Below are 72,089 nucleotides of genomic sequence, written 5' to 3' on the forward strand. Positions count from 1 at the left end.
GGTAAAACAAGGAAGGAAACATTTATGAAAGGATTTCGTTACACTAAATCAGTTTTAAAGCCAAATTTATGAAAATCGTTGTTTCACTTTGAGAGAGGACAAGTCACTCTCTCACTTACTTCCTCATTCAAGGCTACTCTTTAATGTCATCATTATATACCAGGCATCATTGTTGTGACACTACAGGATTGATGGGAGCGTGCACATTGTTAATGCATGTGGGGTGTGTATGGAAGCTCTCCTTTGAATAGCATTTTCTGTAATGGGGAACAAGCAGGCGGTTTGGTTATTTAACAATAAATCTTGGTGCGGTCATTTGGGGCTTTGATGCCATGTGCAGCTGTTAGAGAGAGGAACATCTCAAAGCAATTACCAAAGACAAAACGCTGCTCCCAAGAATTTCTCGAGCTGGTCTTCGAAAAATTGACTGCCTAGATCTACCTGTTAGGCGTTTCTGGCCACGGTAAGGACAGCGCACAAGAAAGAAGTGGGTCGTCCAGCCATGGTGCTTCCACACTGTCGTAAAACTCCATTGTGCAAAGAGACGGCGTCCATAAAACTCCGAGTGTTTCCATGTTCACCTTGGATGGGACACTATGGATGGAGACATTAGTGGTGTCGACACTCTGCCTGCCTAGTTTTTTGGGAGGCCTTAGGCCTCTGAAAGAATTTTAGGATGGAACGCAACATTTATGATACCTCTGAAACGGTCTATGTTGGGACACAGGAGAACTTCTCTTAGTTTCGCTGAAGCCAGTGGTCGGACACGCTGAATGGATGATTCGTACAGATAATAATCCCCGTGTTAAATATGTTGCTCACTTTAGGTCCAAACAGAAACGCTAAACACGTTGCCTGAAGGGACCATGGGAAAAAGCAATTCTGGAACATAACGTCCACTCCTGCCTGCTCGTTAATTTGTGAGTCAAAGGGAAATGAATATTATTAAGTTTGGTTAAGACTGGCCGGAATGTGGTGCAGATGAGCTAGAGGCAGGAAAAGCCTTGTAGTGGAAGAATGGAGGAAAGGAGCTTCTGTTTCAGACTCCAGCGTGGAGAGGAGATTCCGGTCTTGACTCTTGTTATGAATGGGTTGTACTTGGGAGACTCATTTTGAGCGTGACTTTGAGCTGGCACTGGTCTTGCCTGGGGAGCCTATAATGAAGTCTTACCTGTAGTGACAGTTTAACTCTCAGTCGTCTCAAACACTCTCTGTGATGAGGACAATATTATTTGTATCGGGTTGATGGTTGATCTCCTTTTGTGCACTGCCGTATAAATGAGCCAGTTTGGTCCATGATATGATTGGTGAAAGGAAATCTTCCGAGATTTCAGGTCTCCGTCAGAGAATAACTGCGATCTGTCTAACAGAATGCCAGCCCACGACTTCGCATATTTCGCGCCTGCAATAACTAATTACAGGCGTCGTACGTCACTACTCTGCAGACGCTTGCACCACAACCGTTATCTGAGACACTGCCACACACTGAGGAAGGGGTATAGTATTGCCGCTCCGGCTTGATAGGGCAAATAGGATCATAGTCTCACCACTTATTCTCAGGTGTACCTACGTAGTATAACTTCCGTGTTAAATGACTCCGCTAAAGTCCATTCAGCGTTAGATAATATTAGATTAATTTTAATTTTTAAAATCAGCAGCCACAATTGCACCGTTTACCTAGAATTTACCTAGGTTTCAATCGAGATAACCCGATCTTCTTCAGAATAAAAGTAACTACCGTTGGTCCATAGTGGACATCGTCAAGCTAAAACTACAAATCCACACCCATTAATTTACTTACGGTGTAACAATACTGAAAGGTGCTAGTTTTGGCACCAAAACTAATACGGAAATTACTGCTCTATCCATGACTCTTCACCACAACGTAGCATAGACATTTCCCACATTCCTTGGTCACTTACCGTGGTCACTTGTTAGGTATGGAATGATTAATCACCAATTTCTGCTTCATCGAAAAGTTATAGCAGCGTAAGAATTTATATAAGATATAATAAAATATGGTCTAAATGTAGCACAAAAACACCAAAGTCAGCAAGATCGCTCACAAAGACGGAGAAACTGGCAACAAAAGGCTTACCAATACTCTTTTTCTACATATTACAGTAACGTACCGAGCGATGTGGCGAGGTGGTTAGCACACTGGACTCGCATTCGGGAGGACGACGGTTCAATCCCGTCTCCGGCCATCCTGATTTAGGTTTTCCGTGATTTCCCTAAATCGCTTCAGGCAAATGCCGGGATGGTTCCTTTGAAAGGGCACGGCCGATTTCCTTCCCCATCCTTCCCTCACCCGAGCTTGCGCTCCGTCTCTAATGACCTTGTTGTCGACGGGACTTTAAACACTAATATCCTCCTCCTCCTCCAGTAACGTAAGCTCGTGACAAGGAAAAATATTTGGAGCGTGAAAAATTATTACTGTAAAAGGCGTTACGTAGGCTAATTACTAGGTACATTTGATAACTCTGAAGTTCGGTAGATTAGAATATTTATCTTTTTAGTTGGAATGCTTCATGTTATGGTGCTTATACTGCTCTTCGACGAACAGAAACCTGCACAATACTTAGAAAACAATAATTATCCTATACATTGCTACGTATTGCTTCTGAGTGTTCGTTAGAAGGTCATATACTGGGTCATATTTCTACACGAGGGCCCACAAGAGGTGTCGGTCAGTGCATTGTGCCGCACCAAGCCTGTGACTGTTTCTGACGGCGTCGACCAGTGAGTGCTAATAACCAAGAAAAGATTGTCTCTGTTGTAAGAAAATGGGGTACATATCGCAAGCCTACCCTCGGTTTTGTTAAATTCTAGCATTTGCTGTTCGCAAGTACAGATTCATTCGTACTTATTATGGGCATTACTACTTATTTCACTCCATACGTCTTGATAATTATGTCTGATAGATACCTATTTCTGGTTGTTGTGGCTATTGACAACAGGGTATACTTTATAATTATGTCCCGATTAATTACTAAGTAGCTGTGTTTTATCACTCACATAAACTGAAGTAGTGTGCAATGGATAATGCGGCCTGACTCAGTCATCAGCCTGCACAGTCTGCACAGAGGGAGGGTAGAGATTAGAATTTGCCCATACTACTTGCCTTTAAACTTTAGTTCTCTTTTATTCTGAGCTTAGTTTCTTTCGATTAAGTGATTCTTCTGAATTAAGTGTTTCATTTAATGGCGTAAATCAAATCTCAAAGCATACTTCACAGGCATGCAAGAACATCTCTGTATCTAGCTAACGCGAACTGAATACAATTGTGCATGGGAAGTCTACGTAACTGAGAACGGCAGAGCACCCTGCTGACTATGAGATCTCATCACAAACTAACCGCGCTACATGAATGACTGAGACCGGGATCAGCCATTTGAAACATGCTTCTCTGGATTTTATTAGCACTAAACAGAATAAAATCTTGTGTTAGTGATTAATTCAGGTACAACATTACAACATGATGTGCCTATACGATTTCTCTCGTAGTTTATCTTCAATTCAGGCAATTAAAATTAGCTGCTGTGCGAAAACTGTGCCTAAAGTTGTTACTGAATTTACTGTGGCCGCTTAATGAACTAACTTTTCACAAACAGCACAGAAATCTATCTCACATAATCTACCATCAAGACAGAAGTCAAGTCAAATTGAAACACTCCGAATTCCACAAAAATTCATCATACAGTAACAATTAAATAAGCTAATATTTCGCTCTGAGTCCTTGTACAATGCAAAAAATTACACAGCCGGCCGGGGTGGCCGAGCGGTTCTAGGCGCTACAGTCTGTAACCGCGCGACCGCTGCGGTCGCAGGTTCGAATCCTGTCTCGGACATGGATGTGTGTGATGTCCTTAGGTGAGGTAGGTTTAAGTGGTTCTAAGTTCTAGGGGACTGATGACCTCATATGTTAAGTCCCATAGTGCTCCGAGCCATTTTTTTGAACACAGCCACACGTGGGGAAAACTTGTGGCACTGCCACACATCACAAATAAAATACGACAATTTATCATCACTAATCAACAACAATTTTCTCACTGTCTTGCAATATTCCCTATCAGTGATCGTACGTCAGTTACGAGCAAACACAAATAACTGTGGAGCACTGAGCACTGGCTACCTTAAGTGGAGTGAAACACTTGGCTACAAAATCTATACACAGAACAGCAACTTAAATTTGCAAAGGTATCTGATATTTATCTCAGGTCAGTCTAAATCACATTCAGTGCCTATTGCAATAAATACCTTTGCACAGTTACAGATAATTATCAGCGCTTGTGTACATTACCAGAAGGATGAGAGCCGTTATGCAATTTGGGGTCACAAACAGAACCCGTGAAATTGTTCGGTCTAACCTTCTACCACACCTAGCAATAATTAGCGGGTGTTAAAGACAAACGAAAGTTTGAATATAAGCTAAGGACTCCTGTACGTGTTCGCCGTAAAGTGCGCTCTGAACCGACACCCAGAGCTCGTGAAATCCACCAAAGTTAACCACACAGTACGCGGTAACAAAGCATTTTACCCCCTGTCTTAACTGAGAAGCCTTTAGTTACTGATTATCACATACAAAAGGCACCAGTCTGATAGCCAACATCATCCTCGAACGATCTTAGCTACGCAATTTCAATCATCCAAATTGTCAATATCACGAAATTATCACATCTAGAATCTCCGTCTCTATATCGACCACAAGCAAGGCATTTCCAACATTATCTAAGACGATGCAGCATATTTTCTACTAAATGGTGTTACCACACCCGGTCACCTGACGTGAGACGTCCACCCTCTAAGCCCACGTACTGCATACACTTAAGATGGTGTACTCTCAGGACCAATGTCTCTCAGCTATAACCACTGGCGAGGGGAGGGGGAAAGAAGCTCCCTACTGGCTGAGGTTCCAGACGCTCTTTAGAACTATCGGTGTGATAAGAAGCCTCTGTCAACCTATTTGCAGAACTTTTCCCACAGATTTATCTTTGCAAAGCCATCAGTCTCTAATCATCTGCAGTTAGTGGTAAAGTTTTACAACCCGATACAGTCACATTTTCATGGAATCGTAAATATAGGACCCGGAAAGCATGACTAGTAAAATAATACACTGTAAATTTGGATTGTCAGACCCAGATGATCGTTGTAGCTGCTCCTTCTGCTACTATAGCTTGCGATTAGCAATACAATGTTTCCTTGTGTAATCAGCCCTCAGGGCTTTAATGGAGCGAGCTACTAGGGCCGCTTCAATATAACAAGCCTTGCGCATTCTTAGTGTTCCAGAGACGTCAAACGATTAATATTGTGGCTTAACATTGCCAAATTTTCCCGGGTCGGGGGATGTTTATACAGCAAAGAGACCAAAATCCATCTTCACGGAAAATGACTCTCATATTATTATGCTTGACCTGTGTCACATTGAATGTTGGTGTTCTCGAAAGGTGTATTCTGTGCATCTTTGCAATGAACCATAAAAGTTGATATGTAGGCATTGCAGACTGGCAGTGAACTTCTGTGTCGGTGTTCCAACGCACGTCGGTCGTGACAGGCAGAAAGTAGATGGATATATCGGGGCTGTAGTAAGTCGAAGTCAAGCAGCAGGCTATGGAACCTTCTTACGTCCACAACAGTATAAGGAAGATGTTTGCACAAGCTGCGACATGGTCGCGAATGGAACAGTGTCCAGAAAGTATAGAATAAATTTCTTTATTTCACGCCTACGATCAAAAACTTGTAGGTTCTCGGACTAACGATTTCGGTCAGCAGTGACCTGGAGATGGTCATTGCTGACCGAAACCTGTAGTCTGAGGACTCACAAGTTTGTGATCGTAGACGAGAAATAAAGAAACTTATCCTGAAGACGTTTGCATTACGAGGACGGACCGTATTATTCTCCCTTAACGGTGTAATGTGCTTACGAAGCGTAAGTCTAGAGAGGCTCATAAAGCATACCAGATGGTTATGAAACTAAAGAGCATTTGCTTTTTCTCCAGCTAGTGATACCGCTCCTGTCCGGAGCACCTTGTTGTCACTTCATTAGACTGAAGTGAAACATTCTTGCTAACCGTGAATTCTGTTACGTAGTCAGTGTATTTGCATCTATTTCCAATTCCTCAGCGTCTCTCTTTTGTATGGCTTGTTTCCGTGTTCTGATATAATATCAATAAATTTCGGGAGATGTGTTGGTGAATGTCTACACCACGCAATTGCTGGGAATGGGGATAAAGAGCTGCGTCTGACTTCTGGAGATATCGTTTCCCGTAAGTGCCAGAAATATAACCTGACAACCCTTCTATTTGAAAATAACAGGCACGTTCCATAACGCGAAGTAAGCGCATCTGTTAGGGCGGTATTGTGCTGCTGTAGTGGAGTTCTCGTAATGTCTTTCTACAGCACTGTCTCAAACACTCCCTCACGTCTTTCTGCAGCACTCTCTCAGCCACTAGCTCAGTCTGCAACGGAATTGTGGGCGGGTGGTGAAACTGTTAACGTTGACGAAGGGACTGTAGAAAACTATATCATCTAACATAACCGGTCTGCACGCTAGTACAAATCCATACGGCATTCGGTCAATGAAATAAGAAACAATCTTTTGTGTCTCAGTGACCCGGAAATTTGTCACACACACAAACACACACACACACACACACACACACACACACACACACACACATCTTGTTACCTTACATAAATGCGTTTTGGCGGTCGGAGTGACCGAGCGGTTCTAGGCGCTTCAGTCTGGAATCACGCAACCGCTACGCTCGAAGGTTCGTATCCTGCCTCGGGCATGGATGTGTGTGATGTCCTTAGGTTAGTTAGGTTTAAGTAGTTCTACGTTCTAGGGGACTGTTGACCTCCACTGTTAAGTCCCATAGCGCTCAGAGCCATTTGAACCATTTCTGAAATGCAGTATTGCAGAAGAAGATTTTCAAACATGATAAGAATCCAACAGCCGAATCATCTGAGATATATAATATGAATCCTCAAGGTAGATTTAGCTTCACTGATACTGGTGAAATCGATGGCCGTTATTTGGTACATCTTTAACTGTTTCCTGGAGATCTATGACCGATTATAAAACAAAAATATAGAAAAGAATTACCCATATCACTCACATTTTTGCTGAAATCGTGAAACATCTTTTTTTTTTAGTTGTGACAGAGAGCTTGCGTTAGTATTAGTTGAAAACATTCTTGGCTGCAATTTTTTTTTTTTATTTATCAACAACGCGCTTCAACTTGTTTAGGCTTCTTCAGGCTGATCTTAAATTTGTATTTCTTACTAGGTTTACTGAAGTTAGCGAAGACGATGCTAGCCTGATGTTCTCGACGATGCCCTTTAGTTATACTGTCTAAAGGATCGTCCTAAGAAATACAAAATTAAGGTAAGCCTGAAGATGCCTAAATAAGGTGAACCCGTGGTTGATAAATAAAGAAACTAAAATTGCAACGAAGTCTGTTTTCAACTAATACTACTAAGCACTGGTTTGCTGATTCATGCCACAGATGGATTGGAAGAAGCTTGCGTTAGAATGGCTACGATCGCTGTAGATAGACAGGCGTTCGTTCATTTGAGAAGTAAGCGAAATTCAATAATATCTGCAGACCAGTTCTTCCATGAATTTCTCTGAATCTGTTCCGTGCAGCTCTTCCATCATGAATGTATTGAAGTTGCCTACGTATCTTGAACGGTCTCTGACGTTCATCTTGACAAACACCTGCAAGAACAAAGTTTTCTCAACCATAAAACAGAGTCCTTTTGTGACTTCCATACTAGAACTACTAACTGGATCACACACAACAATGGACATTGTTAACCAGTCTACCGTTGATGTTAAATTATGAATTGTTATTGGTAACAAATTACCAAATTCGTAGCTTGAAATCTGACTTAGTTCAGTTTCATTCATGACAACAGACCTATCCCATTTCATTATTTTTTATATTAGAAAGTACGTAGCCAAACAATTTAAAAAAATAGTTTTACAATAAAATTATTAGAAAATTTTGTCACTTGATAAACTGTTGCACAGCTCAACTTAGGGAAACTTTTCTGGCAATTTATTTTGAGTAATTATAAATGAACATCAAAAACAGTTTTTGTCTAATGCCTACCTGTTCGACAGTCTTCCCGTGAATGTATTTCTGGCTTCCAGTTCACTACAATGTTTTCTTCCCATCTGGTTCATCATTGTGCGTGTTACTGAAGTGGTCTCCTTCTTAACAATAACCGTCAGTTCCGTATGTATCCTCTTTGTCTGGTAATGCAGTATAATATTATTTACAGTGATCAATTTGTTTTTTTGTTATGATTTCTACAAAGATTTCCCTTTGTAAATGTTTATTTATTTTTACCGTCATGGTGAATTCTGCATATACATACATCTCCTATTCAAATGAAATACGCAATTCCAATTGTGATTAAAATATAACTCAATAGCATTCTCTGGCGCATGGTTAATCTGAAACGCTGCTTTTATAAAGTAATTATATGTAAATAATCTCCTTTATAAAACACTCCTAAATGCCTCGCAAGCGCTCGACCCTCAGTTTCATTTACCCTGAATTCAAAAACGAATTTCACGGTCGAACGCTGTCGACTGAAGATACAATCATGCGGTGGGTTCACAAATTAATATTGCGGAAAATTAAAGGAAAGTCATTAGCTCTTTAAATATGTAATGAAATATACTTTACACTGCTTAATTGCTCGTGTAGTGTTACAGACGCATTGCTGCAAAATATGCACATTAAACGAGTGACTGCTGTTAGTATTAATTTGGTAAGTAGTAATATAAGCTGAAATTTGATTTTTCTCAGAAACACATTGTATTAAAATCGGCTTACCGATGTAAATGTGAAACAGTAGCATCAGCCAGGACTCTACAGCTGTAATTGCCGAACGCTATACAACCAGAAAGCCAATGCGTAGCTGGCCGCTGTGGCCGAGCGGCTCTAGGCGCTTCAATCTGGAAGCACGCGACCCCTACGGTCGGAGGTTCGAATCCTGGCTGGGCATGGATGTGTGTGATGTCCTTAGGTTAGTTAGGTTTAAGCAGTTCTAAGTTCTAGGGGACTGATGACCTCAGACGTTAAGTTCTATAGTACTCAGAGCCATTTGAAGAATTTGAGCCAATGCCTAACATTGTACGCTATCCTCATTCAACGTTTTGGATCTAGCGTATGAAAGATACGACAGAGCATCGTCGAAACTCCAAGTGTAAATACATGGATCATTAACTTTTTCAGAAATGTGTACGTCAATTACTAGCATATCGCTGTTAAACACAAATGTTTCCAAAGCACAGGGAAAAACGTTGATCCGACGTTTGCATCGATGCGTATGTTTATTAATGTTTCTACTAAGCTATTTTAAGTGAACTTTAAACTCGCGTGACCAATACTCCGAAGGAGACTTGAAAACTTTCTGCTGTGAAGTCTGCTGAACACAAAAGTCTTTCATTGGTTTCAGAGAGCCAGAATTTCATTCCGTGGCCTTTATATTATATATCTAATTTTGAGTGCTTGCTGAAAAGGTTCTGCAACTGTAGCATGTTTTAATAATCACGACTTGATGCAGGAAATTTTGTGCTTTCTCAGTATGCACTTCTTCTTTTCTGTCAAAAATGTACTTCCCGGTCTCAGTTACTATTGTTTTGATATTCTGAGAGCTCAGGATTCGGGATGAGAGTTTTGCACAAGGAAGGGCTACGACCGCCAGCTCATGTTCATTGTAATTGTGTGCTAACTCACAGTGTCTGCTGTCTTGTCAAACAGTGCGCCTAACTGTTGACGTAAAGGACTGTGCGTGTTTAGAGAGCCGGAACGTGGCCCGCTGTCGCTTTTCACTAGTGTCTACAGCGAACTTGTCCCTCGTTGCCCCATGGTTTAGAGGACGTGTGAAACTCTGTGCATACTGAATTTCTTCGTAAATTGAGAGTGAATATTTATAGTGACGGCAGTCTCATACTGTGTTCTTGTACGTGCCAATTTTCTTCTAGATGTTATACGAAAATTCACTTAAAGAAAGTATGAGTAGATCAGTACATTAAAATTGGAAATCTAGGGAGATAAGCCAGTACGGAATCGTTCGGGAAGGTGTGGATGTTCATAGTGAAATCACTGTAGATCACCAAATATATTTGCTCATAAATGCGCCAGGTTAGAGATAGGATCGCAGTTGTGCCAGTTGCAGGTAGCGCAGGTGTTGTACTTTATGAAATGTAACACAGGCATTGCAGTGTTGCGAGGCGAGCCAGCCTGGTACTGTGTGGAAATAGCTAACGCAGCAGGGCTCAGGCATCAAAGTATCTCAAGCTTTTCCGCACCGGAGGCCACCAAAGGGTTTAATGCACATGCCAAAGTGCTTAGCACAGGCCAAACACATGCATCTCGGTAGAATACACAGTGAAGTGGCAAAAGTCGTGGGATACCTAGTAATATCGTGTCTGATCTTCTTTCGCCCGGCGAGCAACCATACATAGCATGGACTCAACAAGTCGTTGGACGTCGCCTACAGATATATTGAGGCACGCTGCCTCCATCGCCGTCCATAATGGGGGAAGTGTTGCCGGTGCACGATTTTTACACGAACTGACCTCTCGATTGTGTGCCATAAATATTCGAAGGGATTTTTGTCTGACGGTCTGGGTGGCCAAATCATTCGCTCGACTCTCCAGGGTCCTCATCCACAAAATTCCATTGTTGTTTGGGAACATTATGTCCATGAATGACTGGAAATTATCTCAAAATCGATGAAAATAACAATTTCCAGTCAATTGTATGTTCAGTAGCCCGTGGTCTACAGTCTGGCATTAGCTGCCGCAGCGGTCGCACGCTCCTCAAGTTTGCTCCGTGAACGTTCAGTGTTTACGTCAGTGTTTTCGTGTTTTGTGCTCGTTTATTGACGTTTTGCACGTGAATTAAGCGTTATCAATTGAGCATTTGGTCTTCTTTCGTGTCATCTTTCTACGAAGTGCCGTTGGGATTTCGGCGTTGTCCGAGATTTCTTCGCTGCAGAACACCATGGCAAACTCCGTGAGAAAAAACACCGTGATTTTCACCTTCGACAAGTACACCCGTCGAGTACAGCCCTCTGCACTTGAAATACACGACTGGATTACCGAGGTAATTGGCCTTCATTCTGAATCTGTTCATACCATGCAGCTGGACTCTGATGAATACTGCATTTTTGTAAAGTTTAACGATTCCGCGAGTGTAGACCGCTTTCTGGCAAAATTTGGTTATGAAACGGAATTTATACACCGTGATGGTACTAAAAGTACTGTCAAACTCCGGAATTCCGAGTCTGTAATTAGGAATGTTAGGGTTTTGAATATTCCCATAGAAGTAGACAATTCGAAAATTAAAGATGTCCTTTCAAAGTATGGGGTTGTCAGGCAAATAGTCAACGAAAGGTGGGCTTCGCATTTCAAGCTGCAGTGCTTTAACGGCATTCGCTCCGTGGAGATGGAAGTGAAAGCAAACATTCCCTCCCACATCTTTGTTGACGGGCACAAGGCGCATGTGATGTACTCAGGACAAACCCCTACATGTCATGTATGTAACGAGTCTGGTCACCTCCGTCAGGACTGCCCTCGCCGTGTATTTGTGCTAACAAATAACCTTACGCAACGCCGGAAATTGACACTCAACGATTTGTTGCCAGCCAGTAATACAACAGAGCCAGCGGCGGTCGTGGATCCTGTTACTACCTCTGAAAATGTTGCACTTAATGTTAATGACTTTCCGTCTTTAAAACCTGCATTAACTGCTGAAATTCCGTCCCATGACAGCGAGATTCCCACAAAAAAGCGTCCTCTAGAGGACACTGAAAGAAATGTTGATGAGGACTCTTCCTGTGAAACACCCGTTGCCAGGAGGCCGAAGCCCAGTCCTGAAGATCTGTTGGAAGTGGAAAAAGGAGATGGAATGAAGGTCGATGTGGCTCACACTTCCGCACAAGGACTTACACCGCCACGAACAGATAGTGACGCAGCGGGTAGTGATTTTTCACGGAAATGTGACCCTGAGCCTGAGGTCACGGCTGAAATAACCGCATCAAGTGCACAACCCATACAGTGCGAACCGTACGAGGAAGTACCAGGTAAAGAACCTGCTGACTCCGAAGCGCAACGCCGCGCCGAAGGAGGGATTACACAAGCATCACCGCCTCGCCAGCAAAACAACACAACAGACACCACGCCGGAACCAAACATTGACGACTCGCAAGCCACGGCCGTTGCCCCATTTAGCCACCGCCGGCGGCTGCGACAGACACCGGGCCTTGCTGTCACGCGTCATCAAGCGAAAGTCACACCAGAGAAGAAAGACATCAAGAAAAAGAATATCAAATATGAAGTCATCAGGTCCAACACTGACGAGGAGAAAGAGAATGGCCACAGTGACTTATAGCAATGTATTGTCAGGATTTCAGGATACTTTTCTTCTCAAGCTATTTGTTTAAAAGCAGTGCAAATTTTCTAGGCAGTTAGTACATGTAATGGGCACACAGCTTGTAAAGATCGTGCCTTGTAGGGAAGCACGTTTGCTGCTATAATCATACCGAACCTCATCCCAAATAGATTCTTCCGGTATGTCTGTGCTGCAAGCTTATAGCATTACTACTATTAACATTAATAAAATACAGTCACCCTTGAAATTGGCAGCACTAAAGGAATTCTTGTACCAGTCCGGAACAGATATCGCGTTGCTACAAGAAGTTGCGATAACGGAATTTCGGATCCCAGGCTTTTTTGAAATTGTTAATGTTTCTACGGAAGCCAATATCGGTACAGCCATTCTTATAAGGGAAGGCATTCCGGTGACTGAAATCGAACGACTAGAATCAGGAAGAGCCATAGGCATAAAACTTTTCGATGTGACAGTGATTAACCTTTACGCCCCATCAGGAACTTCCCACAAATTGGATCGTGCGAAGTTTTTTCAAGATGAACTGATTTATTTATTGAGGAAAAATCCGTGTTCTCTTATATTAGGTGGAGATTTTAACTGTGTTTTAAGCCAGAAAGATCAACAACCCAACTTCAACTGCTCGCCACAGTTAAAAAAATTAGTAAGTGATCTACACCTTAAGGATGTGTGGGAACTTCAGCACCCGACGTCAGTCGGTTTCACGTATATAACCAGCCACTCCCGCAGCAGACTAGATAGAATTTACGTGTCACCAAATTTGCAAAATTATTTATTAAACGTTGAGACTTTTCCAGTGTATTTTAGCGATCACAGTACACTTTTAACTTGCTTTAATCTAAGTGTACAACCAACCCGTCGATTCAGAGGCCAATGGAACTTAAATATCTCTGTTTTAACTGACGAAGAACTGGAACAGGAAATAAGGTTTGCGTGGACTATGTGCCTCCGCACAGTAGACAAGCACCCAACAGTCATAGACTGGTGGACAAGGAGGGCTAAACCAAGGCTGCGGAAAGTTGTCATGCAGTATAGTGCAGCCAGGCACAGGGAGTTGAGGAATACAATGGAGTTTTATTATAAAGTTTTAAGAGACTTATATCAACAGGCCCATGATGACGTAATTCGTCTAAATGATATCAAGAAAATAAAAGCCAAGTTATTAAGCATTAAACGGCAACAGATGGAGGGACTCAAAATTAAATCGAAAGCCACATCAGTCGTAGCAGATGAAACAGCTTCCCTGTATCACTTGGTGAGGCATGCTAAAAACAGACGTCAAACTTTAATTGATGAAGTCCAGACGCATACTGGTACGAGGCTCACAAGCCAGAAACAAATACTGGACGAAGTCCACAGGTACTATGAAACCTTATATGCCCCTACCACAGTGGAAGATGCAGCTCTCGAGGACTTTCTCACTATTTTAGGTCCACAATTGTCGGGAACAGACAACGCTGACATCCTGTCACCTATTACTAAAGATGAAGCGCATGAGGCAGTGCGTAACTCACCTCTCAACAAATCTCCGGGACTTGATGGCCTCCCTGTGGAGTTTTATGCCCGCTACTGGTCTATAATTGGGGACAAGATCACTTCCATGGCAAATGAGGTCCTGAACGGAAAACCGGTCCCTGCAGAGTTTAAGGAAAGTAAAATAGTACTGATTCCTAAGAGTAAAGGCAAAACCAACTTAAACAATTTTCGGCCTCTTTCGCTACTAAATTCTGATTACAAAATAATTTCGCGTATTATCAACAAAAGACTCTCTGCCTTTTCCAACAAAATATTGAGTCATCACCAATCTTGCTCTCCGACCAGAACGATATTCGAAAGTCTATCTGCATACAGAGACGTCATTGCAATTACCTCAGTGACAAGTATAAAATGTGCTTTAATCTTCATAGATTTCAACAAAGCTTTTGACCGCGTTAGTCATAGATACCTCTTTGCGACGCTGTCAAGAATGGCTTTCCACCCCCAGATTGTGAACATGCTAAGGAATATTGCAACAGGTGTAAATGCGAAAATAGCAATCAATGGCCAAACATCTAAACCCATACAGATAAGGCGAGGGGTTCCACAGGGCAGTCCCTTATCAATGTTTTTATTTTCCGTATCTTTAGAGCCCTTCCTCCGCACTGTCCACGAAAGATTAACAGGCATAACATTGAGTGGTGAGAAAACTGTCATACGAGCTTATGCTGATGACGTGGGCGTTGTAATAAGGAATAAGGAGGAGACAGTTACACTGGAAAGAGAAATCCAAAGATATTGTCTAGCGTCGGGAGCGACAGTAAATGAAAACAAAAGTCAAATATTGAATCTACGGGGCCTAGATCACCTTCGACTGGCATGGGCAAAACAAGACAACAAACATAAAACTTTGGGAATCACCTTAATGGCATGTCCGACGCGGATGGCTGCTTTTAACTGGACGGAAACTAGGAGGAAAGTTCATGGTGCTGTAATGGAGAACATCCATCGAACTATGGACCTGGTGCAAAAAGTCAGATTCATCAACTCCTGCGTTTTGTCTAAAGCGTATTTCACTGCGCAGGTATTTCCAATCCCTAAACTAGTAGCGAAAGGGATCATGTCCACTGTTACCAATTATTTATGGAGAGGAGACATATTCAGGGTTGGTGCGACTACGGTTATACTGGATGTCAGAAACGGGGGCCTCGGTTTGGTGCATATTGGCAATAAAGCGTCTGCTCTGTTCCTCAAACGGACTTTCCATATACTCAGAGAACTTCCACAATGTATAACCGCAAAGCTCTTTGAGGCTGTGACACCCCATAGCCTGCAAGCACCGATTGATGTGCGAAGGATTAATGCCCGTCTGCAGTATGTGAGGAACTTTTTCCTCGAAGCAAGTTATCTTAGTGACGAAATCAGAAGCAACACACGTATCACAGCGCGCGACATCATACTTGAAAGGAAGTTAAATGAGGGTAGAAACAAAATTGAAACGAAATTCCCAAATTGTGACTGGAAAGCTGTATGGCGGAACATCAACTATGCCGGGCTATCTACAGACGCTATTACCGCATGGTACAAAACAGTTAATAATGTCATCAGCACCAACGAGAGACTATATGGGATCGGTTTAAACCAGACACACCTTTGTGGAAAATGCAATCTGGTGGATACACTCAGCCACAGATTCACCTGTGGTGGCAATGTGCATAACTGGAATTGGATCAGGCAACAAATCGCCTTTCTCACCAGATCCTCTACGCAATATATAACGCCGTCGCTCCTCCTGAGACCGGACATGACATACTTTCCGAAATTAAAAACCAACGCCATTAGCTGGTTACTGGGAAAATATGTTAGTTATGTCATCCACACACTTGGGTCGGACAACGAGATAGAATTCCGCGTTTACATGAAGTGTGAATATGCAAAAATCAGCACGTATCGCAACCACAAGAAGCACTATGGCAACATGCTGAAGATCATTTTTGAAAAAATGGGTGTTGGTTAAATATGTGAAACCACTACAACACCTTGAACGAGAACGAACAGAAGGAAAATAAAAGTCACTTGGTTCCTTATTATTATTTACTTTAACCTTGCTTCCGGAACTTTTTTTTTTTTGTATGTGTTTAATTGGATTGTATTTAAACTGGTTCATAGTCAAGAAAACTGGTATTAAATATGCTATTATTTTTTATTCAAAAAAAAAAAAAAAAAAAAAAAAAAAAAAAAAAAAAGGGGTAGCGTCTTTGATTCATAATCATAACGTCTTCGGTCCCGGGTTCGATCCCCGCCAGTGCTTAAATTTTGATAAATAATCAGCGTTGGCGGCCGAAGACTTCCGGCATAAGAAGTCATCCTCATTCTGCCAACGGCTTTGTCAAAGAGGGCGGAGGAGCGGATAGAGGTTCAGGGCACTCTCTTGTCCTAGGGGTGGGAAAAATCCCCTAAATGCGGAAGAATCAGCAATGATCAACTACATGAGGATGCAGAAGGCAATGGAAACCACTGCATTAAAGAAACGTAACGTGTATCCACAGGACATGTGGCCTGTAATTGAAAGAAGTGTCATGATGATCTGTCCATTGGCAAAAGATTCCGGATTAGTCCCCCATTCGGATCTCCGGGAGGGGACTGCCAAGGGGGAGGTTACCATGAGAAAAAATTGAATAATCAACGAAAGGATAACGTTCTACGAGTCGGGACGTGGAATGTCAGAAGCTTGAACGTGGTAGGGAAACTAGAAAATCTGAAAAGGGAAATGCAAAGGCTCAATCTAGATATAGTAGGGGTCAGTGAAGTGAAGTGGAAGGAAGACAAGGATTTATGGTCAGATGAGTATCGGGTAATATCAACAGCAGCAGAAAATGTTATAACAGGTGTAGGATTCGTTATAAATAGGAAGGTAGGACAGAGGGTGTGTTACTGTGAACAGTTTAGTGACTGGGTTGTTCTAATCAGAATCGACAGCAGGCCAACACCGACAACGATAGTACAGGTATACATGCCGACGTCGCAAGCTGAAGATGAACACATAGAGAAAGTGTATGAGGATATTGAAATGGTAATGCAGTATGTAAACTATCACTTGCTATCTAAAGCTAATGGCGCCTTGCTAGGTCGTAGCCATGGACTTAGCTGAAGGCTATTCTAACTGTCTCTCGGCAAATGAGAGAAAGGCTTCGTCAGTGTAGTCGCTAGCAAAGTCGTCGTACAACTGGGGCGAGTGCTATATCGTATCTCGAGACCTGCCTTGTGGTGGCGCTCGGTCTGCGATCACACAGTGGCGACACGCGGGTCCGACATGTACTAAATGGACCGCGGCCGATTTAAGCTACCACCTAGCAAGCGTGGTGTCTGGCGGTGACACCACAATCGGGAACCATATTGCACTACCACTGTGGATAAAACATTCTGTAATTATTACGGTAACCCTGCATACCGTGGTGTGCGGCTTTTTTTTATTTCAGATTGTCTTCTGACGTTGTTTGGAGTGGAGCTAAGAGACTTGGATTTAGTGTTCTTGCACTTTGTCAGTGCATCTAGTTCTTTAGTCGCCCCAAGAGTGAACATTCATTGAAGAATTTATTTCAGTTTTTAGCTTTTTGTTCGTATGCTAACCGTTATATCTCTGTCCTATCACTTACAGAGCCGAGTGTCGTAATCTGAATCTCGTCTATATTTTACTGACAGATTGCTAGTTTCTGTAAACGAATAGGAACACTGCTAACATATGTCGGTGTACTTAAATATAAGTGTAATTAGAATCGAATTTTTAGATAAAGAAATTCTTGTGTAACTGTGTAACTGGCAAGGGGGACGTTACCATGAGAAAAAGATTGAATAATCAACGAAAGGATAACGTTCTACGAGTCGGGACGTGGAATGTCAGAAGCTTGAACGTGGTAGGGAAACTAGAAAATCTGAAAATGGAAATGCAAAGGCTCAATCTAGATATAGTAGGGGTCAGTGAAGTGAAGTGGAAGGAAGACAAGGATTTCTGGTCAGATGAGTATCGGGTAATATCAACAGCAGCAGAAAATGTTATAACAGCTGTAGGATTCGTTATAAATAGGAAGGTAGGACAGAGGGTGTGTTACTGTGAACAGTTTAGTGACTGGGTTGTTCTAATCAGAATCGACAGCAGACCAACACCGACAACGATAGTACAGGTATACATGCCGACGTCGCAAGCTGAAGATGAACACATAGAGAAAGTGTATGAGGATATTGAAATGGTAATGCAGTATGTAAAGGGGGACGAAAATCTAATAGTCATGGGCGACTGGATTGCAGTTGTAGGGGAAGGAGTAGAAGGTTACAGGAGAATATGGGCTTCGGACGAGGAATGAAAGAGGAGAAAGCCTAATTGAGTTCTGTAAGATGTTGCAGCTAGTAATACCGAATACCCTGTTCAAGAATCACAAGAGGTGGAGGTACTTGGAAAAGGCCGGGAGATACGGGAAGATTTCAATTAGATTACATCATGGTCAGACAGAGGTTCCGAAATCAGATACTTGATTGTAAGGCGTACCCAGGAGCAGATATAGACTCGGATCACAATATAGTAGTGATGAAGAGTAGGCTGAAGTTCAAGACATTAGTCAGGAAGAATCAATACGCAAAGAAGTGGGATACGGAAGTACTAAGGAATGATGATATACGTCTGAAGTTCTCTAACGCTATAGATACAGCAATAAGGAATAGCGCAGTAGGCAGTACAGTTGAAGAGGAATGGACATCTCTAAAAAGGGCCATCACAGAAGATGGGAAAGAGAACATAGGTACTAAGAAGGTAGCTGCGAAGAAACCATGGGTAACAGAAGAAATACTTCAGTTGATTGATGAAAGGAGGAAGTACAAACATGTTCCGGGAAGATCAGGAATACAGAGATACAAGTCGCTGAGGAATTAAATAAATAGGAAGCTCAGGGAAGCTAAGACGAAATGGCTGCAGGAAATATGTGAAGACATCGAAAAAGATATGAATGTCGGAAAGACAGACTCAGCATACAGGAAAGTCAAAACAACCTTTGGTGACGTTAAAAGCAACGCTGGTAACATTAAGAGTGCAACGGGAATTCCACTGTTAAATGCAGAGGAGAGAGCAGATAGGTGGAAAGAATACATTGAAAGCCTCTATGAGGGTGAAGATTTGTCTGATGTTATAGAAGAAGAAACAGGAGTCGATTTAGAAGAAATAGGGGATCCAGTAATAGAATCGGAATTTAAAAGAGCTTTGGAGGACTTACTGTCAAATAAGACAGAAGGGATAGATAAAATTCCATCAGAATTTCTAAAATCATTGGGGGAAGTGGCAACAAAACGACTATCCACGTTGGTTTGTAGAATATATGAGTCTGGCGACATACCATCTGACTTTCGGAAAAGCATCATCCACACAATTCCGAAGACGGCAAGAGCTGACAAGTGCGAGAATTATCGCACAATCAGCTTAACAGCTCATGCATCGAAGCTGCTTACAAGAATAATATACAGATGAATGGAAAAGAAAATTGAGAATGCGCTAGGTGACGATCAGTTTGGCTTTAGGAAAAGTAAAGGGACGAGAGAGGCAATTCTGACGTTACGGCTAATAATGGAAGCAAGGCTAAAGAAAAATCAAGACACTTTCATAGGATTTGTCGACCTGGAAAAAGCGTTCGACAATATAAAATGGTGCAAGCTGTTCGAGATTCTGAAAAAAGTAGGGGTAGGCTATAGGGAGAGGCGCGTCATATACAATACGTACAACAACCAGGAGGGAATAATAAGAGTGGACGTCCAGGAACGAAGTGCTCGTATTAAGAAGGGTGTAAGACAAGGCTGTAGCCTTTCGCCCCTACTCTTCAATCTGTCCATCGAGGTAGCAATGATGGAAATAAAAGAAAGGTTCAGGAGTGGAATTACAATACAAGGTGAAAGGATATCGATGATACGATTCGCTGATGACATTGCTATCCTGAGTGAAAGTGAAGAAGAATTAAATGATCTGCTGAACGTAATGAACAGTCTAATGAGTACAAAGTATGGTTTGAGAGTAAATCGGAGAAAGACGAAGGTAATGAGAAGTAGTAGAAATGAGAACAGCGAGAAACTTAACATCAGGATAGATGGTCACGAAGTCAATGAAGTTAAGGAATTCTGCTATCTAGGCAGTAAAATAACAAATGACGGACGGAGCAAGGAGGACATCAAAAGCAGACTCGCTATGGCAAAAAAGGCATTTCTGGCCAAGATAAGTCTACTAATATCAAATACCGGCCTGAATTTGAGGAAGAAATTTCTGAGGATGTACATCTGGAGTACAGCATTGCATGGTAGTGAAACATGGACTGTGGGAAAACCGGAACAGAAGAGAATCGAAGCATTTGAGATGTGGTGCTATAAACGAATGTTGAAAATTATGTGGACTGATAAGGTAAGGAATGAGGAGGTTCTACGCAGAATCGGAGAGGACAGGAATATGTGGAAAACACTGATAAGGAGAAGGGACAGGATGATAGGACATTTGCTAAGATATGAGGGAATGTCTTCCATGGTACTAGAGGGAGCTGTAGAGGGGAAAAACTGTAGAGGAAGACAGAGATTGGAATACGTCAAGCAAATAATTGAGGACGTAGTTTGCAAGTGCTACTCTGAGAAGAAGAGGTTAGCACAGGAAAGGAATTCGTGGCGGGCCGCATCAAACCAGTCAGTAGACTGGTGACCAAAAAAAAATCTGTTCAGCTGGGCTAGAGAACTCAGTCCATCCCCTGGAAACACGTCCCAAACCTTTACAGAGCCACTACCGTCTTGCACCGTGCGTCGTTGACAACTTGGGGCACTCTCAAACCCTGCTGTCCGCTTTAACCAACCGAACTCGGTGCTCATCAGACTAGGCCACGGTTTTCCAGACGGCTAGGGTTCAACAGCTTTGGTCACGAGCCCATGAGAGGCGCTCCACGCGATTCTTACAGTTAGCAAGAGCGCTTGCGTCAATCGTCTGCTTAGCCCGTTTACGCCAAATTTCGCCGCTCTGACGTAACGGATATATTCGTCGTACGTATAACGATTATTTCCACGGTCATTTGACGCAGTGTTGCTTCTCTGTTAGGACTGACAACTATATCCGAACGCCTCTGTTCTCGGTCATTAAGTCAAATTCTGCGGCTACTGCTTTGGCCTAGGTGAGAGGTAATGTCTAATATTTTTTGTTCACGGCACACTCTTGACTCTTTGGATCTCGGAATATTGTATTGCTTAACAATTTCATAAATGGAATGTCCTATGGTCTTGCTCCAACTACCATTCAATGTCTGTTAATGTCCACTGTCCGGCCGAAATCACGACGGAAATCTTTTTACATGAATCACCTGAGTACCAAGACAGCTCCACCAAAGCACTGATCATTTATACCTTGTGCCCGCGACACTACCGCTATCTGTATATGTGCATATCGGTATCCCACGACTTTTGGCACCTCAGTGAATATACCCATGCCTTTTGTACTACATCACTACCAGAATTGGGCCACCGTAGGGACGCTGATAAAGGACCGCAGTTCATGCCTATGCCAGCGCAGTTCATGCTAAAAATTACAGTGTTGGCCTACTTACGAGATGAACACGAGAAAGTAGCTCATCATCCTAAATACGGGATAACGTATGCCAATTTTCTCAAGATTACAATATGTAAGGCTTATGATAAGTAACCTCTGTTTTTGGTGGCACTGCAAGCCTATTCCTTTCTCTGTTAAAATTTCTTAAGCTACTCCCAAGATTAAAATATGGTTTAACTTTCCACGCAGCGAACCGAAGAAAAACAGTTTTGTCTTTTCTGGTAACTACGTCCTCCTGAGTAGCTTCCACCTGGAATATTTTACGCAAAATGATGCTATCATCATAAAGTCATCAAGTAAAGCTGCAAAATCTGGGGAAATACAGCGGCCGTAGTTTCTCGTCATTTCCATTCATTCGCAGTGCCGTCATAGCAGCGCCTAGTTTCTGATATTACAAGGCCAAATGAGTCAATTATCCAGTGTGTTACGCCTGCAGCTTCTCAAAATGCTGCTGCCCCTCTTGAAGAATCATGTATGTATGAAGTGGCCTGGCCTTTGTGATCGCACCTATGGTCCTGCTTCCTGTTTCGACGAGGCACAAAAATTACGTCATTTCGGGAAGGTCCATGGCTCACTGGAGGGATCATAGTTAATATTTAAGCTAACAAATGGGGCAGCAGTCACTTGTCGGCAGTCGCGTAATTGGAGTTTCGGAGGTAGTAGTGGAGTAGAGTGAAGCCTGCAGTTGATGCCAACTGGCGACAGTCCATACTGCTGAGATGTTGCCTCTAAAAGAAGACAGTTATGAAATGGAGTAGCATTCATGGTGAAGGAGAATTTGAGTCCGGATTAAATTGTATCTGCGCTCACATGGGACGAGAGCTGGAACAAGGAATGAAGTGATGACTATCTATAACGTCTGAAGGAAGTCATTAATGCGCCTCTAATTCTGCTGGAATGGTATTTAAAGTTTACTCATGTAAATTTCCCTTAATTTTAATTTCTTTTCATTTATGAATACATCATATGGATAAAAACTTTGATATTGTGTACATTGTTGCAGTATTCTAGACCTGTACCTGTTTCTTACTATTAATAATGCAATGAAATTGTGAAATTCTTGAGCTGGCGAGTTAATCGGTGATGTGTTGGTAAATGTGCCAACACCTTGTAGATAGAGGAGGCCTTTATGGACGCTATCTAACGCAGACGGGCGTGACTCCTGGAACAGGATAAGTAGTGAAAGCTAATAAGCAAAATATGCAGCTCCTCGAATACTTAACTTTTATTTATCCTTGTTGTGAATACAGCATTCCGGATGAGACATTTCATACAATAACTATCAAACTATCACTTGCTATCTAAAGCTAATGGCGCCTTGCTAGGTCGTAGCCATGGACGTAGCTGAAGGCTATTCTAACTGTCTCTCGGCAAATGAGAGAAAGGCTTCGTCAGTGTAGTCGCTAGCAAAGTCGTCGTACAACTGGGGCGAGTGCTATATCGTATCTCGAGACCTGCCTTGTGGTGGCGCTCGGTCTGCGATCACACAGTGGCGACACGCGGGTCCGACATGTACTAAATGGACCGCGGCCGATTTAAGCTACCACCTAGCAAGCGTGGTGTCTGGCGGTGACACCACAATCGGGAACCATATTGCACTACCACTGTGGATAAAACATTCTGTAATTATTACGGTAACCCTGCATACCGTGGTGTGCGGCTTTTTTTTATTTCAGATTGTCTTCTGACGTTGTTTGGAGTGGAGCTAAGAGACTTGGATTTAGTGTTCTTGCACTTTGTCAGTGCATCTAGTTCTTTAGTCGCCCCAAGAGTGAACATTCATTGAAGAATTTATTTCAGTTTTTAGCTTTTTGTTCGTATGCTAACCGTTATATCTCTGTCCTATCACTTACAGAGCCGAGTGTCGTAATCTGAATCTCGTCTATATTTTACTGTCAGATTGCTAGTTTCTGTAAACGAATAGGAACACTGCTAATATATGTCGGTGTACTTAAATATAAGTGTAATTAGAATCGAATTTTTAGATAAAGAAATTCTTGTGTAACTATACCGGTCGTAGTGGATCTCAGTTATTTCTGGGGCGATCTTAATAACTGAACTGAAAGATTTCGCGAAGCCTCGTACCATTACAGTCTGTTACCCTAATTTTGTATCACCTAGTAGCCGAATAATTTACGAAAGAGCTTTGAGGGTACTACAGGCAAGTAAATAATTTTAAACACATGAGTCTGGACACTGAATCCTTGTTTTTGTTTTAGATTTGCTTTGTATTCCGCTTATATTTATGTCTCATTTAGAATGTTACCTTTGTATGATAGCACAGATATTTCCATAATGTTGAGGTCCAGCTAGTTTAACCTTCCCATTACGCTTTAGTTTGATCGTCTCCTGCCTGCCCATGCACTTTGTACCGTGATTAGTCAGTCACATACACACTTCTTGTTTCCGATCGTTAGACCGTTCATTTAGTGAAGCGAACTGTGGCTTACCGGCATGTAACGATGATTCTACGTCTGCATTTTCTGTACTTTTTTTCAGGTATCTTTCTATTCTTCTACTGCCTCTCTCCTTCTATCCCACTACCTCTTATTTTCATAGGAACGATTTAGTACTTTTTATTTTATATTCACAAACTATACTCATGTGCAATCACTACAAAAATCGTAATAATGGAGCTAGTGAAATGGAAATTTGGCAATGAAATTTAGGTAGCGAGCTCATTTGGATTTTTCTTTTTCTTTTTTAAAAATCGCCCACTAATGATTTCCGTATATGGAAAGACGAAAACAAAAATTTCACCTCCAGTGCAACTTTGTGTAATTCACCAATAATAACAAATTACCTTGGCTATTTAAATGCCAACTTACATGGACTAGGTGTTCAATATAGGACGTAGAGGGCACCAAAATAACGATAAGCAGATATGTCTGTTATACTTGGTGTAAATACGCTAAATTAATTACAGACAGAATCACAAAAAACAGCGTATGGTCTCTTAGATGACGAAAATGAATGTTTTTTTTTTATTTTACACGCAGCAAGTACACGAAAAGCGCCGAGAAGACAGCCTCAAACCGCTCATTGAATTCATTGACTAATGGAAATTATGTGACGTAGGACTTAATTTCTTAGAATAATAATTTATTAAAAAGTTCGGCAAAACATGCCGTCAGGTGTAATAAAAACTGCATACAGGCATAACTCTTTATCGATAAAAACTGTTGTTAAGCAAATGTGTAATCTGTCATCAATATCGTTTACTTTCCTCGTGAACTGTATGATTTGAGGAAGGAAAACCTAACGTAATTCTGCTAAGTCTGCGGACGACAGTTACTATGGCAATCGTAGAATGCCGTTAATTAATGAGACAGCAATGTTCGTAGTTTCTGAGGAATAACTTCAGGAGTCTGATCATCTGATTTAGTGAATCATTCAGAGATGTAGCGTTAAATGCCCTATAGAATAACGAGATCCTGGAAGTCTGAAGAAAAGACACGATTCGATCGCAAGTTCTGTCCAAGTTGTGACACAAATCAGTTTCATCTTGTTGTATCGTTGCAGTGTTAGCAGCAGAAAATAAAACGGAGAAACTGAAGAAAAAATTATTTCAAAGGTGTAGTCCATAATGAACATGAGTCGCTACAGAATGGAAACACAATAGCTACAAAATGATAGTTGTGATAGTTTTCTGTACTAAGTTATGTGGGAGTAGAACTGGGTACTAAATGACAGAGTTGAATTCCAAGTAAATCCCGGTAACAGGACCTCTTATGTGCACTAAGGGGCCGCTATATTGCATTACGACACAAGGAAAGAATAATACATTTTTAACCTCAAGAAATACGCAGACACAAACATATCGATCAAATACCGTATCTAACGAGAACGAATACCAAGACTAAGCTTATAAGAGGAAACTGAAGAGCGTGGCGTCAAAGAAAGAGATGAACTATTCGTGAAGCTGGTAACGATGGCTGCTCAATGACAATACAGAAACGTTTTAAATACTTTCTAGAACTGGAGCTGGAAATACCCATCAAACGAAAAATGAATGATGATAAGTTCAAGTAGGAGTGAGTTATCGCTTTCTGTTCAGCATTACTACTGATACGAAGCGAGTAGTAGCAGTATAACTAGACAAAGGAAGAATGTTATTGATGGGACAAACTCTGGCGCGTCGGTGAACTGAGCACGGAGAGCTACTTTCCCGAGTTTCAGCCAGTGACGCTTGTCAATGGCGCTTCGAAGGCAGTCACTTTTGAACTTTAGATTGAGAATCTCAGTTTCTACTTCGTGTTCAACAGACGCCGTAACCTGTCCACGGAGCTGTAAGCACGTCCCTCTGTTAGGGAGTTCGCCTTCCTGATGGACGCCTACCTCGGTGGAGCGAGTTAAACTTAATCGGACGGCAACGTCGCGGTCTGGTGGCGTGCGAACTTTGCGAGCGAGTTCTTTACTTTGGCCCTCTACACACACGAGTTAACAAAACAAGAATAAAAAGTGGTCCGTCAGTTGTCAAGCATTAATGTTATCTGAAATTTGCAATTTGAGTGTAGAATATAGTAATGATGTTCCAAAATGCAAATCGACTATCACGTGATAAACATCTGAATGAGAAATTTGATGACTGTCACTTAATGATCTGCAGCCAATAAAACGTGTCTAGCGTTGCACGTGTAGCGGAAACTATGAACTGTTCCTATCGAGGATATTTGTAATATATGAGAACGTCCGGATAGGACATGCTGATAACATTTATTCCCATGACGGTTTTCAGTGTACATAAGCGCTGTAAATTCCTAATGAATTAGTAATGGAAATGTTACTACTCATATATGACATAACAATTTAAATACTTGCATTAATTGCATAAAGTCTCTATATACAGTAGTATCATATTTTGGGGTATTTACTATTCCTAGTTCAAATGAGTGTAATACGCATTACATTATTATGGTAGGCCAAGAACCTGCTGCATAGTTCCGGTTTGACAGCTAAGTAAGTCTTCATTTTGGTTCAACATGGTCACAGTTGCGATAGTAATATTTTTTTAAATGAGTCTGCTGGAGGGCACATGTATGTGGCACTCGAATATGATAGACGATGTATGTCTCTGATAGTCATTATAATGCTGGTCGCTGAAGGTGTACGACCGCAGTCTACTTCTGCTCTGAGATCATTATACTGTTGGAGTAAGAGAGCTCTTGTCGCACGATAGTAGGTAGCTGTCTGTGAAGGAAAGATGATGCAGTAGGCAGTTTTTGTGGTGTGCTGTGTGAAGCCAAGAAGCCTTAGTTTAATATGTTGTTGTTGTTGTGGTCTTCACTCCTTAGACTGGTTTGATGAAGTTCTCCATGCAACTCTATCCTGTGCAAGCTTCTGCATCTCCCAGTACTTACTGCTACCTACATCCTTCTAAATCTGCTTAATGTATTCATCTCTTGGTCTCCCTATACGATTTTTACACTCCACGCTGCCCTCCAATGCTAATTTTGTGATCCCTTGATGCCTCAGAACATGCCCTACCAACCGCTCCCTTCTGCTTGTCAAGTTGTGCCACAAACTCCTCTTCTCCCCAATTCTATTCAATACCGGCTCATTAGTTACGTGATCTACCCATCTAATTTTCAGCATTCTTCTGTAGCACCACATTTCGAAAGCTTCTATTCTCTTCTTGTCCAAACTATTTATCGTCCATGTTTCACTTCCATACATGGCTACACTCCATACAAATACTTTCAGAAACGACTTCCTGACACTTAAATCTACTCTATGTTAACAAATTCCTCTTCTTCAGAAACGCTTTCCTTGCCATTGCCAGTCTACATTTTATATCCTCTCTACTTCGACCATCATCAGTTATTTTGCTCCCCAAATAACAAAACTCATTTACTACTTTAAGCGTCTCATTTTCTAATCTAATTCCCTCAGCATCACCCACCTTAATTCGACTACATTCCATAATCCTCGTTTTGCTTTTGTTGATGTTCATCTTATATCCTCCTTCCAAGACACAGTCGATTCCGTTTAACTGCTCTTCCAAGTCCTTTGCTGTCTCTGACAGAATTACAATGCCATCGGCGAACCTCAAAAATTTTTATATCTTCTCCATGGATTTTAATACCTACTACGAATTTTTCTTTTGTTTCCTATACTGCTTGCTCAATATAGAAACTGAATAACATCAGGGAGAGGCTACAGCCTTGTCTCACTCCCTTCCCAACCACTGCTTCCCTTTCATGTCCCTCGACTCTTATAACTGCCATCTGGTTCCTGTACAAATTGTAAATAGCCTTTCGCTCCCTGTATTTTACCCCTGCCACCTTAAGAATTTGAAAGAGAGTATTCCAGTCAGCATTGTCAAAAGCTTACTCTAAGTCTACAAATGCTAGGAAAGTAGGTTTGCCTTTCCTTAATCTTTCTTCTAAGATAAGGCGTAAGCTCAGTATTGCCTCACGTGTTCCGATATTTCTACGGAATCAAAAGTGATTTTACCCGAGGTCGGCTTCTACCAGTTTTTCCATTCGTCTGTAAAGAATCCGCGCTAGTACTTTGCAGCTGTGACTTAATTTTCACATCTGTCAACACCTACACTCTTTGGGATTCGAATTATTATATTCTTCTTGAAGTCTGAGGGTATTTCGCCTGTCTCATACATCTTGCTTACCAGATGGTAGAGTTTTGTAAAGACTGGCTCTCCCAAGGCTGTCAGTACTTCTAAAGGAATGTTGTCTACTCCCGGGGCCTTATTTCGACTCAGGTCTTTGAGTGCTCTATCAAACTCTTCACGCAGTATCATATCTCCCATTCCATCTTCATCTACATTCTCTTCCATTTTCATAATATTGTCCTCAAGTACGTCGCGCTCGTATAGACCCTCTAAATACTCCTTCCACCATTCTGCTTTCCCTTCTTTGCTTAGAACTGGGTTTCCATCTGAGATCTTGATATTCATACAAGTGGTTCTCTTCTCTCCAAAGGTCTCTTTAATTTTCCTGTAGGCAGTATCTATCTTACCCCTAGTGAGATAAGCCTCTACATCCTTACATTTGTCCTCTGCTTAGCAGTTTTGCACTTCCTGTCGATCTCATTTATGAGACGTTTGTATTCCTTTTTGCCTGCTTCATTTACTGCATTTTTATATTTTCTCCTTTCATCAATTAAATTCAATATTTCTTTTGTTACCTAAGGATTTCGACTAGCCCTCGTCTTTTTACCTACTTGATCATCTGCTGCCTTCACTAGTTCATCCCTCAGAGCTACCCATTCTTTTTCTACTGTATTTCTTTCCCCCATTCCTGTCAGTTGTTCCCTTAAGCTCTCCCTGAAACTCTCTACAACCACTGGTACTTTCAGTTTATCCAGGTCCCATCTCCTTAAATTCCCACCTTTTTGCAGTTTCTTCAGTTTTAATCTACAGTTCATAACCAATAGATTGTGGTCTGAGTCCACATCTGCCCCCTGGAAATGTCTTACAATTTAAAACCTGGTTCCTAAATCTCTGTCCTACCATTATATAATCTATCTGATACCTTCTAGTATCTCCATTGTTCTTCCATGTATACAACCTTCTTTCATGTTTCTTGAACCAAGTGTTAGCTATGATTCATTTATGCTCTATGCAAAATTCTACCAGACGGCTTCCTCTTTCATTTCTTACCCCCAATCCATATTCACCTACTATGTTTCCTTCTCTCCCTTTTCCTACTTTCGAATTCCAGTCGCCCATGACTATTAAATTTTCGTCTCCCTTTACTACCTGAATAATTTCTTTTAGCTCATCATACATTTCATCAATCTCTTCATCATTTGCAGAGCTAGTTGGCATATAAACTTATACTACTGTAGTAGGCGTGGGCTTCGTGTCTATCTTGGCCGCAATAATGCGCCACTGTGCTGTTTCTAGTAGCTTACCCCCACTCCTATTTTTTATTCATTATTAAACCTACACCTCCATTACCCCTGTTTGATTTTGTATTTATAACCCTGTATTCACCTGACCAAAAGTCTTGTTCCTCCTGCCACCGAACTTCACTAATTCCCACTATATCTAACTTTAACCCATCTATTTCCCTTTTTAAATTTTCTAACCTACACACCCGATTAAGGGATCTGACATTCCACGCTCCGATCCGTAGAACGCCAGTTTGCTTTCTCCCGATAACGACGTCCTCCTGAGTAGTTCCCGCCCGGAGATCCGAATGGAGGACTACTTTACCTCCGGAATATTTTACTCAGGAGGTCGCCATCATCAATTATCCATAAAGCAAAACTGTATGCCAACTGGAAAAATTACGGCTGTAGTTTCCCCTTGCTTTCAGCCGTTCGCAGTACCAGCACAGCAAGGCCGTTTTGGTTAGTGATCAGTCAATCATCCAGACTGCTGCCCCTGCAACTACTGAAAAGGCTGCTGACCCACTTCAGGAACCACACGTTTGTCTGGCCTCTCAACAGATACCCCTCCATTGTGGTTGCACCTATGGTACGGCCATCTGTAACGCTGAGGCACGCAAGACTCCCCACCAACGGCAAGGTCCATGGTTCGTTGGTGGGGGGGGGGGGGGGAGGGGGGAAGGGGGTGGATTAATATAAGTATTTCAATATTGTTGAACTTTAAAGCAGAAGTCTTCACGCAAGCTTGGTAAACATGTTCAATAAATATGATTTTTGTTTTGCCAGCGCGTTAGTGTAGATGAGTTGGCTGACAACTTGTTGAGTGATCCCTGAACGTACGTTAACTGTTTTGATAAAAGGCTAGTTAGGTATTTCACTTTTGTAGTATTTTATGATTTGCTAAGAGAGCTACTTGATGATTTGCATTTTTGTTAGATTAGTGAGGTTAAATAATACTTGCTGTTTAAGTCTCATTGTTTGTGAATCAGCTGTGAGTAACGTGACTTCAGTTGCCAGATTTTTTTGAAAAGATAATGTTAACTTGCAATATAATTTTGCTAAAAAAATGAAAACTCAGTGTTAGTAATTCACCATAATCAGTAACACCTGTCAGTCCAGATCATATATTTTTCAAAGAAGTTAGATTTTGTTAAATGTTCTCGTTAATTAGCCAAAACAATTTCATGTGCATTTCGAAGTATTATGGCCAGCATTGCACACTGCTGAGCCTGTAATTATTTTTTTAATGAGAGACCAGAGTATATAGCGTTACTCCGTTGCTGCTTTAGAGGTAAGACAATACAAATATCTGTAAGCACTTGCTACCATTCAGAGTATTCCATTCACAAAAGAATAATGTTACTAAATATCCAAAAGATTTTCATTTTTTAACGAACGTTCCGTCTTTTTGGTAACTAATCTCGGACCATCTGGTCAATTTTCAAATCACGGCTTTACGTGTAAGTGTAATCATACATCTCTCATCACACGTGAGTAACCAAATATTCACTATGCCTCACCAGTAATCAATGCATTCACTGTGACATTCCTCTTCAAATGAACTGTCTACTGAGATCTTCACTACTGCAGTGTAGCTGCAGAGAACTTCAGGCGTATCTATTCATTCCCTAGTTCTTCCGTATCCGACTTCTTCGTGCAATAATTCTTTCTGATTAATCTCATAAGCTTCAGCCTACTCTTCGTCTTTACTAAACTGTTTTCGGAGTCCATATCTGCTCCTGGAACCGCCTTAAAATCCAGTATCTGATTACGGAATCTCTTCCGACGATGATGTGATCTAACTGAAATCTTCCCCTATCACCCAGCCTATTCCAAATATACCTCCTCCTCCTCCTGTGATTCGCGAGCAGAGTAGTATCTATTACTAACTAATATTTACTACATGACTCGATTAGCCCTTCTTCTCTCTCTTTCCTATTACAAAAGTTGTGTTCTCCCGTAACCCTCTCTTCTACTCCTACCGCTATTAACCACATTCCAATCCCCCATGACTATTAGATTTTCATGTCCCCTTACGTACTGAACTACCCATACAGTGTCCCCATATACTTGCTGTATCTCTTCGGCTTCTGCATTCAACGTCGTCATGTTCACTTGAACTATCGTTGTTGGTGTTTATTTTCTGATGAGCACAACCCTGTCGCAGAGCTGTTCAAAGCATTGCACACTCTGCCCTACCTCCGTATTCATAACGAATCCTACTCCCCATTATACCTTTTTATGCTGCTGTTGGCATTACCCTACACTCATGAGTGTCTTCTACCCATTTCACTTCGTTGTCACCATATTTAGACTGAGACTTTGCATTTCTATTTTCATGTTTCCTATCTTCTCCACCACGTTCACACTTCCGACCATAAACGCCCCTACTCGTAAAATTTTTCTCTTTCAAATTTCATTCAATCTTTTTCACATGGTCACCACTCACCTTGGCAGTCCCCTCCTGGAGATCCGAAGAAAGGATTAGTTCGGGATCTTCGGCCTATAGAGAGATCGTCATGAAAATTTTTTCAGTTCCAGGCCACACTTCCTGTGGGCACACATTGTGTCTTTAATGCACTGGTTTCAATTGTCTTCTGTATCCTGATGCCGTTGATACGGGGGAGTTTCCAACAACAAGGGCAGGAGAGTGCCCTGAGCCTCCATTTGCTCCTCCGTCGTCTTTGAAAAAGTCGTTACCACAACGAGCAGTTACCAATGCTCCTTAATCAAAAGATTTTGCGAGAAACCAAGAATGTAAGTCAGAATGAGATTTTCAGTCTGCAGCGGAGTGTGCGCTGATATGAAACTTCCTGGCAGATTAAAACTGTGTGCCCGACCGAGACTCGAACTCGGGATCTTTGCCTTTCGCGGGCAAGCGCTCTACCAACTGAGCTACCGAAGCACGACCCACGCCCGGTACTCACAGCTTTACTTCTGCCAGTACCTCGTCTCCTACCTTCCAAACTTTACAGAAGCTCTCCAGCGAACCTTGCAGAACTAGCACTCCTGAAAGAAAGGATATCGCGGAGACATGGCCTAGCCACAGCCTGGGGGATGTTTCCAGAAACTTCTGTAAAGTTAGGAAGGTAGTTGACGAGGTACTGGCAGAAGTACAGCTGTGAGTACCGGGCGTGAGTCGTGCTTCGGTAGCTCAGTTGGTAGAGCACTTGCCCGTGAAAGGCAAAGGACCCGAGTTCGAGTCTCGGTCGGGCACACAGTTTTAATCTGCCAGGAAGTTTCAAGAATGTAAGTAGTTTGTTTCATTTTTGCCATTTTCAACACGGCACCCTAGGTAGCCGCAAGTCCATTACCAATACCAGTAAAAATTAATTTTGTTTTAAAACGGATCTGTAGTTATTTCTCGTACTAAGAGTTTTTCGACAACATACATGCAAATTTTATGTTGACCCAGAATATAAGTTTTTAAATTATTTAACTTCTCACATTTGACGACTCCAGGGTGGAAGACGTACAGGAAATAAATCCGTAAATGGCTGTCACTAGTGGCCATACACAATACATGCATTCCATATTGCCACAGAGCAGTACTTTTGTAACCTCCCCACAAAAAATAACAATGTTACATAATAAATGAAAATGGAGCCAAGTGTAACCTCCTCACACAAAAATTAATGAATGATAATTGACTATGAACCCACACAATAATTTTGATTAAATGATGAACCATGAACGAAATGTAACCTTCCAAATGAAATAATAATGTCTGGTAAATTTTATAAGGACAGCAGCGCTGACCTTCGGCCCTGTATTCTGAGTGAAAAAGCAAAAATTCTTACCTCAATGAAACTGCAATTATATCTGCTCTTAATTATACATTCTTCGACACAGCTTCGTGCAATGCTGGCGAATATTTTTTTCTAATTCTTGGAAGGAATGGTCATGTAAATATTCTTTAAATTTAAATGAATGCTTTTCTTTAAAAAATTACTTTATATTATGGAAATTATTATTGAGGCATCTTTTTGGAACAAATTAAATTGCAATTAACATACATTATTAAATATGCGAAAGGCTGCTTCTTTACCTTCTACAACAATACTCATCCTCCAGAGTCCTGACCAGAGTCGAGAGCAGAGCACACAGCCGACGCATGCCGACTCCCACAGGCTACTCGTGTCCACTCGCTACTAAAGCCGACCGACTACTACTGTCGACTCGCGCAGACTAGCGCAGACTCGCAACAAGCAACAACTAACAATAAACTACTCTCTGGTCAGAGATTCTGTCATGCCTCGCCCATCGCCGGCGAAGCATACACCTTACACCTTACATCTTAATGTATACATTCTTCAGTAAGCTCCATAAATTCGCTTCCTGATTTAGAATTTCAATGTAACTATCACAATAAAACCCATTAAAGTTTTACTGACTGCAGGGATGCCGCTCTACATTGCTTTATGTTCACTAACAACTGGCGGAAACTTTTTCTGCACTTCATGCCTACGTTCACATCTAAACATCAGCTATATTTTCAGCTACAAAGCTCATAAATACCGACATCCAGTCCGCACTTAACGATATGTGCACACTTCAAATTTGAAGTTCGTGGTATAAAAATTAATGTTACTTTAGTTCCTCATCCTTCAGTTATTCACACGGTGCACGCTCACTAACAGTATTTATATCGAACCAACGAAATTCTGATCTGAAATCATAACGAATCCTGTTTACTAACAGTCAAATGTGCTCACTGTATTCAATGATCGCTTATGCTCGGCAAAGTATTACACAGTTCTTTGCTTCTCAGCGAGTTAGTGTCTCCAGGCAAAGCCTGCGTAACACCTCACTCGGTATAGCGATATGGAGCCAGAAAAACAATTTTCACTTCAGCTAGCGAAACAAAAGAATCATTCACACTGAATATTAACTATTATGTAAGTTTTTACAGTCTGTTCTATCAGACTCTTCCTAGACAAGATGCGTTACGGAGCATATAAACGAAATTTCTGAGTCACTGGAGAGACGTACATATGCTATCAGAACTAAACACCAGCTCACCTGTACTTTCGCCTGCGCAGTTTGTCTACCAGCACCAGAGAGTGGGTCTGTGACATTGAGACTAGGGCCAGTGAACTTTGTGCCTGTTGTCATATAACTAAAGACTTCACTTACTTGGCCAGTCACAAGCCTTTAATGAATTTATGCATAATAACAAAATGTATTGTCTAAAGGTTTCATACAAATTGTTCAGGTGTGTAAAGGACCCATGTTACTTTCTCTTTCTTGATACAAATACATTTAAAGAAATGGCGTACAAGGAAACAAGTTTTAAACCTAATTTTGATATCAAAATTCCTATGGCCCAGGATGACAAAATTAAATATATATAAATTCCATCCAGTTCTAAACTAGTATCGTTTGATGACACCAGCTTATTTACAAATCTTCCTAATGATGAATCCATAAACATATTAATAGATCTTTGGCATAGTTCCTAAGTGTCCTGTAGAATTACATTACATAATTGATGTTACTCAAACTTGTGTAAAATACAATTACTCCGCTTTCAAAACAGGTGTTACAGAATGAATGGTGGCCTAGCAATGGTTACACGTCTTACTCCTATACAACTTGAAATTTCGAACAAGGTTTCGTACAGGAAGAGCCACTGAATTTTAGAATTAAATGCTGGTTCACATACGTGTGTGTCGTATCGTGTTTGTGGACCAATACTACAAGACAGACACATTACTAAAGCATTTAAACTACAGCACAAGAAAATTCAGTTCGCAATGGAGCTGGGAGGCTGTTCTATAAATTTCCTGGATCTTAATATGAATTTGAGTACAAGAAAACATATTTTGAGCAGTTACAGAAAAAACATAGCTACTGATACAGTAATCCCTGCGAGCTCCCAACATCTACGTAGCCCAAACCATGCAGCTTTCCATTCAATGGCGCATCGCCTCATGTCTGTTCCATTATCCAAATCAGCCTTTGAAACAGAACTGCAAACCATCAAACAAATCGCTTTCAGCAATGGCTATAGCTTTGCCCTGATTGATAATATTCTACGAAAAAAGAAAATGAATAAAATTGCACCGCTTCTGTACGCTGGCAAACAGCAATCACTCAGTCGTTTCAAAGCCTGGTGCAAAATTCCTTACACTGGCAACGTTTCAGACAATTTTGCAAAAATGATTAAATCTCGCAACTACGAATTTGCACTTTGGAATACAAATAAAAAATACAATTTTCAATGGTAAAGACAAAATGCAATCCTGGCACGCACTGTTGTACATAAAATCACTTGCAAGCAGTGTTAAGTGTATACTGGAGACCCAGGCAGAGCTGTTACAATTAGTATACGTGAACGAGAGAGAAACTGGGTATAAGGGAAGAAAGTTTCGACCTTTTCTGATCATTTTATTTAGCAGAAAATCATTCAAATGATGTAGAATGTGAAGTTCTACATTTTGTCAAAGAAGGAGAGAGATATGAGCCTATTGTAAATAATGGAAATCAAGAAACACATGACACAGAATGTCAGCCCATTATTAAATGATGAGACTCAGTTTCCGTTTTCTCCCTTATTAAATTAAGTCTCTGTTGCAAATACTAGATAAAACACTAAATTCGTTTTATGTCTCATCATTTTACACACGTTTCTCCAAATAAAAACTTCATTTACTCTCCCTTTCTTCAGTTAATTTTCCTACTAAGAACTGTCATTTTTGTGTCTTCTGTACAAATGATATCTGTGTGAGACGTACTTTATGTTTATCTATGTTTGTGATAGTTAGTTGTCACCTGAAGAAGGTCTGAGAAGCCGAAACCCGGTTCGTCACCAAATACATACAATTTCAGAGAACACTAGGGACTGTTCTGCTGTTTAATTTTATTATCATGTTCTGCTAAACACTGTAGAGAAATTCGATTAATGTTAAATAAAAACTTTATTTGTGGAAAATTACTCCATCCCCACTGGAGGAGGTGCTCAGCGAAGTGAGTTCTGTTCTATGCAATCGTCACCATGATGCAAAGGTCTGAGTATTTTATGTCATGCTTGGTTATTTAAACATGATGTATTTCATCAGGTTGAATACAGTCACGTAACGCTCTTCTCGGAAATTTTTCTTCGTCGATTTATGGGAGCAGTGTATTCAAAGCCACGCCTTTCTGTGGTGAAAAGTGTCTAACGTCAAATATTAACACAGCATTACACGAAGCAGCACAATGAGAACACTATGTGAAGGAAACCCAGGTCCTTTCTTGGTGTTCTAAACGACCGATCTCTACTGTGAGAGATTTCCATTCTTTCATTCATTCCAGAACATCTGAGGTTTAAAAGGAGAATGAATCTTTAGAAATGAATTACTTTGGATACATTGAAATCCAACGACTGTATTTCTTTTTTCCTTTTTCTCGGCCAGTGTTCGGTACTGAAGACCAGATTTTCATTAACAAAAAGTGCGACCGGGAAGAATTTGTGATTTTAAGCTGCGGATTATCTCCAACGGCTGAGTGCTGCCTCTAATTGAGGTCCGCTCTGCCGTCTGCCTCGGGGCGACATAGTAGGCGCCCTCTGCTGGCCACACGATCATCTCCTTCCGTCCCCATCCCCTACATATCCTTTACACACACGCGCGCATTTCTTTATTACTCTGACACTTGAATCATATATGAGGTTTACGTAGTGACCCCCTACAGAATTTTGGTAGGTTCTTTGTATCATATTCGCTATTATGATATGCACTGAAGTACCCAACGTTTTGTCCGTTATATAACATGGCTCTTCTGAATGTACCTAGAAATTTTAGGTTTGGTAATGAACAGTGTGCTAGGCGTGACGCAAACGTTGACATCGGGCTGTAAAACATATCAATCTCTCTCCATCAGCGTTTTGTCTTTTGGTTTCTAAATTCATTATTCATTCGCCCTTATAAAGTCATTGTAAATTTTCTTAACAATATAAAAAAAGCTGTAGGACTCATTTTTATCTATCTCTATCAGTTATTATTAAATATAAGAATTAATGAGAACTAATAACACGAATTTATCTACTTTACTCACAAATCGGAGTAGTCGCGCGGTTAGAGGCGCCATTTCACGGATTGCGTGGCCACTCCTGCCGGAGGTTCGAATCCTCCCTCGGACATCGGTGTATGTGTTGTCCTTAGCAAAAGTTGGTTGAAGTAGTGTGTAAGTCTAGGGACCGATGACCTCAACAGTTTGGTCCCTTAGGAATTCACAAACACATAATTCGGTTTGTTACAGTTTTGTTGGGAGAAACATTGACAGCTTGAAATTTCAATTCTGTATATATGCGTTTATATATTTTCTGTTTACAATTATGTATTCTTGCAATCGCGTGTTGTCGATGGCTAAACAGGGTACAAACTCTGAAGGCCAAATAAAATAAACTTTTATTTCGCATTCACACTCTTTCCCTTCGCTAAATCGCGACCACATCTTGTAAACATAACCTACGCCTCGGGCTATGTTTCAGATAAGCTTAGAATTACAATCCATTCAGAATGGAGGAAAGCACTAACACACACAAGCTGAGGCGCGGATACGACAGAGTACGTCAATGGATTAACATTCTTACCCTTGCCTTTATGGGGTACATTTTGTTAGCTAGGAATAAGTGATACTTTTATAAAATGGGGTAAATGTACTCTAATTTCTCTACCTCAAATTAGTAACTAAAATATTCACAAAAGTATACTACACGTGAGACGCACGCTATTTATAGGTTTTACTTCTTATAAAATAAAATAAATAGTGCTCTCTTAAACGAAAGAGCGGAAAGAAAATGTGAAATTAATCGTTTCGACGACTAGGATGCTTTTAGAAACTATGTTATTATCTAAGTTTTCATATAAAAACAGGTAAATGCGAAAAGAGCTGACATCAGTAAATTTTTTACCAGGAAACGTTTCGCACAAGTAAAGCAATGACGTGCAACGCCATGGCGTATTCTACTTGCTGTTTGATTTGGTGGCAGTCCAAATGTGTAAGCGTATGGTTTCCCAGCATGGTAAGGACTTCAAGTTTTCCAGTCAGAGTGCCGAGTTGCGACACTGCGACGTGTCGACTGTGTCATCATCTTCTGGTAAAGCGTAAATTTTCATTTCCATTGTTACTCATAAGGACATTACATACGTTCCATGTTTACTACAGTGTTTGGTGCCATGAACTAACGCGCATTTGCGCTGAGTTGTGAAAATGTCTCAGCTACGTGGTATAGTCTAGACAAGTTATATTCTGCTTTAAACGAACCAGTCGGTCGTCAAGTCGCAAGAGGTGGCCAAGCTGACACTGTTTTATGCCGCAACGCACAAACCACCCATTTCAAACCCCAGACAACCACCAGTACTTGTTCCTTGGACCGGGGTGCCTGCTAATGAAAACTTTCTCTCTAACTCCAGTACCTGAGTTGAGATAACTTCTTGGGTAGTTGAGAAGTCTTTCTTACATTTCTCTCTCTCTTATAGATTGCTGTTCCAGTTCTCAGTGTATGTTCTATGAAGGTACTCATGGTGTCTTGTACCTTAGAATACTTTCGTAGATGCAGAAAGTCTTGCTGTCACTTTTTCACCGCGAGGCTGAAGTTGAGTAGGCACGGCTCCAGCTATTCTTCCGAGTACATAACATTCTTAAAGGAAAGGGATAAATAATCTTTCCCATCCTTTGTATGTAAATTTCATTAACACGATTTCTATCCATAAGAGGTAACATCCTATTCCGAAAATAACTCGGAAATTTGTGCATCAGATTATAAATAAAAGTTTCACTTGATTTTCTCAGATTTTGCAATAAATATTTTCCATTAAAAAAATCTGTAATTGTGTGGGTGTTATGTTGTCGAGTTGCGCAACGGATTGATCTGACAAGTACCCTTTGGCTCCTGCAAGAAGCAATTTCCACCCAACACTACTACAGAAGTCAGACAGACGCTCCTAACATAGCAACAAGAAATGCCTGAAAAACCTTCAGCAATAAATATCTTCTGGAGTCGTCCGCTGTAAGGAAAAGACACAAAAATATTCTATTTTCTTACGTAACTAGTGGGATATTTGGGTACTGGAGTTTTGTAGTTAGTGTAAGAAAAATATTAAACGAGCGGAAAATATTATTTATTGCAAAATCTGAGAAAATCAAGTGAAATTTTTATTTATAAACTGATACACAAATTTCCGGGTTCTTTTCGGAGTAGGAGGCTACCTCTTATGGATAGAAGTACTGCTGATGAAATTTACACACAAAGTGTGGGAAAGCTCTTTTATCCCTTTTCTTTAAGAATGTTATTTACTCGGCAGAATGGCTGAGAGCCGCGCCTACTCAACTTGAATAATTATCCGATTGAATTTTTCTAAGTACTGTCGAGGCTGTTGCGTGAGAAATTTAATGTAGTGACGTGAATGAAGTATGTTATTTCCAACGGAGGAATGATGGGGCTCGCCTACGCTGTGGCTTACAATACCATGAGCTGCGACGACTGCTGCCTGCGTCGTTCGCCACTGAAAAATAACAAAACTATATCTTTCTATCTGGATTGACCTTCGCCAATCGAACTTTCACTGCCCCTAGTCTAAACTATTGGCGTCGTACACCGGTCAGATAACCAGTCCGCCACGATGCCACTCAATGTTCGCTCGCAGCGCTAACTAATACTGTGTCTGTATTCACACCCGACATTAAGTGTCGCAGCCAACACAGTGAACAAATGCCTGATTGCGAACGACTCAATATAGAGCAGCACTCCGATTTGATAGCGACAGAGGTGCTCTCTCAGTGCAGTACTGAGTACAGACTTTATTCCTCACTCTCTGCGTACACGCAACGAGCGCACTCGCTCCCGCTACGTGTTCCCGCTGCAAGAGTGTCATTGGAACGATGTCTCTCCACGCAAAAAGTGAAAGGGTATATCATCCGCTGTCATTCCATCACTCCTCTGGCTCTTTGCGTCAGAAATAGTCAGCCAATCAGCGTTACTCTTGCAAACGGGAGAATGGCGCTCCACTGAAGCCACCCAATCCGGAAATATACAGCATCTGCATTAGGCGTTTACTGTCCACCTGTGAGAAACTGTTTTCGTACCTGGGGAGGGGGGGGGGGGGGGGGGGGGGGGTCGGCTGGGCGGCGCACCAGCGTGCTAACTCACTCTCCTATGGACTTTCCAGCAGGCTGGTTGCCTCTGCCGAACAAAAACTCCTGTGACGGTTGTGTCTGGAATGTTTGTGTACGCCAGCCTCGAATTTTTAATCTCGGTGCTCACTTGCGATTTATTTATTAGATTTGCATATCGATTAAAATGGAAATATGTAAAATTGACTCTACCCTATCGAGTTTGGGCTCGAATGAAACGTCTTGATACCACGCCACCTTATATAACTTTCGATTTATATCCAGCTACATTTACGATTCCGAATTCCATTTCCAAAACTAGTGGATCGAGATTAGAGTGCACAGTTTTGCCTTTGTTATGTTGTTACTTTCCAATTTATGTTTGTTTTCGTAAATTTCAGAGTAATGAATAATGAAATATTTAAACGTAAGTGTCTGAACTTTAAATTGATTTTTGTTTTACGTAAATATTATAGTTATTATATATGTTATGTAACAGTTTTAGCTGTATTAATGTCATCTTTTATGTAGTGTTTTTGAATACGGCATGACGTTTGGATGATAACTGGAACAGTAATGAAAAATGACTTATTTCGATTTGTACTATTGTTAAAATTTATCACATATTACAGTTACCTTTCATATTAAGCATGTCTGAATTCTTGAATATGCAGTATTAGCAGACTCTCATTTCGGAACAGGTGTATTTGCGTATTGTCTAAGTACACGACTACATGGCGTTCAACCAGCACAGCAAACACATTTCGTTTACAAAACGTGCGTAAGTCGTTCGAAAGTTACATAACCATGACGATACGTCATAATCCTGCTCTCCCGCTCTCGATGCTACTCACTGTAAGCAATCTTGGCAAGCAACAAATTAACCAAGTAATATTGTAATGAAAAAAGGGTGTCGCAGCAAATAAGAACACAGACCTACCGTGATAAATAAATACAATTCCGAGGCGTAGTGTTCTCCAATAAAGTACATGTAACAATTGCAAGGGATTGCTATTACAGTAATGTTTGGCACATGTAGTTAATCCGACAGCACATAAATAACAGAGCATCATAGTAACGTCTTCCCTTAGGCGCCTTATGATGATACATCTCTCATTTATGTTCATAAATTATTCACAATGAAGCAGGCTCTATCCTGAAGAACAACGCAATACACGTTAGCCCCTTCTAGAACAATCTGTCTTCTCTTCACGTACGTAGAATTTAGGTACAGTTTCACTCAGAGCTAAATAATTTTGCACTACCACGCGTGACTTCTATTGATGCAACTACACCAAACACTCGCTCGCCGGAACATTACGAGATTACAAATTGAATTTAGATTCGTTTAACTCCATTTGACTCTGCGGCCATGTTTCATACCGTAAAACCTTGAAGACTTATTGGAAATTCACACCAGCGCTGACCTATGCAAGACATTACTTACCTACGATGAAAGGACGGCATCTTGATTGCAATACGCGGTTCTATCATTGTTCTAAAGCTCATCACAGTTCCAATGAGACTTCGTATCATACAATCAAAATCACTTTCTCACATACTCTTTACTGGCGTATTAAATTGTGGAGTAACCTGTCGCTACTCAACCGCTGTTTGAGACACTCTGAGCAGCGCGTAGAAAGCCGTTTGCACTATAAAAGAACTTACTGATCGAATAAAGTTAGCATTTCATCATAGTGGTCAGATACGGGTCTGTCCATCATGAGGGACGCAGAGCGACTCTCCATAGCGAAAGCGCCAACGCCGGAACTAGCGCTCCCCTCCACTTCATTCGTACATCCGCGCCGATGAGTAACCACGCCGTTACTCATTTTATAAACTAATGAAAGAAAATAGGGTGTAAGAGAGGACACAGTTTTAAGCCCTGTCCTCAACAACGTGCTTTAGATTACATTTAAAATATTTCTTTCTTAACCTGGAGATTTAAGAACATGTACGAATATTTTCTCTCGACGCCGATACCTCGCAATATCGCCATCGAAGCTCTTCAGGAGGGATTCCCCTCAGCATTCACAATCCCTCACGCTTTCTGACACCGGAAGGTATTACTACGCTGAAATTGTTCTAGAAGGTTCTAGAAACATATCTTCCCGCGCAACTGGCACTCTTATCTATATCCGGCCACATCAAACAGTGAGCCTTCCCGTTCGAGATGACTCAGAGCCTTCTACACCGATCGTTCGGAGTATGCCTACACACTACCTTCTGCACACCCTCATTTACATTTACTTTGATTAATAACCAAAGTATATTAATTCACGTCATCTTACGGTTTAAATTTGGGTGAAGCCCTTACGTTTTTATTATTATTGAAGCCTTTAAATAAAATTGCTAAATAGAGTGGGTATATTTATTGTGCTACGTTACAAGTTGAACACTGCCGTATAAGGCAATATCTGAGATCATAATTCAGTTGCGAATCCATTTTTGCTGTTCTCCATGTTAGTAATAAACTTCACACGTTCCCCAAATTCATGAATGATTTAACGAAGAGACATGCTACAATTTCACATTTCTGAGGCAGAAACTGAACAATTCAGTTCTAATGTTTCGTAATTCTTCACCAGTACTGTATATCTCTGATCGAAATGAATTTGTTTGTTAACTTTTAAAGTGCTTTGAGAATAAAAACTTCTCAATATTTAAGAGCCATGATCATAATCACGATTTTTATTTATCTATCAGTGGTACATTCATTCTGTACATTTAAGTAATTAACAAGCAATTTTATTGCGAAATCGAGCAGTAATATATACATGTCACAGCTTAAAAATGATGATGAACAGTAAGGAAAATTTCATATGTATTCCTCATTCTACAGTGTTGTAGTTTCCTACAGAAAAGAAAATGCCCCCGGATGTTAATATACTATTCCTAAATCAATCTTAAGGCAGCAAGTCTTTTAGGATTATTATCTCTTACAACATACAATGTGTAACAGAAGTGTTCGGCACAAGCTGCAGGACACATTTCTCACACGTAGACGAAGAAATTATGTTAGTGAAGATGGCTCTAGAAACGCTTTGTTTCCGTGTTACAACTCATTTTATGTAACTCATGGAAAACGCACAAGAACAGGACGTTATCATAATTTCGTAGAGAACGTTCTACCTGATACGTTAATACACTCCTGGAAATTGAAATAAGAACACCGGGAATTCATTGTCCCAGGAAGGGGAAACTTTATTGACACATTCCTGGGGTCAGATACATCACATGATCACACTGACAGAACCACAGGCACATAGACACAGGCGACAGAGCATGCACAATGTCGGCACTAGTACAGTGTATATCCACCTTTCGCAGCAATGCAGGCTGCTATTCTCCCATGGAGACGATCGTAGAGATGCTGGACGTAGTCCTGTGGAACGGCTTGCCATGCCATTTCCACCTGGCGCCTCAGTTGGACCAGCGTTCGTGCTGGGCGTGCAGACCGGGTGAGACGACGCTTCATCCAGTCCCAAACATGTTCAATGGGGGACAGATCCGGAGATCTTGCTGGCCAGGGTAGTTGACGTACACCTTCTAGAGCACGTTGGGTGGCACGGGATACATGTGGACGTGCATTGTCCTGTTGGAACAGCAAGTTCCCTTGCCGGTCTAGGAATGGTAGAACGATGGGTTCGATGACGGTTTGGATGTACCGTGCACTATTCAGTGTCCCCTCGACGATCACCAGTGGTGTACGGCCAGTGTAGGAGATCGCTCCCCACACCATGATGCCGGGTGTTGGCCCTGTGTGCCTCGGTCGTATGCAGTCCTGATTGTGGCGATCACCTGCACGGCGCCAAACACGCATACGACCATCATTGGCACCAAGGCAGAAGCGACTCTCATCGCTGAAGACGACATGTCTCCATTCGTCCCTCCATTCACGCCTGTCGCGACACCACTGGAGGCGGGATGCACGATGTTGGGGCGTGAGCGGAAGACGGCCTAACGGTGTGCGGGACCGTAGCCCAGCTTCATGGAGACGGTTGCGAATGGTCCTCGCCGATACCCCAGGAGCAACAGTGTCCCTAATCTGCTGGGAAGTGGCGGTGCGGTCCCCTACGGCACTGCGTAGGATCCTACGGTCTTGGCGTGCATCCGTGCGTCGCTGCGGTCCGGTCCCAGGTCGACGGGCACGTGCACCTTCCGCCGACCACTGGCGACAACATCGATGTACTGTGGAGACCTCACGCCCCACGTGTTGAGCAATTCGGCGGTACGTCCACCCGGCCTCCCGCATGCCCACTATACGCCCTCGCTCAAAGTCCGTCAACTGCACATACGGTTCACGTCCACGCTGTCGCGGCATGCTACCAGTGTTAAAGACTGCGATGGAGCTCCGTATGCCACGGCAAACTGGCTGACACTGACGGCGGCGGTGCACAAATGCTGCGCAGCTAGCGCCATTCGACGGCCAACACTGCGGTTCCTGGTGTGTCCGCTGTGCCGTGCGTGTGATCATTGCTTGTACAGCCCTCTCGCAGTGTCCGGAGCAAGTATGGTGGGTCTGACACACCGGTGTCAATGTGTTCTTTTTTCCATTTCCAGGAGTGTAGATGTGCCTTCAGCTGTGCGACGAAACATGTACTTCACGCACGATGGAGCACCTCCACATATTAGTGTTCATGTCCGTCGACTTCTGAATAACAGATTCGGCGACGGATGAATAGGTAGAGATTGACCAGTTGCCTGGCCTCCAAGCTCTCCGGAACTGAACCCACTAGACTTCTATTTGTGGGGCATTTGAAAGCTTTTGTGTATGGAACCCAGTACTAGAAGTTCAGAGTCTCCTTGCTCGTATTATGGAAGGCTCCGAAACCATACGCACTACTCCAGGGATGCATCAGCGCATCCAAGATTCACTACGACTGTGGGCTGATGCGCGTATCAAGCGTGAAAACCTAAAATCTGACAGGTGGTTTTGGGCTATAGTTTGTTCAAAAGTCGTAATACGTCAGACTACAGTATTTCAGAGCCATTGTGAGACTGTCCCTACTCGTTTCCGTGAACGCCAGTTATTGTTTCAGTCCGAATTAGTGTAACTATCAGTGAATTCTGGGAACATTCATGATTTTGCACCTTTAGTTACACCAAAAGAAAACATACTAGAACTGTTAAGCTCATTTCATTTGAAATACATCACGGTTTTTTTTTCAGCTTTAAGTATCTTTGGGTCAAGTTCTCCTTCAATCAGGAAAATATTTATTGTAATTGTTTAATTTTTATACCAGCACTTTCATTTCTGTTAGTAGAAATGTTAGAGAGGCTTTTATTTCGTGGCGATCTACACTCTGTAAGCCACCTAATGGCGTGTCACAGAAGGTTCTCTGTGCTCCGCTGCCACTTTCCGTATCCAGTTCCAGTGGCGATTGGTCCACTGGAGTAATGATTGTCCGTAAGCCTCTATGTCTGCTCGGGTCTCTATAATTTTAATTTGTGGTCTTTTCGCGACATATACGTAGGAGGAAGCCACGTATTGGTTGACTCCTCGAGGAATACACGCTCTTAAAACTTTAACGGTTGGCCACACCGCGATGCAGAACGCCTACGTTGCAGCCCCTGCCACTGGAGTTTGCTGAGCTGACGCTCTCGCGTTTACAAAATGAACATGTTAAGAAACGAGCTGCTCTTCTTTGGACTCTCTCTGTTTTCTTAATCGGTCCTCTCTGGTATGGATCCTTGACTGACGAGCAGTATTAAGTATTAGTGAGGGGCTTCGTGGGCGGAATACACATGCTGAGGAATCTCTCAATGACTCTCCGTCTGACCTTTCTGACGTGCGATTAGTTTAATGTCGATGTTCCACTATAAATCTCTCCCTATTGTTATCTCCAGATATGCAAATGAATGCGTCTGCTGTAAGTGATTAGTTTGCTTTCGTCCAATCACATAACAATGGGCCTATCTGCGTCTGTATGTGCAATACGCGACGTATGTTTATGTGAAAGGTCAACTGTCAATCTGTTCCTCACAAACGTCTTCCTGTATTTCTCCACAATTTTCTAGCGTTACAGCATCATCGCCAAAAGCTTCACACCGAGCGAGGTGGCCCAGTGGTTCAAATGGCTCTGAGCACGATGCGACTTAACTTCTGAGGTCATCAGTCGCCCAGAACTTAGAACTAATTAAACCTAAATAACCTAAGGACATCACACACATCCATGCCCGAGGCAGGATTCGAACCTGCGACCGTAGCGGTCGCTCGGCTCCAGACTGTAGCGCCTAGAACCGCACGGCCACTCCAGCCGGCGAGTGGTTAGCAAATTGGACTCTCATTCTAGAGCACGGCTGTTCAAATCCGCGTGTGGCCCTCCAGTTTACTGTTTTTGTGATTTCCCTAAATCGCTTGAGGCAAATGCCGGAACGGTTCTTTTGAAAGATCACGCCGATTTCCTTCCCCAGCCTTGACAAAATCAGAACTTGTGTTCCGTCTGTAATAATCTCGAAGTCGACGAGACGTTAAACCCAGTTTTCCTTTCTTTCCTTCCAAAAGGCTTCATGGGACTTCCGCCGTTATCTACTAGGTTATTTGTATACAGGGTATAACAAATAAGGAGGGCACGAATTGAAGGACACTTCTCATACGTAGATGAAATTATGATATACGAACATGGGTCTGGAAACCCTTTGTTTCCATCTTTCAACTGATCTTATCTAACTCATTAATCGTGGGAAACATACACGAACCGAACGCACCAGCATACTACGTGCAACTCGTTCTCATAGGAGTGTTCAATATGCCCTCTGAATTAGTAGTTTATAAGAAGAATCGCTTTTATGTGTACTTTGATTAAGTTCGCCGTCCACATTATGCATCGAAAACCCTGCGTTGTACACCGAAAACACGGTCTAAAGCTGCTGCTATGAACACAACATTCGCTCGCTAACGCTTGACAGTTTCACTGTTGGCAGTTACAGAATTATATAGAACGAAAGACAAAATCTGCATTATCGCAGTTTCCTTTGTTGTTAAGAGAAAAAAAATTAAAGAAATATATTTACAAGATGTAGCTCTAAAAGCAGAAAACAAAAAATGACAATCGATAGACGGTTTCGTGTGAGGTGAGCCGCTAATGCTCAAGCAATGTTTGTTACCTGTCATGTTCGTGAATTTTTGCTGTGGAGGCAACGTAAAACCGATTCTGACCTTCTGATAGAGTAACTAGAAATTTAATCTCAGGATTGTTACGCCTATATGGTGGAAAATAATTTGTAAATGATTTTCTATTTTCATGAGGAGCTCGTAAGAAAGGAAATTATAAGGGAGTACTAAGTCCAAGCTCATTGCAGAACACTTTTGGAGTGCAAGGAAAGCCATCATGCCCGCATCCGTGACATCACAAGCCAAACTATACTTATCAGTGATGCCATCACTTATCAGTGATATCATCATGATGTGACAATTCACTTCCCTCTTTCCCCTCCTACCCATTCTTCTCTTCCTTCCTGCCACCACTCTCCATTCACGACCCAGTCTCAGTGTAGCACTTTTTCAGCTATTAAATTATAGGAACTAATCATGGCACATTTTAGTGTCCATTGAAATTACGTTTTTTTAGTCTGCAGTCTTCCGACTGGTTTGATGCGGCCAGCCGCGAATTTCTCTCCTGTGCCAACCTCTTCATCTCAGAGTAGGACTTTCAACATAAGTCCACAATTACTTGGTGGATTTATTTCAACTTCTGTCTTCCTCGACAGCCTTTGCCCCCCCTACAGCTCCCTCTAGTATAACGGAAGTTATCCCTTGTCATCTTAACAGATTTCCTACCATCCCGTCCCTTCCCCCTCTCGCTGTTTTCCACATATTTCTTACCTCTCCGATTCTGCGCCCTCATTTTTTTACCTTGTCAGTCCACCCAATTTTCAACATTTGTCTGTAGTACACATCTCAAATGCATTGAGTCTACATCTACATCTACGTAGATACTCCAGAGGCCACTGTAAGATGCGTGGCGGAAGGTACCCTGTACCACTACTTGTCATTTCCTCTCTTGTACTATTCGCAAATGCAGCGAGGGAAAAACGATTATTTGTACGCCTCCGAATGAGTCCTAATTTCTCGTATCTTATCTCCGTGGTCCTTATGGGCGATGTATGTTGGTGGGAGTAGAATCGTTCGGCAGTCAGTTTCAAATGCCGTTCTCTGAATTTTCTTAATAGTGTTTCCCGTAAAGAACGCCGCCTTCCCTCCAGAGATTCCCATTTGTGTTCCCGAAGCATCTTCGTAACACTCGTGTGTTGTTCGAGCCCACCGGTAAGGAATCCAGCAGCCAGTCTCTGAATTGCTTCGATGTCTTCCTTCAATCCGACCCGACACGGATCCTAAACATTCGAGCAATACCCACGAATAGGTCGCACCAGCGTGCTGTATGCCGTTTCCTTTACAGGTGAATCACTCTTTCCTAAAATTCTTCAGTAAACCGAAGTCTACCATTTGCCTTACCTACCACAGGTTTCACATCCTCGTTCCACCTCATACCACGTTGCAACGTTACGCCCAGATATTTAAACGACTTTACTGTGTCAAGCTGGACACTATTAATACTGTATCCGGACATTACAGGTTTGTTTTTCCTACCTATCCACATTAACTTGAATTTTTCCACATGCTGAGCTAGCTGCCACTCATCATACGAACTGGAAATTCTGTCTGTCTTTTATCTTCCTACAGTCGTTCAACTTCAACATCTTACCGTACAACACGGCATCACCAGGAAACAACCGCAGACTGCTGTCCACCCTTATGACTAATCATTTATGTATGTAGAGAACAGTGGGCCTGTCATACTTCTCAGGGGCACTCCTGACAGTACCCTTCTCTCTGATGAACAGTCGCCGTCGAGGACAAGATACTGGGTTCTATAAAATGTATTCGAGCCACTCACATATCTATGAATTTATTCTGTTTACTCGTATCTCTGCAATGCGGCACCGTTTCAAATGCTTTCCGGAATCTAGTTATATGGAAACTGCCTGATGCCCGGCATCCATAGTTCTCAGTATATCATGTGAGAAAAGAGCAAGCTAAGTTTCGCATGAGCGATGGTGTCTAAAATCATGCTGATTCCTGGAAATTAGCTTGGCAGTATCAAGGAAGTTTGTTAGAACCGAACTGAGAATGTGTTCAAGAATTCTGTAGTAAACAGGAGTTAGGGATATTGGTGCTGTGATTTTGTACGTCCGTTCTTTTACCTTTATTTTGTACTGGAGCCACCTGGGCTTCTTTTCAAGATTCTTGGGACTTTATGCAGGACGAGAGATTCACTATAAATGCAAGCTGGGTAAGGGTGAAAAGCCGTAGAATTCTCTTTGTAAAATCGAACTGGATTCAATCCGGACCTCGAGATTTATTTGCTTTCTAATTTTTAAGTCCTTCCCTGCTCCAGGTATGCTTATTTCTGTATCGTCAATTCGGGAGTCTGCCCGATGGTCAAATGACTGAGTGTTTGTACGGTTCTCCCGAGTGAACGATTTCTTGAACGAGAAATTTAAAACTTCAGCTTTTGTTTTGCTATCTTCAACTACCACAGCAGACTGGTCAACAACTGACTGAATGGAAGCCTTAGAGGCACGCTTAGCGATTTTACATCCGAACAGAATTTTGTCGTCTTCTCTGCCAGATCTTTTGCTAAGGTGTGACGATGGTAGTTTTTGTATGCTTCGTGCATAGATCTTCTCACAGACGCACGAATCTCTACTAACCTCCTCTTTTAAACCTAGAGTGGAAGATCCTCTACTTCCTCACCACCTTAAGAAACCATGGTGGGTCTTTTCCATCCTTTATCCGCTTACTAGGCACGTAACTCTCCAGACCACGATTCACAATCTACGTAAACTTTGCCCATAATTCCTCTACACCCATCTTACTGGTACTAAGTGATGTCAGGTGTACAGCTTATCTGCTCTATCTTACAGAAACACTCTCCTAGCCTTCTCGACTGATTTATTAACTTTCGTAGTCATAGTTGCTATAATCACACCGTGATCTCTAATCACCCTTCCTATACTGACATTGTCGATGAAGTTCCAGTTTTCCCACAATCCATGTTTATCTACCATACGTTGCTGTGCTCCAAACGTACATCCTAAAAAATTTCTTCCTGAAAGCAAGGCCTATATTTCATACTAGTAGATTTCCCTCGGCCAGGAATGCCCTTTTTGCCAGTGCTAGGCTGCTTTTGACGTTACTAACCTTGCTTTCAATTTCACCGATGGATGTTTTGACTTTCCTATGTGTTGAGTCAGTACTTCCAACAATCATTTCTTTTTAGATTTCTCCACATTCTTCATGCAACCATTTTGTCTTACCCTCCCGGCACTTCCTTTCTATTTCATGTCTCACTAACATATTTGTGTATTCCTGAATTTCCCTGAACGTTTTTGTACTTCCTTCTTTCATAGATCGACTGAATTATTTCTTGTAACCCATTGTTTGTTCGCAGTTACCTTCCTTCTACCTATGTTTTTCTTACAAACTTCTGTGACTGCCCTTTTTAGAGATGCCCATTCCTCTTCAACTGTACTGCTTACTGAGCTATTGCTCATTGATCTATCTATAGTCTTAGAGAACTTCAAGGCTATCTCGTCATCCCTTAGCACATCTTTATCCCTTTTTTTTGCGTTTTGATGCTTCCTGTCTAATCTCTTATACTTCAGCCTACTCTTCATCACTACTAAAAGCTACTAAATAAGAAGCTAAATATATGGGAAAGGAATGTGCTGAGGGAGATTTTTGGACCTGTAAAAGAAGGAGAGATATGGAGAATCAGGACTAATGAAGAAATAAGGTTTCTGTACAAAGAACCTGATTTGGTAACCTCTGTCAAAATGTGAAGGCTAAGATGGTTAGGACAAGATCAGTGGATGACAGAAGAAATATTCCCGAAGAAACTGATGATGGGACATCCTGGTGGTAGAAGAAGGTGAGGACGACCACGTTTGAGAGTGCAGTGGGAGTGTGAGGTGGCGCAGGTTTGCTGAAGATCGAGACGTCTGGAAGTCTCTGATTGAGGAGGCGAAGGTCCTTAGAGGATCGTAGTGCCATGAAGTAAGTAAGTATTACCTTTCCCATACCCTCATATATTTATCTATCTCTTCATTTTCAATGACGTAGCGAACCTCAACCCAGTTGCAAAGTTATGTAAATTTCACTTGTATTAAATTGAAATATCACCAATTTAGAAGAGATACATTATTGTCCCAGAAAATCACATAATGTTTACGTAAATTCCGTAAAATATTTGCCCATGAACTGAGTGACATGCCGTCACGTTCAAATACAATTGTCAATACTACATAAGTTCTATGTTGAAAGCTTTGTTGGAAGCTTTTATTATTTGGCACTATGTTCAAAAATACAGAAGGAATCGTTATTAATGGTGTGAATGCATTCAATTTAATGTACATGAAATTAAAAGCAAAAAGTGTCGGTAGTCATAGACCTACAAATGAACAATTTCGCAAGACAATTGTGAAATCGTCGTTACCCACTACCGATGTGATTCTGCGTAAGCATTGCATGCAGGTCGGTAGAGTTGTCCTTGTTTACATTTTAAAGACGTCGAGTTGTAAACAAATGGATATGACAGTACAGTACAATGTGAGTGTGGCACTCATGCCGCTTGTTTGAGGAACATCAGTTTTGTTGTAAGAGTGTTGGTGACGACACGCAACATTACAGTAATGAGGGGTATGCGGATGTACATTTAACGTATGGCAGGGCTAACGCCAGTGTACACTAGCTTCGAGAAGCGTATCCTGCCCAGTGGCACCCCGGGATGATAACGTTTACGGTTGTGCATGAACGCCTCCAAGAAACATGCTGTTGAGCGGTTAGGCCTGCATGATTTACACCTGTGCTCGGAGACGTGGTGCTGGAAACGAGCACTCTGCAGGAGACTTTCCACACATATTCCGTGCGTGAGCCACAGTACTGTTTGGAGAGTAGTGCACTGCATAGTACTGTACCCGTACCGCCTCCAACGAATTCAACCTCGAAGTAAGGTGGGCTCTTGTCATAGAGGACCGTTCTGTCAGTGGGTACAGCAACAAGCTGCAGGCAGCCCTACGTTTGGCACTAAAATTTATTTACATGTAAAGCTGGCTTCACCCTTGATGGTGCGTTTAAGTATTACAGTTGTCACGTTCGGAGAAATCTCGTTCACAGCCGATATGCTGTGCATGAGTCTCCACATCAGCGACGTCTGTCATTGAACGTTTGGTAAAATGTACTAGCCGATCGTGTTTTTCGTCCATACATGTTACCAAACAAACAGTGGACGGAACTCTCTCGCAGGATAGCTTCAGGATGTTCCCTTAGATCAACGCCAGAGGATGTGGTACGTTCAAAATGGAGGACTGGCACATTTTGCTGCCATGGTAAGATGACATCTAACGGTCTGATATAGCCAAAGATGAACTCGGCGAGGAGGACTTGTACCGAAGATTCACTACAAGAACACCTAATCTGGAGCCCAAGAATATCTGTGTATTGGTTCACCTTAAAGTTGTTGTGTAGACCACTCCATTTAACACAGTTGACGAATTCGAGCAGAGACTTGACAGTGATTGTAAAGAATTTGGAAATGATTCAGTCGTGGTTGAAAGGATTGAAACGCGTACGTCTCATATGAAACAGCGATGGCGAGGCATGACAGAATCTCTGACCAGAGAGTTATTTATCGTGTCTAGTCTGCGCTTGACTGCGCGAGAGTTCAGTTGCGAGTTGTACTCAGTCGGAGTTGTGTGTGAGGAGTCGGAGGGCGTCGGCATGGATCGGCGGCGTGCGCCCTTTACATCTCTGGTCAAGGTTCGGGACGAGGTATATTGTTAAATAAGGTACTGACGCAGCATTGCGCTCAGCCAATAACATCTGTTAATTGTAATTAATTTATTCAAGAAATGCCCCAATAATAATTTTGTTTTCAAAGCAATCGTTTTTAAGAAAAGAATCATTCCAATTGAAACAATATTTCCTATGCTTTCCCTCCCAGAATCAATTTATCAGATTAATTATTGCACAGGGCCTAAGGTCAGCGATGCTGCCCTATTATTGTGGGTTTAATGATTAATCCTGATTTCTTAATTTTTGTGTCGAGTTTATATTGGGCCATTATTTTTCAATATTTTTGTAGCGAAGGTACAGTCGCTTTTATTTCAATTTAACGATGTTTTGTGGGAGCTCAACAACATTTGGGTCATTATTATTCAGTAATCTTGTGGGGAACTAAATTTTGGCGCGTTTTCATTATCATAGACTTTTCTTTTATTTCTGCTGGGAGGTTACGTTTAGTACGATGCCCATTACCATTTAAATATTTTCCTTTCAATAATTTCTCCGGGGAGGTTACAGGGTTCAAAACTCATTGTGGCAATGGGTAGGGGTCTATGTTTGCATGCAAGGACGATACTTTTAGCACATCCTATTACTACTAGTACTGTCATGCAACTGTTGCCGTCTTAATACAAAGAAACCGCACTTTTACCAAAGTATCTCGAATAACTTTTCTGAATTTCGTATGGTATTGTTAACTTTTCCTGACTTGCAACACGTTTACATAGAATCAAATCGTTGATGGCTGGGAATCATAAAGTTGCAATTATCTCGCAAACTGTTCATTCGCGGACTAACGTTTGAGACTTTTTTCCTTCTAGTATTGTGTACTATCAGCTGTATGTGTTTACGACATTAATAATGATACACTCCGTGTTTCGACTGTGTTTCATAAATTGGCTGCACTCAGCAAGACACAAAAACACTCCCTCTCTCTCTCTCTCTCTCTCTCTCTCTCTCTCTCTCTCTACTGTCTCCTGGTTAGCATTTACTGAAAAGCAGACAATAATTTTTTATCTGTGTGATAAACTGCCCTGATGATATTGTAGAAAACGAAACAAATCGTCTGAGCAAGTGATAAAAGGTGATCAGCGACGCGGCTGAACCATTCCATTCGACTATGTGATCTCTGATTCTGACTGCAGAAATAATAATAATTACTATTCTTTCCGTCTTTTGTCCAGAGAACAAAGACCGATTCCAGCTCTGTTAATATTATTATTATAGCTCTTACTAAAATACGGGACTGTTAATAATAACTGTATCATTTATTTACTTAAGCGCCTTATGATTACAGTAGTATACTTGTTAATTGTAAACACTTTTTTTATTTGTTGTATAGTGCCCTCACCGAAGATATTTAAGTTAGTTTTCATTAGTTTCAGTCATCTACTTTTGGTCGCTATTTCTACCGGCCTAATTTTGTCAAGTAAGGCTCTTCAACCTATTTAGTTATGAAGAAGTTCGTTCAGATTCAATCTTTACCCAAGGTCAAATATTTAACGACAATTTTTTTAAGAACAGTCGTCGCACCGTAGACATGCTGCCAAGTGTGCTCAGCACAGCGTATTTGCCATCACAGCTATCAAGGAATATTAATTAAAAACACAGGCTGGTGGCAGAGTGAATATTGGCAACAGTACAATACAAATTTACATACAAACGAAACCGTTTCCGATTATTATCCGTGAGAATTTAATTTATTCATGGTGTATTAAAATTTATTGCTCTGATGTGTATAGAAGTAATGTATTCAGACTCTTTTGCCCTTTTGGACACAAATAGTTAAAAATATTGACACAACTTCAGAGTGTTGTTGGCATTATAATTGTGCTTGGTTGTTAATGTGGATTTTTGGAAATAAAAGCAGGAATTAAATATAGAACCCTTACCTTTCTTTCGCATTTGAAGCATATTTAAAGATCATGCACTACGCATACACGGTACGTTGCGTCACCCTAGCAATCGATAAAGTGCGTCTCGATAAAATAATCTATCTATAAATGTCTGTAGAGATATGAAACGTATTTTGTGCTAAGAAAGATATGTTTTCCCTTTCATGTACAATATGAAACAGCTTTCACTGACACTAAAGAGTCAAGAAAGAAAGCGCTGAGTACAAGCATCGAAGACTCAAAAATTATACGACATAGTATACTGCAAAAGTTGGCAATGGTAAGGGTAAGAGAGTATGTGTACAAATTTTCAGGCCGTTAGCCAACGGTAGAACGACGAATGCGCAATAAAATACTTTTAAATTGTCAGAAAGCACATAAAAGAAAGCGCGACTGGAGTGCGAATTTGCAAGTGCGAGATAATGAATAAGCTGTGTTGCTGTTCTGCAAAACGCTAGATAGTGTGTTTCTTGACAATGTCTGGGTATGTATTTGCTCTTAACATTACGTTGTGTATTTATTGTGTGCTAACGTGTGATGAATTATCAGAATTTGATCATATGGTTAGACCAAAGCATAGAGAACGTAATGAAGTCTAAGAGATTCATGAAGCCCACCAACAGGATGGTGTTCATGAAAGCGACAAGGTAAATGATAACACACAGTAAACAGGTGAAATTGCTACTGAAGAAGAAGATGCAGGATGTAGTAACAATACGCATACTGCATTCAACAGTGATGGTGTCGCTGGTGTCAGCAGAAGCTGACCTCTTGACACACCCAAAACTAGACAACGACATAGTTTCGCTCTTGTACCAAAAGTTAAAAATAGGGGAAAGAGAGCGCGAAGAGAAGGAAACCAGGCTGGAACGTGAAGCTAAGGAGACTTTAATCGAACAAGAATGCGGAGAGAGGCAGGCTCAGATTATAGAGAAGCTAGAACGGTATGCGTTTTGTTACTACCTCCTGCTTCTTGCCCTGTAGCAATAGCAGATGGTTTATTTCATACTTATTTGCTTTCTCAGTAGCAACTTCACCTGCCTACTGTGTGTTACAAGCTACTCCTTCGCTTTCATGAACAGCATCCTGTTGGTCGGTTTCACGAATCTCTTCGACACCACTACCTTCTCTATGCTTCGGTCTCACCATATTGTCGAATTCGGATACTGCTTCACACGTTAACGCACAATAAACACACAACTTAATATTAAAAACAAATACATACACAGACATTGCCAACAAACACACTTTCTAGCATTGAAAGAACAGTGTAACGGCTTATTCTTTCTCTCACACTTGCAAATTCGCACTTCAGTCGGGCTTCATTTATGAGCTTTCTGACAATTTAAAAATTTTAACTATGTATGGTCATAATACTGTTGGTAAACGGCCTGAAAATTCTGAACGGAAAAGGAAAGCGATAAGAAATATGAATTCATGGAAGAGGAAAGGGAAAAGAGACCGAAATTAAGAGAGAAGGATTTAGTTAGGCACTTAAATGTAGCTCTAACTACGGCGAACTGTGGTGGCATCCATGCAGCAAAGCTGCAAGACCTTACAGCAATAGGTTGAAAGACTATGTACCGACGTAGTTAACATGAGGCTCCCACATACACTCCTGGAAATGGAAAAAAGAACACATTGACACCGGTGTGTCAGACCCACCATACTTGCTCCGGACACTGCGAGAGGGCTGTACAAGCAATGATCACACGCACGGCACAGCGGACACACCAGGAACCGCGGTATTGGCCGTCGAATGGCGCTAGCTGCGCAGCATTTGTGCACCGCCGCCGTCAGTGTCAGCCAGTTTGCCGTGGCATACGGAGCTCCATCGCAGTCTTTAACACTGGTAGCATGCCGCGACAGCGTGGACGTGAACCGTATGTGCAGTTGACGGACTTTGAGCGAGGGCGTATAGTGGGCATGCGGGAGGCCGGGTGGACGTACCGCCGAATTGCTCAACACGTGGGACGTGAGGTCTCCACAGTACATCGATGTTGTCGCCAGTGGTCGGCGGAAGGTGCACGTGCCCGTCGACCTGGGACCGGACCGCAGCGACGCACGGATGCACGCCAAGACCGTAGGATCCTACGCAGTGCCGTAGGGGACCGCACCGCCACTTCCCAGCAAATTAGGGACACTGTTGCTCCTGGGGTATCGGCGAGGACCATTCGCAACCGTCTCCATGAAGCTGGGCTACGGTCCCGCACACCGTTAGGCCGTCTTCCGCTCACGCCCCAACATCGTGCAGCCCGCCTCCAGTGGTGTCGCGACAGGCGTGAATGGAGGGACGAATGGAGACGTGTCGTCTTCAGCGATGAGAGTCGCTTCTGCCTTGGAGCCAATGATGGTCGTATGCGTGTTTGGCGCCGAGCAAGTGAGCGCCACAATCAGGACTGCATACGACCGAGGCACACAGGGCCAACACCCGGCATCATGGTGTGGGGAGCGATCTCCTACACTGGCCGTACACCACTGGTGATCGTCGAGGGGACACTGAATAGTGCACGGTACATCCAAACCGTCATCGAACCCATCGTTCTACCATTCCTAGACCGGCAAGGGAACTTGCTGTTCCAACAGGACAATGCACGTCCGCATGTATCCCATGCCACCAAACGTGCTCTAGAAGGTGTAAGTCAACTACCCTGGCCAGCAAGATCTCCGGATCTGTCCCCCATTGAGCATGTTTGGGACTGGATGAAGCGTCGTCTCACGCGGTCTGCACGTCCAGCACGAACGCTGGTCCAACTGAGGCGCCAGGTGGAAATGGCATGGCAAGCCGTTCCACAGGACTACATCCAGCATCTCTACGATCGTCTCCATGGGAGAATAGCAGCCTGCATTGCTGCGAAAGGTGGGTATACACTGTACTAGTGCCGACATTGTGCATGCTCTGTTGCCTGTGTCTATGTGCCTGTGGGTCTGTCAGTGTGATCATGTGATGTATCTGACCCCAGGAATGTCTCAATAAAGTTTCCCCTTCCTGGGACAATGAATTCACGGTGTTCTTATTTCAATTTCCAGGAGTGTAGTTACCTCGAAGCGTGAGTTAAGAAAGTCACTTCTATCGTGGAAGAAATATCTTCAGGTATGAAGGAGACTAATGAAAAGCAGGAAAAAGAAAATACTAGTGCGACAGTTTGTAGGGAAGCAGCCTACTCACGCTGTAGTAAATTCACATCAGTTTCCATTGTGTGCCAGCCAGTCTGCTGTAACCAGCTCTGACGTCATAAATATTGCGCAATACCTTAAAAATCAAGCAAATGACCTAAAACTTTTCTAGCATGTCAGGAATAATACTAAATTAATGTGTGTTAAATATCAGTTCGATAACTTCAGCCATTTTCGAAATTTGGACGTTTTTCTGAAAAAATCATTGGCGCAACAGAAAAGAGCTAGAGACTTCAAAATTTATATTTAGATTCATCTTTCATAATGATTTAATAAAAACAGTACTTTGGATTTCACAAATTAAGATTTTAGTGGAAATTCATGATTTTCTGGTTTTCATCTCAAAACTGAAGGAAGCAAGATAGATTAAGTAGGCTAATAAATAAGGCTAGGATGTTTAGATTTAAATAGGTTGGAGATCCGCTATGACTATGAAGATGTGAAAAGTTTCTTTTGAATACCTATAAAATTATAGCGATAGCGGATCTCAAAAGGGCCATTTCAGAGCTCATCTACTGCGTACAGTGTAATTTAATTAATTCTCTCGCCCAGAATATTTAACTTAGCCACGTCAAAATTTTATTATCAATACTTACCTGCGTGCTGAATGCACGTTTAAATTAAGAGCTTCTTCGGCCATCAGCGAAAGAAGCTATAAATTATTATGTAACTTGAAGTGGTGCGTTACTAGCCCAGTGGCTAGTCGGGAGAGCCGAAAAGATCAGGCGTTCCCTTAGCCGCCGCACCGCGGCTTTATATATAAGAACGCAGCGCGAGGAAGCAAGGCCCCAGTTCTCTCCAGACGCTGAATGACACGCTATCTGTGTCGGGAGTCGCGTAGCGTCGGTATCACTGCTACATACAGCCTCGGGTGCCGTATTAAGTTACTAGAGATACGCGGAACCATGAAAACATTTCATGTGAAGTGTTAATTCTGGGATGATTTTCATTATCTAGCTTCAGTTTGCGTATTGTCGTATTTTCACGTGCCGTCGCGGGACAGACATTCTACCAAATATTTAGCGTGGCGTTTGATGAAATATTTTCATCAAATTATGGCGAGCATTCTTTTTAACATTTAATTCGGACATTTATAGTTGCATCAGCGCATTAGACTCTGAACTGCTCTGTTAGTTAGGTTGTAGGGATACTTGTGTTTTTTTTATCAGTGAATTTCAGAATATACTCAATTATTTTGGAAAACCGTTTATGATAAGAAATCCCGGACAATCTCCTAATTCCTCAGAGCTATAAGCTGCAGCTATAATAACATTCTCAGATAAAGTGGGCACTAGGATCTCTAATTACTGGTTCCATGTTTTATTAAATCACTTTCTGGGTGCCAAAAAGTAAATAGAGAGCCAGTGTTGAGAACGGCGAAAGACAGCATTAACAACATTCAAAAAGCCAGAAACTGATTCTACATGCAATCATTTATACAGTAGATTTATTTCAAACTCATCCGCCGCCCCACATATGGTGCATCGGCCGGGAAATCAACTAAGTGAAAGTGATTTTTAACTATTCGGATTCGCGAGTGAAATGCGACACGCAACTGAGAATAGAACAGTGAAAGTGTTACGTGTGCATGTGGACGACGCAAATGGATTAACAACGCATCTGGATTGACGGAGCTGGCACTGAGTCTAGCGGTGCTGCCGGCATCGCGAGAAGCCAGTCTCGCCGCACCGCAGTCGTCCGCTGGAGCAGCCAGCGCAGCGCCTGAAATTGCGGGCCACGCAAACACACAACAGCCGTCGGAGAGCCGTCTGCAGTTCAACGTGCCACGTCGCATCAGGAATCCTGGTGCGCCGAGCCGGCAACGCCATACGTCGTGCAGAAGGAACTAAGTTAAGTGAAAAGCTGTTAAAAATTTTACTAACCTGCACTAAAAGACTGTCGGCGATGAAACCGCCAAAAGAAACCGAGGTTAAACTTAAATCAGAACCTATGTCTGTTGAGGGAACTGTAAATCCAGACAACGGTTCAAGTGTAAATATGCATGAAAGTAGTAATGTTAAAGTGAAAAATGAAGTATTGTCTCCTGACCGTAGTGTAAAATGGGGCAATGATTCAATAATAGAAACCCCTGTAGTAATGCAGAAAGTAGAAATTGTAAATTTATTGGATGATAGTTTCTCTGATGAATTATAAATGAAACAGTCATCAGAGAGGGTAGAGTTTAAGGAGGAGCAGTTAGATATGACTAATCAATCAGAAGTTTCATTTAGTTTTGATGATTCTGGTATGGGAGCTAGTTTTTCGTCACCTGAGTGTGATAAAAGGCCAGCTAGTGAGCAACCCAAAGATGCTGGGGCTGTTGATTTAAATGCTAGAATGACAGCTGATTTAAAATCTGATATAATTGAAGTAAATAACAGGATTGTGGCCAGCAAAACAAATTTTAATATGCGGTTTGAGGCAATGGACAATAAATTAGAATCCAATAATGCTGAATTAAAGTCTGAAATTGTGGCCAGCCAAACAAATTTTAATAAACGATTGGAGGTAATGGACGATACCTTCAAGGCTGGTTGCAATAAGTTGAAAGAGGATCTAGACAGGTTGAATTATAAAATTGATTACAATCATGAAGATATTAAGAAAAAGGTTGCTCAACAGTTTTCTGAAATGTATAAAACAGTTAAATCCGAAGTTGCTGAGGTTCGCAAAGACTTCCAAATGGAAGATGCGAAGCTGGAGCACAAGTTAACAGAAAAGATCGAGGCGGAATCTGAACTGTGCTCAGATAGATTTAAAGAAGTTAATATAAAAGTAAATATATGTCAAGCAGAAGTAGAAGCAACCAAACCGGACACTACTCATATTGTGCAAAGAGTAGATAATGTTGAAATGAAAGTAGAAAATATCAGTACTAACATTGCTAACATTGAAAGTAAAGTAGCTTCAGTAACTTCTGGTAATGGTAATGTACAACAAGTTGTAGCTGCAAACGCCGCTTTTATCGGGTGTCGGCAGTTCTTGCGGTTCGATCCAGATAAAAATATCCATCCGCTAGATTTCTGGAACGATTTTGAAGATGTGATTCCATCAACTTGGTCTGAGCGAGAGAAAATCTCATTTGTTAGAAGCCATTTAGCAGGTGACGATATGCGTTGGTCAGCTGATGTTATGTTAAAGTGTAAAACATTAGCGGAATTTAAAACAGCTTTCATTAATGAGTATTGGTCTAGCAATAAGCAAAATGAAGTGTTGAGAGAATTTTGGAGTGGAAAACGCTTCAATGCAGGCAAGGAATCAATTAAAGAGTTTGCTAGGTCATGGATCTCACGGTTGTCACATTTGGCGGAAAAGCTAAAACCAGAAATGATTATACTAGGTCTTGAAGCCAAACTGCCATGGTATTGGCAAACTAGAATTATATCAGCCCCTAGAGACAATCTGGATCGTTTCATTGAGTATTTGGAACGTGTAGAACGTGTTGCTGCCAATGAGGAGCAAGCACGTAATAAACGAAATGCCAATAACAATAGTAGTAATTTTAGGAACGAGCAAAATGGCAATGTAAACATCAGAACAGTAGGTGTTCGCCACCCTAAGAGAAGTAGGAATTGGGGAAATAATTATCAGAACCAACAATGGCGTCCAAGGGATAATAATTTTGTTCCAAACAGAAATATGCATGTAAACAACAGTACGGAAAGTAATGCTGTGCCAGTCAACTATAATGAAAATAAAGGAAACAGTAGTAGGCCGAGGCAGGAAAACTAGTTCCCGTCTATGAGGACACTGGCGCTCACCAGGCGGTTACTTTTCCTAAGCCAGTAGTTACGGGAATTGGTAAGACAGATCAGAATACTCAAACTGAACAGGTGGATGAAGTGTCGGTAGCATCTAAGGATACAACAGAAATATTAGATCACTCACAGTATTTGATAGATACCGTGTTAGAGACGCTTTCTAAGTGGGAAGAGAAAGAGAAGGCGCAGCAGTGTAACGATAGGGACGAGCTACAAAATACTGAATTGACAGGTGAAGAAGCAGAAGAAATTCATGCTTATATTTACGATGAGGATGATGTGCTCTTATCTAAAGTGCCTGTGCAGGATGTTGATAATGTACTAATAGATTTAGGACAGGAGATAAGTGGGAATGTAGAGGGTAGGCTGTTTGGGGTCGATGAACCCAGTAGCTGTGACCAGTTGTCACTTGAGAAGGAAACCGACGATAATGGTGAAAGTGGTTTAGCTGTAACTAATGTTATGCCCGGTCTGGAGGTGCAGAATCGCTCAGACTACAGTAATTTTGGTCATGTTCTGCAAACTAAATGTAATGAAGTCGTGCGGTGTTTCGATTTATAATTAATAGACCGACTGGAAAAGGCAGCTGAAAATGTAATTCAGGAAACCCCTACACACTGTGACCTAAATGTAGTGAAGACAGATGTCGGTCACTTTAGTTGGAGACAAATCCAAAAGGAACTACTAGATGAATGTGAGGCACCACCTGTACAACCTAGAATAAGCCACCCTATAATAATAGTGAATATGTTGGGTATCAATGTACGTTGTCTCTTAGACAGTGGAACTGAAGTGAGTGCAATATCTCAGTCCTTATTTGATGCGTTACCTGGTAATGACAAGCTTACAGTAATGAGGGTATCAGGACTAAGAATAATTGGTGCTACTGGCAAGGTGTCAAAAACAGTAAAGCAAGAAGCTTAGCTGCCCTTTAACATTAATGGTAAGTTAATTGATCATCCATGTTTAATTGTAAACAATCTCAGTATTGAGGTTTTAATTGGCATAGATTTCTTGTCAAAATATCAGAGTGTTGTTGACTTTGAAAGAAGCCAGTTAAAAATGGTCTTGCCAATAACCGGAGTAATTATAGTCCCTTTTAGTGGTAAACATGTAGTAACTGATGATGGAACTTGGGAGCTGCCTATACGAGTTCTGAAAAATAGGAGGTATTGGGGCGAAGGTGTTAGTCTTAGTACAAGTAAGCTAAACACAGAAGAAGAAGAAGAAGAAGCAATTATTTTAGACAAAATAGAAGCTAAATTGCAGGAAATCGATAAGATTTCAGCCAATCAGAAGGAAGAACTGAGACAGGTTCTAAATAGGCATCATAAGGTATTTTCAGATCGACCTGGCAGATTCATAGGTAGCCGATGAATGCTGTAGGGAGGAGGTTGTTCTGTAACCTCTACACAGTGTGGCAGCTGTGCAGTCCCAGCTGTGCGAGATCTTCTTTCCCATTTCAGATCTCACTCATTCTTCCTCTTTCCTGTCCTCAAAAATTTCGACCTCTTCTTTCATACATTAAATTTTCCGGTATGGTTATCAATACAGCATTAAGCTAATGAATGCTGTAGGGAGGAGGTTGTTCTGTAACCTCTACACAGTGTGGCAGCTGTGCAGTCCCAGCTGTGTGAGATCATCTTTCCTTTTCAGGTCTCACTCACTCTTCATCTTTTCTATCCACCTAAAATTTCTAACTCTTCTTTACGGCATTAAGCTAATGAATGCTGTAGGGAGGAGGTTGTTCTGTAACCTCTACACAGTGTGGCAGCTGTGCAGTCCCAGCTGTGTCAGATCTTCTTTCCCTTTCAGGTCTCACTCATTCTTCATCTTTTCTATCCACCTAAAATTTCTAACTCTTCTTTACAGCATTAAACCAATGAATGCTGTAGGGAGGAGGTTGTTCTGTAACCTCTACACAGTGTGGCAGCTGTGCAGTCCCAGCTGTGTGAGATCTTCTTTCCTTTTCAGATCTCACTCACTCTTCATCTTTTCTATCCACCTAAAATTTCGACCTCTTCTTTCCAGACATGAAAATTTTCTGTCATGACTATCAAGCCATGAGTTATGTACCCATTCTATCTACCGATTAGTGAAAAAAAAACCTAATGTGACAAACCTAATAGTGACAAACAATAGAGAAGTATGACGTAATTAATATATAAAATGTATTTGAGTAACAAGTATGTATAGAACCCAGGTAATATAGTAACTACAAAGTGTTGTTTTATTGGAAATGGTCCACCAACAGTAAGTTAAAAAGATATATATTAATTCATGTACAAGCAAGATCTGAAGTGGTAGTGAAACCTAGTGTATGCATTAGAGCTAACTAAGAAATAGTAAAAGAGATTGCTTAGTGTTAGGAAAAATATGCAGATAAGTTGTAAGATTAAACTCACCTGGTATAGCAAGGAAAGGCAGTGTAATAGAATTGAACAGTGTTTGTGGTTGAGACGTGAAGGACACGTCCCTGAAGTATTTATAAGGTTGGAGCTGGCCATTATTTTAGTGTAGTGTGTGACAGGATACACCTACACGTATTGAGGTTATGAGTTGGAGGCGTGAATGCGACCATAGGTACCCTTATGTTAGATGAGACAGAGCAGCTCATGGTGTCCTATAGGTTTAAGGAATTTAGCATTACGCTCGTCCATAATTACTTGATGCACTTTAGTGGTTGGTCTGAGAGACACTATCTGAGGTTTCAGCGTCCGATCGAGTGGAAATGGATTGCCACGTGAGCAAACTAATCAACTGCAATACACTATTAATATGAAATAAATGTGCTATCCTATGCTTTAAATATTAATAGAGTGAGTGTTAAATAAGTACATACACTAGCAAAATAAATAAATAACATACTGACAGACGTGAAACATTATTATAGCTCAGCATAAATACACTTTAAAGTAAGTAAGTACATAATTGCAGATGGGGAAATGACACAACAGCAGAGGACCAATAAGTGGATTTAGTCAACTAAACGTAGTGTGTTTTGAACACTCACAACTGTACTATTACCAAAAGTTACTCACATGTACAAAGAAGCTGAGAAAACAACCACTAATCATACTCATACTATCTCTAAGAATAAGGTAATCAGAGATGAGTCAGTTAAGTACTTAAAATACAAATGTATCAGGAATGTACCGAGCATTGGTTCAGTGTTCCGGACCAGAAATAATAAATTTCAGATTAAATATGATTTATGATTGTATGCCTTAGGAGCATAAATTTTCTCTAATACATGACTAAAGGCGTTTTGAGCAATTTGTTTAACGATTTTATGACAGTTAAGTAACTGCGAGAGTAATACTGAAAAAGTTCTGTTAACTTCGTTCCAGTAACATATTGGAAGAGAAAATGTATGTATCCCCATTTCATTGTGACCCACCCATAGATATTAAGCGAACAGAGTCTGAGGCACTCTTTTTGTTTGTTCTACAGGACAAACCAGATAATGGCAGCCTGGTAGCTGCGTGAAAGCGTGGAGTGACTTGGACACAACTCACAGTGACCCCTCCCCTTTCCCCCCATGTAATTTAGAGAGAACGTGAAGGACGCACACCATAGCAACTTCCCCTCCTCTACCCTTGTGAATGGAAGTGTAGGACGCCAGCCAAAGCGGCTACAACCACGTGTGTAAAAATTATTTGTGAAATTTTCTTTCAGGTTTAGAAAAGACTGCTAAGAGATAACCATCTGTTTATGTATCGTGTTATTTTCTTTGAATTTGTGTATGTAAAAATGTATTTAATGTGTTTAATGGATCTAAGATTTTCATAATTTTTCAATTTGTATGTGTTTGTTTGTCTAAGGCAATATGTATGCCAAAATATTTCATTGACTTTGCTTAAAATTTTGAGTAATGACATTGTTTAAAAGGCAGTGAACATGCCCACAATTTAAATAATTAATGTAGGTAATCAGTTTCCTTTAAGGTTTCTACAGGTTTATATTTCAATTTTGATTTTTCATAGGGAGTTAAACTGTGCTCTTGCTTCCCTTTTTGTAATTAAATTTTTTTTCTTATTCATTAACATTCATAAACAAAAAAAATTAAGTAGAGGGTGATGTAGGGAAGCAGCCTACTCACGCTGTAGTAAATTCACATCAGTTTCCATTGTGTGCCAGCCAGTCTGCTGTAACTAGCTCTGACGTCATAAATATTGCGCAATACCTTAAAAATCAAGCAAATGACCTAAAACTTTTCTAGCATGTCAGGAATAATACTAAATTAATGTGTGTTAAATATCAGTTCGATAACTTCAGCCATTTTCGAAATTTGGACGTTTTTCTGAAAAAATCATTGGCGCAACAGAAAAGAGCTAGAGACTTCAAAATTTATATTTAGATTCATCTTTCATAATGATTTAATAAAAACAGTACTTTGGATTTCACAAATTAAGATTTTAGTGGAAATTCATGATTTTCTGGTTTTCATCTCAAAACTGAAGGAAGCAAGATAGATTAAGTAGGCTAATAAATAAGGCTAGGATGTTTAGATTTAAATAGGTTGGAGATCCGCTATGACTATGAAGATGTGAAAAGTTTCTTTTGAATACCTATAAAATTATAGCGATAGCGGATCTCAAAAGGGCCAGTTCAGAGCTCATCTACTGCGTACAGTGTAATTTAATTAATTCTCTCGCCCAGAATATTTAACTTAGCCACGTCAAAATTTATTATCAATACTTACCTGCGTGCTGAATGCACGTTTAAATTAAGAGCTTCTTCGGCCATCAGCAAAAGAAGCTATAAATTATTATGTAACTTGATGTGGTGCGTTACTAGCCCAGTGGCTAGTCGGGAGAGCCGAAAAGATCAGGCGTTCCCTTAGCCGTCCGCATCGCGGCTTTATATATAAGAACGCAGCGCGAGGAAGCAAGGCCCCAGTTCTCTCCAGACGCTGAATGACACGCCATCTGTGTCGGGAGTCGCGTAGCGTCGGTATCACTGCTACATACAGCCTCGGGTGCCGTATTAAGTTACTAGAGATACGCGGAACCATGAAAACATTTCATGTGAAGTGTTAATTCTGGGATGATTTTCATTATCTAGCTTCAGTTTGCGTATTGTCGTATTTTCACGTGCCGTCGCGGGACAGACATTCTACCAAATATTTAGCGTGGTGTTTGATGAAATATTTTCATCAAATTATGGCGAGCATTCTTTTTAACATTTAATTCGGACATTTATAGTTGCATCAGCGCATTAGACTCTGAACTGCTCTGTTAGTTAGGTTGTAGGGATACTTGTGTTTTTTTTATCAGTGAATTTCAGAATATACTCAATTATTTTAGAAAACCGTTTTTGATTAGAAATCCCGGACAATCTCCTAATTCCTCAGAGCTATAAGCTGCAGCTATAATAACATTCTCAGATAAAGTGGGCACTAGGATCTCTAATTACTGGTTCCATGTTTTATTAAATCACTTTCTGGGTGCCAAAAAGTAAATAGAGAGCCAGTGTTGAGAACGGCGAAAGACAGCATTAACAACATTCAAAAAGCCAGAAACTGATTCTACATGCAATCATTTATACAGTAGATTTATTTCAAACTCATCCGCCGCCCCACAAGTTACTTTTGGTCAAGGAGAAACCAGCCAAGGTTTGCGTGAGGAGTTAGCCAACATTCGAAGTGTGTTGCAATCTACTTGCTCAATGCGGCAAATTACAGGCAGAATCAGGTAGTAGAACCTGAAAAGAGAGTCTATAATGATAACAATATAGAAAAAGGAAATGTATCCAAGGCTGCATCGCAGTACAGCAGTACAAAAATACACCTTGGTCACAACTGGTTTATGAAACCATGTTTATGGAAGTTACACTAGGTCATTCAACCATAGATACTAGGAAGTACCTAGGAATGTAGCTAATCCTGAACAGTGGGTAACCACACTGACTAGTCTTACGTAAGAAGAAAGCTTGTAAAGCATAGGCACCTTCATACTTTTAATGAAAATAGTAAAAAAAATTTTCAAACAGTAGTGAAACGCCTGAGCTAGTGAGCCACAGAGGGTTAGATTGTGGAAAGGGGCCAAAATGAGGTTGCTGTCAACTGCACTCAACATACAAACTTTATTTGTCCACACACAATATTACACAAGAATTCAAAACACCCGAAGTTGTAATGGATCTACTTTGATTAACCTTGGATCCGCTGAAGGTCACACTCAAAATCCAAGACGCAAGGCCTAAGTAAGAAATTGACATAGAAGGTTCTTCTGGAGGTGTCACCCAAAAATATTTTCTGAATCTTCAATCTAAATAGGTTGAAGGCCTTAGCACTTTAAGTTGAATGGAACTCGGCTGGAGGCCGCATATTAGGCAATAAGAAGTGTTTCAGTCCAACGGCAGAAGGCCTAATCTTAAAACAATTGAAGCAAATTCGGCTGAAGGCCCCATACCAAAACATCACAACCGTAAGCCTTAAGGGCAAGACAAGAGCATTAATTGAAGAGATATTAAAACTCGGCTGAAGGCCACACATCAACACAATAATTTAACGGCTTAAGGGCTTAAAAGGTTTGATGTCAAATCGGCTGAAGGCCCTATAAGAACAACAATCTCATGCCTTAAGGGCAAGACAGGAACATTAATTCAGGATATAAAAAACTCGGCTGAAGGCAACACTTTAACCAAATAACTAAAACTCAAACAGGGATGTTACTATGTAACAGACACGGAACGGTGTTTAGGAATTCCAAGGGTTGGCCTGGAATTTTAACGCTAACGCCCATTTAGGCGAGACAGGGAACCTGACTAACAATCTCTGAACCGGACGGCAACCCAACTGACAGACAGCTGACCGACCAATCACCCAAATCATTTCCGCTCGACGAAACCAGCAAAACGACCACAAGATTTCAATACAACGACACACAGAATATTGGCGCCCACAACGGCCAACAGCACCTCAGCCGTCTAACTGCACGCCGCGCTGGACAGCAACAAAACGAGGAGGAAAATACACCGCCGAAAATTACGTCAACGACCAGGGCATGTAACCGGAACGTCAACGGCCACAAGGCAGAAGATACCGCTGGTGAACTGCAATAACAGGAAATAAGTTAAGGTAAATTCCACATGAAGACGGCTGTAATCTTAGCTGACTTGAATACACACACGTTGTTGCTCACGAGAATGGTCCAAAAGCGACAACCAGGATCAAATGAACAAATGTAAACAGTTGAAGCTCGATAGTAAGTTAAGTGAGGACTCAACTTTCACCAAGATCGGTGGGCGACGAACACGGCTCAAGTAGCTTTCATAAAGAATTCTAGAAGTGTACTAGCACGGTCCTGGACAAAACGTCAGAAGCTACAGTTTGCAATATCGCGTATCACTGGAGACGTGTCATTGTGGGCACTATCCATAGCGGAAACGTGTAGTACATTTACGTAATTTGAAAGAACTTTCTTCGGACGTTTTTCTTCACTTTACGTACAAGAACGCCTAAGAAAAATTAGTTTACAGATCACGACTACAAAATACCAAGACAGAAAACCTGAGACGGTATTTTGAGAAATAATAACCTTTCGAGATACTGGGACGAGCCTATCTCATATAGCGATGTATTGTGAATGCTTAAGGCACGTTTGTCAATAAATATTAGAGAGATATTGGTGAATGTGCCCTACGGAGACGTAGAAAGTTTCTTATCTACGATAGACTCACTAGACCTATAAAGGACGATGCTAAGAAATCATACGATAACAATGGTTCAAACCAGTTGAATAATAAGAACAACTGGAATCATGTTAACCACTGGAATTATGGTAGTACAAGAAATGGTGGAAAATTTTTTGGAATTTTGTGGTAAAGACTATGGGACCAAATTACTGAGGTCATCGGTCGCTAGACTTACGCACTACTTAATCTAACTCAAACTAACTTACGCTAAACTTGGCTAAAATTTACAGACGCGTGAAATTTGGCACGGACTTCAATCTGAGATGCCTTTAATAGGTTCCACAACGAAACATTGTCTCGAAATTTGGTAGAAAATCCGAAGAAATTCTGGTCGTATGTAAACTACACAAGCGGCAAGACGCAGTCAATACCCTCGCTGAGCAGTGCCGATAATACTGTTACCGACGACTGTGCCGCTAGAGCGGAGTTATTGAACGCAGTTTTCCGAAATTCCTTCACCGGGGGAGACGAATGGAATATTCCAGAATATGAAACACGAACAGCTGATAGCATGAGTTTCTTACAAGTAGATACCTTAGGGGTTGCGAAGCAACTCAAATCGCTTGATACGGGCAAGTCTTCAGGTCCAGATTGTATACCGATTAGGTTCCTTTCAGATTACGCTGATACAATAGCTCCCTACTTAGCAGTCATATACAACCGCTCGCTAACCGATAGATCTGTACCTACAGATCGGAAAATTGTGCAGGTCGTACCAGTGTTTAAGAAGGATAGTAGGAGTAACCCATCGAACTACAGACCTATATCATTGACGTCGGTTTGCAGTAGAGTTTTGGAGCATATACTGTATTCATACAATATGAATCACCTCAAAGGGAACGATCTATTGATACGTAATCAGCATGGTTTCAGAAAACATCGTTCTTGCACAACGCAGCAAGCTGTTTATTCACACGAAGTAATTGCCGCTATCGACAGGGGATCTCAAGTTGATTCCGTATTTCTAGATTTCCGGAAAGCTTTCGACACCGTTCCTCACAAGCAACTTCTAATCATGCTGTGGGCCTATGGGGTATCTTCTCAGTTGTGCGACTGGATTCGTGATTTCCTCTCAGGAATGTCGCAGTTCGTAGTAATAGACGGCAAATCATCGAGTAAAACTGAAGTGATATCAGGTGTTCCCCAAGGAAGCGTCCTGGGACCTCTGCTGTTCCTGATTTGTATAAATGACCTGGGTAACAATCTGAACAGTTCTCTTAGGTTGTTCGCAGATGATGCTGTAATTTACCGTCCAGTAACGTCATCCGAAGACCAGTATCAGTTGCAACGCGATTTAGATAAGATTGCTGTATGGTGTGGCAGGTGGCAGTTGACGCTAAATAACGAAAAGTGTGAGGTGATCCACATGAGTTCCAAAAGAAATCCGTTGCAATTCGATTATTCGATAAATAGTACAATTCTCAAGGTTGTCAATTCAACTAAGTACCTGGGTGTTAAAATAACGAAGAACTTCACTTGGAAAGACCACATAGATAATATTGTGGGGAAGGCAAGCCAAAGGTTACGTTTCATTGGCAGGACACATAGAAGATGCAACAAGTCCACTAAAGAGACAGCTTACACTACACTCGTTCGTCCTCTGTTAGAATATTTCTGCGCGGTGTCGGATCCTTACCAGATGGAATTGACGGACGACATCGAAAGGGTGCTAAAGAGGGCAGCTCTTTTTGTGTTATCACGTAATAGGGAAGAGAGTGTGGCAGATATGATGCGCGGGTTGGGATGGAAGTCATTAAAGCAAAGACGTTTTTCGTCACGGCGAGATCTATTTACGAAATTTCAGTCACCAACTTTCTCTTCCGAATGCGAAAATATTTTGTTGAGCCCAATCTACATAGGTAGGAACGATCATCAAAATAAAATAAGAGAAATCAGAGCTTGAACAGAAAGGTTTAGGTGTTCGTTTTTCCCGTGCGCTGTTCGGGAGTGGAATGGTAGAGAGATAGTATGATTGTGGTTCGATGAACCCTCTGCCAAACACTTAAATGTGAATGCAGAGTAATCATGTAGATGTAGATGCAAGACAGCACACATACCCATGCCCAAGTTAGGACTCGAACCTCTGATGGGGGGAGAAGCGTGAATTGTGACAAGACACCTCAAACCGCATGGCTACTCCGCGCGGCGAAATGGTGGGTTTAGATAACAGAATAAAGGTAACCACGGTCCGAATCATAACACTAGGTCACAGTTAGGTGCAATGGTAATAGTTAC

General features: G+C 41.5%; 1 non-coding gene across 1 annotated transcript; it reads left to right on the forward strand.

Annotated features, from left to right (window-relative positions):
• Positions 1-32,518: 32,518 nt before the first annotated feature.
• On the forward strand, positions 32,519-32,593 carry Trnas-uga. The gene has a single exon. It is a non-coding gene; the product is annotated as a tRNA-Ser (tRNA).
• Positions 32,594-72,089: the final 39,496 nt, after the last annotated feature.

This window comes from Schistocerca americana, chromosome 1 (genome assembly GCF_021461395.2).
Source record: "Schistocerca americana isolate TAMUIC-IGC-003095 chromosome 1, iqSchAmer2.1, whole genome shotgun sequence".
NCBI classification, from domain to species: Eukaryota; Metazoa; Arthropoda; class Insecta; order Orthoptera; family Acrididae; genus Schistocerca; species Schistocerca americana.